This window comes from Hippopotamus amphibius, chromosome 15 (genome assembly GCF_030028045.1).
Source record: "Hippopotamus amphibius kiboko isolate mHipAmp2 chromosome 15, mHipAmp2.hap2, whole genome shotgun sequence".
NCBI classification, from domain to species: domain Eukaryota; kingdom Metazoa; phylum Chordata; class Mammalia; order Artiodactyla; family Hippopotamidae; genus Hippopotamus; species Hippopotamus amphibius.
The window spans coordinates 7,061,797-7,133,671 of record NC_080200.1 but is presented as its reverse complement, the minus strand read 5'-3'; the positions used below and the strand labels follow the sequence as shown (position 1 = coordinate 7,133,671).

Here is a 71,875-nt window from a genome sequence, read left to right as displayed (position 1 = left end):
TGCGCCCCCAGGCGTCTGTGCACCCGCACGAGGACATCAACCCACACCCCGCCCAGCCAGGCCCCTGCAGCTCCCGGGGACAACCTAGAGGCCAGCTCCTGGACTGGTCGGGAAAGCTGAAGTGATTCAAACTAATGAAAAATAAATCTTAAGAAAAAGAGAACACTGGAACAGGCTCCGGTCTCCGTGGTCCTCCACTCACTAAGCATCTCCCTCCACGGCCCCGAGGGGCTGCGGGTGAGGCTGGGGAACGGTGGTCCTTTCCTGGGGCCCGGCGGGCAGGGTGTGGATTCAGAGCCGTGATCCTCCCCACTGCGCCCCACGAGGGCTCACTAGGTATCAGGCACTTTCTGGTGGTTTCTGGTTTTGCCAATAACACCAAGCAGCCTGTGCTCCTGTTTACAGAGAAGGAATCTGAGGTGTGGAGAAGGCACTGCACTTCACCCACCCCAGGTCAGTCCCAAAGCCACCACTAATCTGTTCTCCGTACCTATGACCTAGATTCTTTTCCTTTATTTTTCAAGATTCCACATAGAAGTGAGATCGAATGGTATTTGCCTTTCTCTGACTTATTTCACTTAACATAATACCCTCACGGTCCACCCATGTTGTTGCAAATGGCAAGATTTCCTTTCTTTAATGGCTGAATAATACTCCATTATATATATGTGTGTATACATATGACACATCTTCTTATCCGTTCATCGACAGATAAGCACTTAGGTTGCTTCCATATCTTGGCTCTTGTAAATAATGCTGCAATGAACATACGGGCACATTTATCTTTTCGAATGAGTGTCTTCCTTTTCTTCACGTAAATACCCAGAAGTGGAATTGCTGGATCTACTTTTCATTGTTTGAAGAACCGCCATACTGTTTTCTGCAGTTGCGGCACCAGTTTACAATCCCACCAACAGTGCCAAAGAGCGCCCTTCTCGCCCCATTCTGGGCAACACCTGTTACTTCTTTTTGATCACAGCCATTCTGACAGGTGTGAGGTGACAGCTCTCTGTGGTTTTAAATTGCATGTCCCTGATTAGTGATTTTGAACACCTTTTCATGTACCTGCTGTTCATCTGTTGTCTTTGGAAAAAATATCTGTTCAGATCCTCTGCCCATTTTTTAATGCAATTTGTTTGGTTTGGGGTTTTGGGGTTTTGTTGTTTTGTTTTTCCTATAGAGCTGGATGAGGTCATCATATATTTTGGATATTAACCCCTCAGCAGATACATGATGGGCAAATACTTTCTCCCATTGAGTAGGTTGCCTTTTCACTTTGTTGATGATTTCCTTTGCTGAGCAGAAGTTTTTAGTTTTATATAGTCCCAGCTGTTTATTTTTGCTTTTATTGCCTGTGCTTTTGGAGTCAACTCAAAAAAAAGTGTTCCCAAGACTGATGTGAAGGAGCTTGCTAACTTCTAGGCGTTTTATGGTTTCAGGTCTTATGTTCAATTCTTTAATCCATTTTGAATTAATTTTTGTGGATGGTGTAAAATAGCGGTCCGGCTTTCCCAACACCATTTATTGAAGAGACTGTCCTTTCCCCATTGTATATTCTTGGCTCCTTTGTGGTAAATTAATTGACCATATACGTGTGGCTTTACTTCTGGGCTCTGTATTCTGTTTCGTTGATCTGTGTGTCTGTTTCTGTGCCACTATCATACTGTTTTGATTACAATAGCTTTGTAATATGGTTTAAATCAGGCACTATGATACCTTCTTCTTCCTCAAGGTTCCTTTGGTTATTTGGGGTCTTTTGTGGTTAAATACAAATTTCAGGATTGTTTTATTTCTGTGAGAAATGCCATTGGGATTTTAATAGGGATTGCATTGAGTATGTAGATCACCTTGGGTAGTACAGACATTTTAAAAATATTAATTCTTCTGTTACTGAACCAAATTTGGATCCACTCACCCACACGAAGTCGAGTCAATCTATTAATGCAGGCTTGTGGTGAAGGAAAGTGCAGCATTTCTTGCAGGGCACCAAGCAAGGAGTCCAGGCAGCCAATGTTTAAAAGGCCTGAACTCCACGAAGGCTTTCACGGAAAGGTTTTTAAAGACAACGTGAGGGATGGGGCTTGTGGGGTGTGCAGTCAGCTCCTGGATATTCTTCCGATTGGTTGGCGGTGAGGTAATCATGAGGCAACCTCATCAACCTTCTGATTCCAACTGCTCTGGGATCTAGGTGCTGGTGGGCAGCACAGAGTTCACTTCTTCCACCTGCTGGGGTTTCAGTATCTGCAAAACAGCTCAAAGGACATGGCTCAGAATATTAGCTATAGCCCCTGAAGAGGAGATGAAGGTCCTTGACTTTGTTTCATGGCTAAACTATTATTTCATCTTGCTTGACTCTTTTCTTTTGTTTCTGCATTTTCTCACTTTTCTGATTAAATTTATTCTTTGGAACTTGGGGAAGGATAGGAGGCCAAAGTTTTTCTACAGACAAGCGGCAGGTGGCATCTGTCTTGGGAAGGCCCCCTAGGGTCTGCTCAGTTACACTTCCAATTTATGAGCATGGAATATCTTTCCGTTTCTTTGTATCTTCTTCCATTTCTTTCTTAAATATCTTAATAGTTTCTAGTGTACAGGGCTTTCATCTCCTTGGTTAAATTCATTCTTAGGTATTTTATTCTTTTTGCTGCAACTGTAAATGGGATTTTGTTTTCTTAATTTCTCTGATAATTTGTTAGTATATGGAAACACAACAGGTTTTTGTATATCGATTTTTGCATCCTGCAACTTTAATGAATTTATTAGTTCTAAGTTTGTTTGTTTGTTTGGTTTTTTTTTTTTGGTGGTGTATTTAGGATTTTCTACATAATCATGTCACTTGCAAATAGAGTTTCACTTCATCCTTTCCAATTCAGATGCCTTTTATTTCTTGCCTAATTGCTGTGACCCAGGTCAGTCACAAAGCTGGGAAATGTAAAAGCTGAAATTCAAACCCTACTTTTTTTTTTGGCCACACCATGCGTCTTTGCAGGACCTTAGTTCCCAGACCAGGGAATGAACCCCATTCCTGCTGCAGTGGAAGCATAGAGTCCTAACCACTGGAAAGAGCCAGGGAATTCCCTCAAACCCTACTTTAAAGCCCACTTCTTCTTCCCCAGATTCTACTGCCCTAATGCAAATGGAGACAGTAAGCCCACTTTGCTGTTTAGGCACTGGGCAGGGTTGAGACTGGAGGGCCTTTGCCCCTGAGCTGGCCAAAGGATGGGGAGTCAACTCCCCTGGTCTGTTTCCCCCTCCCCGGTAGGATCATACCAACTCCCACCCACAATGGGAATATGTAGTACCTCATTTAAGCCTTCCAGCATTTGCTGGCGTCCACACTAGGCTGAGCACTGAGGGGTATTGGGAGCGTCAACAGTGAACAAAGGTACCTGGACCATCCCCTGGGGCCCTGTGTACGACCCAAAATGCACAGCATGAAGAACATTCAGTCCCTTGTGCAATCCAACAGTTCTAGTCCACATGCCTGACACCAAACCAAGGAAACCAGAGCTATTGGAGCAGGAAGCAAAAATACGGCAGGACTCCTGGGAAAGGTCGACCCTTGGACCAAAGACCAAGCCCCACGATCCCTATGAACACGCTGAGAATTTAGTTTGCTGCAAACTACTGCTCTGTGCTTCACAGTTATGGTAGCAGGAGGGGGTATTTGGGGTGTCCGCATGGAACCCACCATGGCTAGAAGTCAGAGTGGCATTTAATTACCGACTCAAACAATGAGAATTTGCAGTGCTCTCCATACTTCTCACTGCAGTGAGGAGAAAGTCTCACTTTGATGCCAGTGCTTCTCAAACCTTTCCCTGTAGTTGCTTAATCTCTCTTCAACAAAGACAACAGGATTTAGGTCCAGAGCCTTTGACAGGTAACAGTATTGGACAATTCTGTATCATCTGTCTCTTGCTTTCATTGCATTTCTTTTATATTCATTTATTTCTGTATTTAAGTTTGATTTATGGCTAGTGATAGCTGTATTTAATAATTTCTAGCAGCCCATTATTAGGGTCAAAGTGAGTTTTGTTTATTTTTTTATTTTGCTGTGTTGGGCCCTAGTTGTGGCACATGGGCTCCAGAGCACACAGGCTCAGTAGTTGCGGCGTGTGGCCTTAGTTCCCCAGCGGCATGTGGGATTGACATATGCCCTGACCAAGGACTGAACCCACATCCCCTGCATTGGAAGGCGGATGATTAACTACTAGACCACCAGGGAAGTCCCAGTACCATGAGTGTGAGGATTAAGACACAGGGTTGGTAGTTAGTTTGAATCATGACTCTGCCACACCTTGGAAAAAAATAAATTTTTCCTTTCCCTTTTGTAAAATGGAGATGCTGGCTTCTAAAATGATCCCCTTCGAGAGAGTAGCACAGACATATATATACTACCAACTGTAAAAGAGTCAGTGGGAAGTTGTTGTATAACAAAGGGAGTCCAGCTCGAGGATGGAAGATGCCTTAGAGGACTGGGGCGGGGAGGGTGGGGGGGACTCGAGGGGGGGGCGTCGGGGGGGGGAATGCGGGGATGTGTGTGTGAAAGCAGTTGATTGAACCTGGTGTACCCCCCAAAAAAATAAAAAATAAAATAAAATGTTCCCCTTCCCCCAAAAGAATGATATAAAAATTACCAAGTGTCCAACGCACCCCAGTGTATGAATGGAAGGTCCAAGAACCAAAACTGAACAGCAAAACAGATAAACACAATGTCGCAACAAAGACTGGTTGTTTCATCTCCTAGTTTAATTAGCTACAGGCCACTTCAGTGACAGAGGTAGTCTCATTCTTCTAATATTAGCTTTCAAAGTATGAATAGAACTGAGCTTTGTATTCCTTTCCATAGGATTCTGTTTTCAGGGTTATTGATGTGAAACATAACCAGAAGCTGATTCCATATTGATTTCCAGATCAGAAAATGCTTTATCCCTCCAAGTCATTTTAACACAACTATCAATACACATGTGGTAAAAGCAGACCATTTTTTACAATAAGTTTCCCTGTAAAATCCAAATAGTCATACCAATCTCCTGGCTTGGTACTCCCTATATAAAATGTTACCATTTGGGGGAAGCTGGGTGAAGGGTACACAGAATGTTTCTATTATTTTTCCAGTTTCTTCTGAGAATACAATTATTTGAAAATTAATTTAAAAAAAACATGACTCATGGAAATAGAGGATAAACATTTCAGCTCAAATTTTAAAACGTAAATCTGAAAGTTCTTGGAAAGCTTGGGAGTCACCTAACAACTGTGATACCTCAGGGGAACTGTGAAGCCCAGTGAAAAGGGCTTATTTCCGTCTAAAGCCCCTCAGGGACTCTGGCAGTGATGAACATGTTGCTCTGCTCTCCCCAACTTCAGACCAAGGAGGCTCTGAATCAACGCCAGCTCACAAGGAACAGGTGAGAGGGAGGCCCCCGATTCTGTGAAAACCCAGGGAGAGGACAGTGCCAATAATTTATTTCCATCACTCAGGGTTTGAGGCTCACTCGCACCAATTGCACAAGCCCAGACCAACAGCTGAAGACGACCTGACCTCTTGGTCTGGGAGGAGATTTGGGGTAGGAGGCCAGGCCAGGCCACAGTGCAGGGAGAGAGAAGGAGAGGTACTTGCAACTGGACAGAGGTGGCCCGGGGCGGGACTGAGGGTGCTGGGCTCCTGGAGGGCAGTGTCCTCTCTGCAGGAGGGCAACCTGGAACAGGACGAGGCCCTGGGCAGCGACTCACCTGAGACCCCTGAGCCAGGGCCTCTGCTCTCCAGCAGGGCAGGGCCAGGAGGGCACAGGGCAGAGGGGTGAGCAGCACCAGAAGAAGAGGGCCACCTCCTAGGGGCTGCTGTGGAGATGCAGCCCCGCCCCGAGCCTGCATCCTCCCGGGGTCAGCCTTCACCTCTGGAGTCTCCTGGGCTGAGAGCTGGGGGTTGAGGGGGACGCGTGGGCCTTCCGGGCACCCGGCCGGGTGCAGGTCCCCACGCTCTGCTTCTCTCGCCTTCCAGTCAGGAGGAGCAGCCCGGCCTCCGCACCCAGGGCCTCAGCACCCGCGGCCTCAGCACCCACTTGGCGAGGGTAAGCGCCTGTCTGTGCTGCACAGGCGGGAGGCGGGAGGCGGGAGGAGGTCGTGGGCGCCGCTGCAGTTCCCTGCCGCCCCTGACCCCAGAGCCGTCGAGGTGGCCTCGGGCTGTGAGGGGTCTGCGCCTGGCCTGGCCCCTTTGAGTTCATGGCCCTCAGGGCCACCCCGGGAAGCTGGCAGCTGGGCCCACACCACCATGTCCCATTTTCCAGCAAAGAGCCCAGGAGATCAGGCGCGCCGACAAGTGGGTGAAGATGCTGAGGGAGTGGAGGAAATACCGGGGCAGCGAGAAGGTAGAAAATGGAGCATCTTGACCCTGAGGGCGCTGCCCTGAGTGCCCCCCAAGGCCCGGGGAGAATCCCATGCCAGGGCCACAGCCAGCCCAGCCCAGGGCCCCACAGGGAGGGAGCAGCTGGGGACACGGTCCACGCTTAGTTTCGGGAGACCAGCCGCAGGTCTAGGCAGACCCGGCCCCTCCTGAGCACCTTCCACATGCCTCTCGCTCCGTCTCCTTCTCAGAGTCTCTGCACCTGTCTCAGGGCTGGCTTCTCTCCCGCAGATGCGCCGGCGGGTCTTCAAGGGAGTCCCCCCGCAGGTGAGGGGTCAGGTGTGGTCTCTCCTGTTAGACCTGGAGAAGCTGAAGGCGGACAACAAGGGGAAATACCAGGTACAGCGTGTCCACCTGCGTGGAGGGTGGGGGAGGGCACAGCACGCACAGGCCAGGCCACCCGGAGCGTGGAGGGAGGCGGCACCGCGGGCACCCCGTGCCCATGCCTAGCGCTTCCTGGCACCTCCCAGGCTCCCAGCACCCAGGTCCGCCTGCTGGCAAGGACCCCCACACGTCCCTCTTGGCTCAGTGCAGACACTGTGTCCAGACATGCACAGATGCCACCTGGAATCAAAAGGAGCCCTCCCGGATCGCGGAGGGTGTGGGGCAGAGTCACACAGCAAGGGAGAGAACGCTGGGGGTGGCGGGGGCGGGGAGAAGAGCAAGGAGACACCCACAGAGACCAAGACAGGAGGCAAAGCCGAACCCAATGAACGACTGGCCTGCGGGGAATAGAAAACCTGAATCGGGACAAGAAACAGGCCTTTTCCCATTGCCCCAGAGAGGTCCCTGCCCCTGGCCTGTTCCCACCGCTCAGCCCCCCTCCCCACTGAGGGTACCCCCAGGTCACATCCCCCGGGAGGTGCTCTGTGGGCCCAGACCCAGGAGGAGCAGCAAGGGAAATGCAGCAGGAGCGGGTGTGATGGTGGCCTCGCTGCTACAAGCAGCCCAAGGACGGGTCACCTAAGAGGCTGAGAATGTGGTGAACACCCACTGATAACTGTGGGACCACAGCCAGCATCCCGCTCAGGCCTGAAGCCGCAAAGGGCCCTTAGGACCAGGCAGATACATCCAGAGGTAATGTGCGGAGGTCAAGAATGTCCCTCTGTATGAACCAAACACCCTGAAACGGGAAGCATGCATGCCTGCCAGGGCTACAGGGAGCCTTCCCGCCGGCCTCACAGCGCCCACTCTGGCAGTTGTGGCGCGAGGTCCCGGCTCTGCCTGATGCTGGCCCCGCCCCCTTGCCCCGCCCACAGAGGATGAAGGAGCAGGCCCGGCTGCACTCACAAGATATAAAACAGATAGACCTGGACGTCAACCGCACCTTCAGGAACCACATCATGTTCAGGGAGCGCTATGGCATCAAGTGGGTCTCCGGGGCCCCGGGGGGGGGGAGGGGGGGCGGGGGGGTTGGCCATGGACCTGGGTCTGGAGCTGGGGTGGCGGCTGCCGGAGGCCCAGGCTGCCTGTGCCCGCTGAGCCTCGAGGGGGCGCGTGAGGAGCCAGGGCAGAGGTGTGGGGCACACGGGGGAGGGGGGAGACTTGGGGCTGAGGGAACAGTGGGGGCCGGGGGGAGAGTGGGGTCGGGCCGCGCTGGCTCAACAGGCCCCAGAGGGCGCCGCGGGGGGGGGGGGGGGGGGGGGGAGGGGCGCCAGGCAGCAGAGACCAGGCTGGACCCGCGTTCAGATGGACTGAATGCGCGTCTGCGGGGGTCAAGATGACGCCCCATCGTGATGTTTTTCGTATGTATTTCTGCTCTCTTAGACAATTTCCATAATGTATAAAAACAAAGTGTGACGAACCCCCAAATTCCATCACCCATGTAGGTCCAACACTAGCGACCCTGTCCCATCCCTGTGTTCTCCTGTGTTCACCACACCCTTGACCAGCACAGGTGTTTCACAGTGAACCCAAGACATCTGGCCTCACCCCGTCTTCCCTAGGCTCTCCGTGTGCATTTTACAAACAGGCGTTCTTGGGAATTCCCGGGTGGTGCAGTGTCAGGACTCGGCGCTCTCACTGCCAAGAGCCTGGGTTCATCTCTTGCGGGGGGAACTAAGATCCCTCAAGCTGTACCTTTGTGGAGGGGAGGGGGATTCTTTCTTACATGTGACCTCGACCCCATTTCGACCCTTGAAGCACTTACTGTAATCCCCTAATATGCAGCCAGGGCTCGGGTCTCCTAACACGTCACTGCTTTCTGAACAGCCTGTTCCAATCAGGGTAACTGGGTGTGGGGTGAGGACCCTGACAGCCGGGGAGACGGTGTGGGCAGGCCGGAGAGTGGGTTCTGCTGCAGCAGATTTGGGGCGCATATGGCTAGCCAGAAGATCAAGCTCGCTCTGGACCAAGAGGTGCTCTTCAGAGCCCTGACCCCAGAGAGAAGGGGGGTCTGGCCAAGGCAGCGCTAAGAGCAGCGAGGCAGGCGTGGGCCGTGCTGCTCAAGGGGTCCTTTCCGGACCCCTCATGCTCCTCTCGCAATGAGATGTCTCTACCGAGGGGGCTCCATGGGCCCCGCAGTGGAGTGGCCCCATGACTGCTTTGGCCTGGAGGGTGTTTCTGTGTCTCTGCTGACCTTCAAGGCCAGGCCCAGGGCCAGTCAGCCGCCGCTGGCCCTCGAAACATCCGTCACCCCACGGCCACCAGGCTGCAGGCCTCACGGAGAGAGGATCCCAGGACGCGTCTGGTGGTCCCGCCACCCCTGGCACCCCTGCCCATCTGCAGACCTGGGAACAAAATCAGGAGGTTTCCTGTAATGGGCCAGATGGTAAATAGTTTAGACTTCGGGCCCAGCCACTGCTGTCTGACAGCATAGCCTACTGGATGCACAAACGAGTGGACATGGCTGTGTCCCAGTTTGTGACTCCATCTGAAGCCTCTGGCTTGTTTGCAGGGTGGGGGGACTCGCTTGTGGCATTAGAAAACCAGACCACCAGGACAGGGTGAGGCCATGGACACTGGGGAAGAGGCCAGTCAGCTGAGACAGAGGACACCTGTGAGAGAGAAAACTGACAAGAACAACTGTATCGAAGTGGAAAACTTTGATTCTGCAAAAGACACAGTTATGAGAATGAAAAAGAAAACTACAGAAAAGGAGAGAAGATGTGCCGGTCACATGTGTAACAAAGGACTCATGCAGAATCAGAAGCAAAGCGCTGGCGAGGACGTGGAGCAGCAGGGACTCCCCTCCCACACGGGTGGGGATGGAAATGGTGCAGGCCCTGTGGGAGACAGCTTGGCGGTTCCTTCCACATCCTCGTCACCATGTGGTCAGCAGTCACACTCCTTAGGATGTACCCAAAGGAGTTGAAAACTCACTCCACGTAAAACCTGCGTACAGTATTCACTGCTTTGTTCAGGATCCTTAAAAACCGGAAGCGACCAAGATGCTCTTCAACGAGTGACTGGGTAAGCCGTGGAATTCCATGAAACGGACGACGATTCGGGGACACAGAGGAACAAGCTACTGACTCGCTCAACAGCATGCATGAGTCCTAGACGCGTTCTCCTAAGTGACCCACATAGGACTCCATTCATAGGACGTTCTGGCAAAGGCACAACCCCAGGAGGACAGGACCAGCGGCCGCCGGGGCTGATGGGCTGGGAACTGAAGCTGGCGCCCAGATGCTGTGGCCCCACCCGTGTGTGACAGCCCACGGGGCCGCACGTCCCAGAGACGGAACTGTGACGTGTGCAGACTGAGAAAATAAAAACGCGTCAAACTGTATACCTGGGGGAGTTGCATTTCATTGCGTGTAGACGTTACCCCTAAAATATGTTGAGCACTGAGGTGCCCTGAAGACGTCCCTGCTTTGTTGCCCTATTTCTTACACACACGTGCTTTGTCGGACGACACGAAACGAAGAGCGTGAGTAGGACACAAGCCCCCTGTGTCCCCCTCCCCAGGCAGCAAGCCCTGTTTCATGTGCTGGCGGCCTACTCAGTATACGACACCGTGAGTATCCCCACGCCCAGGCCCTACCCCTTCCAGGGGGTCTTCACTCCGGTCAGGACGCAGGCGCACAGGGTCACAGAGATGAGGCAGGGGGCTCCCCAGTCTCAGAATGAGACGCAGACTCCACTTTTCAGGACAGACACAGCACCTGGGTTCCAGGAGCCCCATCTTTGGGGGGCTGTCAGGTGCTCGCCTCAGTGGAAAGGTTTTGTAGCAAGTTAGCTGGAGGCCTTATACGCATCACTGATGTCATGAAACTTGAGTTGGGACCCTGAAGATGCCATAGAATTCATCGGAAGCTTAGCAGGGATGACGTTTTCCACTAGCACAGCCTCCTGTGGGACCCCAGGGAGGGAGCCCCGACCCTGCCTGCTCTTTCGAGAGCATTCCCTCAAGGAACATCCGCTGACAGGCCCCACAGGCTGCCCACAGTGGGGTCTTGCGCCAGGGCCCCTCATGGGCCCTCCCAGGCCCGCAGGTGGGCCTGCCTGCCCTCAGGCAGACCGTGCGGGTCCCCATCGCCCCCCACGCCTCCAGCACCTCGGGGGGCCCCTGCAGGGCGGGGAGCCAGACCGGGCGGGAGCCCTTCCAGGAGCTGAGGTGGGAGTGTGGGCGGGGGGCAGGGAAGGCCTCCAGGGGGGTCCTCCACGCACGTCTGGCTCTTGCAGGAGGTGGGCTACTGCCAGGGCATGAACCAGGTCGTGGGCATCTTATTGATGTTTTTGGGGGAGGAGGACGCCTTCTGGGCGCTGGTCCGGCTAATGACGGACAAGGAGCACGCCATGCATGGTAGGTGCTGGCCGGGGACCGCTGGGCGGGCCTCAGGGCCAGGGGACTCCCTGCAGAGGTCCCCTGGCAGCGGGGCTGGCGGGGACCTCGGGCCAGTCCGTCTCCCCATCCGTGGAGGGCACTGGCTCCCCACGCTGCCCTCTGGGTCCTGGAGCCACGGCCCTCGGTCCCGGCCTCGTCCAGGCAGCTCTCCCTGCCCTGCGGGTCCTTCTGCCTCACAGCTGCCCCCCACCCAGCGCCCTCCGAGCCCACAGCCAGACGGAGCCCTGGCAGCAGCACCCCCTGCAGTGCCCCCAGACTGGCTGCCAAGCCCAGGAGAGGGCCAGGCACAGCCCTGCCACCCACCCCAGAGGCCGCATTCCCTGCCCCTCGGTACCGGGACCGCCGTTACCCACTGTGGCCACGGTGACGAGGGCGGGTGCCAGGGCTGGACACCTGCCCGTCCCTCAGCCCAGGGCACCTGCCGAGCGGGGCCTCCGGGAGCCGGGCCTCTGCCCCGGCCGCCCGGGCCTCACAGGCTGTCCTGCCTGAGAAGCGCGTGTGCAGCGGGGCTGGGGGGGCCCGCGTGCCGGGGACACCTGCCATATCCGACCCCTCTGGGCACGGCTCTGACGTGTGGAGTCTGGGGGCTCCTCAGGCTTCTTCATCCCAGGGTTCCCGAAATTACTAAGGTTCCAGGCCCACCACGAGCGCATTCTGGACCGCATGCTCCCCACGCTGAAGCGACACCTGGTGAGGACACATGTCTCCCGCACCCCCACTGAGGCCTGTCCCCCGGCCACCGCGGGGCCTGCCCTCCTGCAGGCATCCGTCTCCTCCTGGGGGGGCCTGGGGCGAGCTCGGGCTGCGCAGGCCCACGGGCAGCACGTCCCCCCAGCCCCCCTTGGGGGGGGGGGGCACAGGGCTCCGAAATGGGTTTCCAGCCAAGCAGGCAGGCCCTGAGCCCCCATGTCCTGCGTTAGGATGAGGAGCTGATGTCTTCGGGGATTTATACCCCCAAGTGGTTCCTGCAGTGCTTCATCGACCGGGTAAGGCTGCCCAGGGACGCGGGGTCCCCGAGGTGCTCCCTGTCCCCCACGCCTGATGCCCGAGGAGGGCCCCGCCCCACCCCGAGACATGCCAGGCCCCTCCTGAGGGGCACCCGAGGGGCAGCCCAGAGCCCTCCTGCTGGGCGCGGGGCACCACGACGTCCCGGGGACCAGCTGTTTCCACCGTGGCTCCCATCGGGAAGGCTGGGTCCGCGCGGGGTGCGGGCAAGCCAGTGTCATGCTCCCCCAAGGTGTGCCCACGGGCGTGGGACAGTCTCTGCTGTCCTCCAGGGTAGCAGGCGTGCTGGCCAGGCCCTTAGGACACTGAGTGGCCTGGTGGGAGCACCTGCATCCAGCAGCCTCGACCCCATAGGGATGAGCCCACCCAGATGAGGCGCTGCAGGACCTTGTCTGGTGCAGCCTGGGGGGATGGCAGGGACCAGAGGCAGATGGGGGCCTCCTCACCCCGTGCGGGCGCCCCCACTGCTCCCTGCTCCAGCTGCCCCTCCTGAGCCTACTGTCCCCACAGACCCCCTTCGCACTCACCCTGAAGCTGTGGGATGCCTACATCATGGAGGGCGAGCGCGTGCTCACGGCCATGGCCTACACGGTCCTCAAGCTCCATAAAAGTAAGTGGGTCCGAGCATGGAGCGCGCAGGCCACGGAGGAGGGAGGGCCAGCTGGCACACAAGGCAGGCAGGGTGCCCTCTGGAGAGCACCCTATGCCCAGTCTTGGGCACAGCTGGACCCCCAGGTGTGGCGCCCACAGGAGGTGTCCCAAGGTGGGGGCTGAGTCTTCTCGATGTGGCCCCCACTGTCCTGATGTCATCCCCACCCCTAGAACGCCTTCTGCAGCGGCCCCTGGAAGGCCTGCAGGAGTTCCTGCAGGACACGCTGTCCCGGGCCTGGGACCTGGAGGACCAGAAGGTTCTTAGGGAGCTGCAGGCCTCGATGGCCAAGCTGAGGAGGAGGAAATGGGACCTGCCTCCCCCAGGTGGGCTCCGCTGCGGTCTCCTCCCAAGCCACCCCCTGGGACAGTGAGCGGGGGGGCGAGGCCCAGGCCGTCCTCCTCACCCCCATCCATCTGCCCTTCTGCTCTCAGACTCGGCCAACCAGGCCAGGGCTGGGCATCAGGGCAGCCAGCACAGGTGCCAGAGCTCAGCTGCCTGCAGGGCTGTTCTCCGTGCTGGGCTGGGGCTGCCACGCGGGGCCCCACGGGCCCACCTGTGCAGGCCGAGTGGTCTGCGGGAGACGCTGACCCAGTCTGTTCCTTTCCAGCAAAACCGGGGGAGTCCCCAACGAAGCCCCTGGGCCTGGAGCGACCGGCCCCGGCCCCCAGGTCTCTCCCCACCCCTCCCAGCATGGAGACGCTCCCTGGAGAGGACGGGCTGGCCCTCCCTGGCCCACCTGCCCAGCACGAGCAGCCCAGCCCCTCGCCCAGCCCGGCCACCCCGAAGGCCGAGGAGCAGCAGCAGGAGGAGGGGGCCGCGGCCACAGGCCTCCCTCTGGGGGCCCCGGAGGCTCCACATCTGGCCCTCCTGCCCCCAGCCCAGGACAGCCCTCAGGATCAGCTGCGGCCACGGCGATGGCGGTCCCTCCCAGACATGAGGGAAAACAACTTTAAGGAGGACTGCTGGGTGCCTTCTCCATCAGCACCTGCCTGGGCCTCCCCCAGGCCCCACGACAGGCCTGGCCCTGCAAGCCCACGGAGGCCCCAGCCACCGGCTCTGCCCGGCCCACAGAAGACGGTGTCCCCAGGCTCAGGACGCCCCACCTGCCCGTGGCACCTGCAGCCAGCGGCCCTCCTGGGCAGTGACCGGCACGGCCACGACGGAGCAGGGGCAGTGCCTCAAGAGCTGCCCCTAGTCCCCACACGTCCCCACGACCCCGACCTCTGCGGCCACAGGGACGCTGAACACCACGACGTGCTGCTTCCTGCCGGTCTCCCTGGAGACGGGGCCCCCCCTGCGCACGGCACACGTCCCTGACCAGGAAAGGCCTGGCCGGGCCTGAATTTGGGCCCTGGGAGGGCAGGGGCGCCGCGAGCGGCCCCCAGCCAGGATGACAGTAAAGGGGCTGCCCTGGCGCGTCCAGAATTCTGGCCCAAGGCAGGGCGAGCCCTCTCGGAGCTGTATGTGGCCACCTGGGGCCTGGACGTGCCCTGCGAGGCCCCTCTGGGGACCTGAGGTGGCTCTGGGAGCCACAGGCCCCCTCCAAGGACGGGGCGGCAGGGCCAGGCGGGCCGGCCCCACCCTCCCTCCCCGCAGGAGGCGGGGCTGGCCGGACGCCAGACCCCACGCAGCCCCCTGGTCCCCACGGGGCAGCGCACAGGGTGCTGCTGGTCGGGCTGGACCCACCAGGCTGCGCCCCTCCCTCCGCCAAAGTCAGTTCCGGCCTCTCAGGGTCCCCAACACTCAGGAAATACGACCCCAGCCATTTCCTACACAGCCTCCCTCCCAGGGCAAGGGACAGCCTTTGGTCTCCGTTTCACCCCTTGCTGGTTAAAGGTTAATAAAGTTTCCTGTGTTGAGTGCTAGACTGGCCGCTTCTCGCAGCACGCAGAGGTCTCCGCAGGACACACCGGGGACCCCAGAGGCAGAGGGGCCACCAGCTGCGTGGAGCTGAGGTTCCCACCTGCCTCCTGGGAGGCCACACACCTCAGCCTCCCAGCCTCAGCCAAATGGCAGGGTCAAAACCAAACAATTTCCTTCGGCTCATCCTGTGCCCTGTGGGCCAGGACGGGGCTGGAGGAGCGTGACGGCCGGGGGGCCGGTGGCATCAGTTCACGACAGTCTGTGCACAGCGTCCCAGGAGACCCGTGGTCACTCTGTCCACCGACCTGGGCTGGCCGGGCTCTGGCGGCACGTCCTTCCTTCCCTGCCTCCGTCCCCCCAGTGCGCCTCCTCCCGCATCACACCTGACACCTCCGTGCCCTGTGCCTGTGCCGCCCTCAGGAGAGCCGGCACCTGCAGCTCAGGCAACCTGGGCGGGCTCAGCTGGCACGCCGTGTGCTGGCGGGTCTTGCTCAGCAGTGTGTGGACGGCATCCTCCACGCCCTAGGAAGAGGGGCTGGCTTGCGGGGGCGACCACTGCCTCTGCCTCGAGCGGATCCCCAGCCCCTTCCCCATCCTGCCCTGCAAACGAGGAGCTGGACCCTGCTCATCTTGGGCCCCAGGGCCGCCCCGTCAGACCGCCTGTGCTCAGCAGCTCCCCCCACAGCCTACTGAGGGGTCGGGGCCGACGAGCACCTGAGGGCCACTCTCAGGACACAGGGGCACGGGCTGGGACACCAGGGTCACCGCTCTGGCCTGGCTCAGGGCAGCTCGCTCTGGGGACCTCCACCTCCTTCAAGAGTTGTGTTGGCCCAGACCCGGGCCCTGGCCGCCATCACTGGCCTCCCATCCGAGGAGACTGACATCGTCCGGGGCGGCTGGGTCCCAACGGTCCTTGAGGCTCCCAAACAGTCCCCGAGCCGGAGCCAGAGCCAGAGTGGCTGCACTGCGAGGGGGAGGGGCAGTGAGAGCTGCTCCTGGGTGTGGCGGGGCCCTCGCTGGCTGCGGGGGGGTGGGCCAAGGGGGGAGGTGCTCGCCTGGCGCATCGTGGCCAGCGTCTCCATGTGGGGGATGCCTTAGCTGGGGGCGAGGTCCTGGGCCTGCTGAGCCTGCACGGTACGCGTGGCCAGGTCACACGTGTCCCCACCGACACCACAGGCCTGTCATCCAGGTCCTTCCCCAGCTTGATGGGCTCCCTGCAAGGGGGAAGGCGAGAGCCGACGGGCAGACTGCGGGCTCCGCTGCACCCAGGGCACACAGAGAGCGGATGGGAGGCCCCTGAGGGCCGGCGGGCAGCTCATCTGCGCTGGTGGACGTCCCTGAGGACGTGGTGGTGTTGACGGCAAACACACAGAGGAAGTCCTCCCCAGGACACATGCAGGGGTCCCGCACGGCGCTGTACTCCACCCGGCCTGCCGTGTCCAGGATGTCCAGCAGACACGTCTCGCCGTTGATCGGTAGGACCCGTGGGGACGACACCGCTTCGAGACAGCCGGCCCTGCAGGGCTGGGATCCTCCCTGGCTCCTGTGGTGTCTCCCAAGACCCATGAGGAGGAGACCCCTCCTGCAGGGGGAGTGGAAGACAAGCCCGGGTCAGGAGCCAGGCTGCGGACAGGAGCCGGGTGGGCTCACCTCTGCGGTGGGCTCACCCGCACCCGCCCAGGGGTTCTGCACGAGCTGGATGCTCTGGGCTCGGACATCCAGGTCACAGGGGTGGCGGCCGGAATGGTGGCCCAGCCGCTCACCTGTGGCATCGCCAGCCCAGAGGTGGGGGAGGGGGTGGACTCTGCCTCCAGCTGCACTTGATGCCTGTGCGAGAGGCAGGGAGCAGGCCCCCCAGAGGCAGGGCTGGCCGCCAAGAGCGTCTCCCAAACATGCACCTGAACGAGAAGCTGCTGGGTCGGCACAAAGCCTGAACCGGAGGCGCCGAGGACGGAGGTCACCAGCACCCCCACAAGAACAGGTCTTGCCGCAGGGGCGGGCAGAGCAGCACGCCCGGACGGGACAGGACAGGCCGGTGGCCGCTGACACCCCGCTCCAGGCCCCCCAGCCCGGGCACGTGGGTGCATTTGACAGGTATTCGCTGAGAGCCTGCTGCATGCCAGGCGCAGGGTGACACGCAGACGGAAAGAACCCCTGCCCTGGCAGGCTTGGGCTATGCTCCAAGGAAAAAGGTCCACATAAGGAGGAAATAAAGGGAAACCCACCGGGCCCAGTGCCAGAAGAACTTTGGAGAACATAAGGCAGGTGAGAAGGCGGGCAGGCAGGAGCCAGGGGCCCAGGACGCAGAAGCTGATCACAGAAAAGACCCAAAGGAGATGCCAGAACGAGGAGACAGGTGAGAAAGGAAAAGGGTCCAGGGCCAAGGCCCCTAGCTGGGGTGTCCCCAGTTTGGGATACTTAAAGAAGGGGTCCCTTGCAGGGACAGTGGGCAGGGACTTCCTAAACCCCAGGTTCACCTGGTGTGTGTGATGGCCACAGGGTGCCGAAGCTCTTCGGAGGGGTCCTTGGGGCTCTGGCGGGAGGGAGACCCCGCCTCGCGCCACGGTCACGGACGGGCCTCCGCTCTAGGGCACCCAGTGCACTTGTGGGGCCAAGAAGACAGGGCCCAGGACACGGAGCGCGAGGGGCTGGCCCGGGCGAGGCAGAGCTGACCCACCGCCGCCCGTGGCTCACCTGCGCCCCCAGGCGTCCGCGCACCCGCACGAGGACATCAACCCACACCCCGCCCAGCCAGGCCCCTGCAGCTCCTGGGGACCACCTAGAGGCCAGCTCCTGGACTGGTCTGGAAAGCTGAAGTGATTCAAACTAATGAAAAATAAATCTTAAGAAAAAGAGAACACTGGAACAGGCTCCGGTCTCCGTGGTCCTCCACTCACTAAGCATCTCCCTCCATGGCCCCGAGGGCCTCGGGTGAGGCTGGGGAACGGTGGTCCTTTCCTGGGGCCCGGCAGGCAGGATGTGGATTCAGAGCCGTGATCCTCCCCACTGCGCCCCGCGAGGGCTCACTAGGTATCAGGCACTTTCTGGTGGTTTCTGGTTTTGCCAATAACACCAAGCAGCCTGTGCTCCTGTTTACAGAGAAGGAATCTGAGGTGTGGAGAAGGCACTGCACTTCACCCACCCCAGGTCAGTCCCAAAGCTACTGAGTGTGAAAGCTGAGATGCACACACATCTTTAGGACTAACTGTTGTCACCGCGCTGTACATGACATTCCCACGACTGCTTTTAGAACAGGAAGTTTGTACCTTCTGGCCCACGTCACCCATTTTTTACCAAACCCACAACCCCTGGCCCCTGGCCACCACTAATCTGTTCTCCGTACCTATGACCTAGATTCTTTTCCTTTATTTTTCAAGATTCCACATAGAAGTGAGATTGAATGGTATTTGCCTTTCTCTGACTTATTTCACTTAGCATAACACCCTCACGGTCCACCCATGTTGTTGCAAATGGCAAGATTTCCTTTCTTTAATGGCTGAATAATACTCCATTATATATATGTGTGTATACATATGACACATCTTCTTATCCGTTCATCGACAGATAAGCACTTAGGTTGCTTCCATATCTTGGCTCTTGTAAATAATGCTGCAATGAACATACGGGCACATTTATCTTTTCGAATGAGTGTCTTCCTTTTCTTCACGTAAATACCCAGAAGTGGAATTGCTGGATCTGCTTTTCATTGTTCGAAGAACCGCCATACTGTTTTCTGCAGTTGCGGCACCAGTTTACAATCCCACCAACAGTGCCAAAGAGCGCCCTTCTCGCCCCATTCTGGGCAACACCTGTTACTTCTTTTTGATCACAGCCATTCTGACAGGTGTGAGGTGACAGCTCTCTGTGGTTTTAAATTGCATGTCCCTGATTAGTGATTTTGAACACCTTTTCATGTACCTGCTGTTCATCTGTTGTCTTTGGAAAAAATATCTGTTCAGATCCTCTGCCCATTTTTTAATGCAATTTGTTTGGTTTGGGGTTTTGGGGTTTTGCTGTTTTGTTTTTCCTATAGAGCTGGATGAGGTCATCATATATTTTGGATATTAACCCCTCAGCAGATACATGATGGGCAAATACTTTCTCCCATTGAGTAGGTTGCCTTTTCACTTTGTTGATGATTTCCTTTGCTGAGCAGAAGTTTTTAGTTTTATATAGTCCCAGCTGTTTATTTTTGCTTTTATTGCCTGTGCTTTTGGAGTCAACTCAAAAAAAAAGTGTTCCCAAGACTGATGTTAAGGAGCTCGCTAACTTCTAGGAGTTTTATGGTTTCAGGTCTTATGTTCAATTCTTTAATCCATTTTGAATTAATTTTTGTGGATGGTGTAAAATAGCGGTCCGGCTTTCCCAACACCATTTATTGAAGAGACTGTCCTTTCCCCATTGTATATTCTTGGCTCCTTTGTGGTAAATTAATTGACCATATATGTGTGGCTTTATTTCTGGGCTCTGTATTCTGTTTTGCTGATCTGTGTGTCTGTTTCTGTGCCACTATCATACTGTTTTGATTACAATAGCTTTGTAATATGGTTTAAATCAGGCACTATGATACCTTCTTCTTCCTCAAGGTTCCTTTGGTTATTTGGGGTCTTTTGTGGTTAAATACAAATTTCAGGATTGTTTTATTTCTGTGAGAAATGCCATTGGGATTTTAATAGGGATTGCATTGAGTATGTAGATCACCTTGGGTAGTACGGACATTTTAAAAATATTAATTCTTCTGTTACTGAACCAAATTTGGATCCACTCGCCCACACGAAGTCGAGTCAATCTATTAATGCAGGCTTGTGGTGAAGGAAAGTGCAGCATTTCTTGCAGGGCACCAAGCAAGGAGTCCAGGCAGCTAATGTTTAAAAGGCCTGAAATCCACGAAGGCTTTCAGGGAAAGGTTTTTAAAGACAACGTGAGGGATGGGGCTTGTGGGGTGTGCAGTCAGCTCCTGGATATTCTTCCGATTGGTTGGCGGTGAGGTAATCGGGAGGCAACCTCATCAACCTTCTGATTCCAACTGCTCTGGGGTCTAGGTGCTGGTGGGCAGCACAGAGTTCACTTCTTCCACCTGCTGGGGTTTCAGTATCTGCAAAACAGCTCAAAGGACATGGCTCAGGATATTAGCTATGGCCCCTGAAGAGGAGATGAAGGTCCTTGACTTTGTTTCATGGCTAAACTATTATTTCATCTTGCTTGACTCTTTTCTTTTGTTTCTGCATTTTCTCACTTTTCTGATTAAATTTATTCTTTGGAACTTGGGGAAGGATAGGAGGCCAAAGTTTTTCTACAGACAAGCGGCAGGTGGCATCTGTCTTGGGAAGGCCCCCTAGGGTCTGCTCAGTTACACTTCCAATTTATGAGCATGGAATATCTTTCCATTTCTTTGTATCTTCTTCCATTTCTTTCTTAAATATCTTAATAGTGTCTAGTGTACAGGGCTTTCATCTCCTTGGTTAAATTCATTCTTAGGTATTTTATTCTTTCTGCTGCAACTGTAAATGGGATTTTGTTTTCTTAATTTCTCTGATAGTTTATTAGTATATGGAAACACAACAGGTTTTTGTATATCGATTTTTGCATCCTGCAACTGTAATGAATTTATTAGTTCTAAGTTTGTTTGTTTGGGTTTTTTTTTGGTGGTGTATTTAGGGTTTTCTACATAATCATGTCACTTGCAAATAGAGTTTCACTTCATCCTTTCCAATTCAGATGCCTTTTATTTCTTGCCTAATTGCTGTGACCCAGGTCAGTCACAAAGCTGGGAAATGTAAAAGCTGAAATTCAAACCCTACTTTTTTTTTTTGGCCACACCATGCGTCTTTGCAGGACCTTAGTTCCCAGACCAGGGAATGAACCCCATTCCTGCTGCAGTGGAAGCATAGAGTCCTAACCACTGGAAATAGCCAGGGAATTCCCTCAAACCCTACTTTAAAGCCCACTTCTTCTTCCCCAGATTCTACTGCCCTTATGCAAATGGAGACAGTAAGCCCACTTTGCTGTTTAGGCACTGGGCAGGGTTGAGACGGGAGGGCCTTTGCCCCTGAGCTGGCCAAAGGATAGGGAGTCAACTCCCCTGGTCTGTTTCCCCCTCCCCGGTAGGATCATACCAACTCCCACCCACAATGGGAATATGTAGTATCTCATTTAAGCCTTCCAGCATTTGCTGGCGTCCACACTAGGCTGAGCACTGAGGGGTACTGGGAGCGTCAACAGTGAACAAAGGTACCTGGACCATCCCCTGGGGCCCTGTGTACGACCCAAAATGCACAGCATGAAGAACACTCAGTCCCTTGTGCAATCCAACAGTTCTAGTCCACATGCCTGACACCAAACCGAGGAAACCAGAGCTATTGGAGCAGGAAGCAAAAATACGGCAGGACTCCTGGGAAAGGTCGACCCTTGGACCAAAGACCAAGCCCCACGATCCCTATGAACACGCTGAGAATTTAGTTTGCTGCAAACTACTGCTCTGTGCTTCACAGTTATGGTAGCAGGAGGGGGTAGTTGGGGTGTCCTCACGGAACCCACCATGGCTAGAAGTCAGAGTGGCATTTAATTACCGACTCAAACAATGAGAATTTGCAGTGCTCTCCATACTTCTCACTGCAGTGAGGAGAAAGTCTCACTTTGATGCCAGTGCTTCTCAAACCTTTCCCTGTAGTTGCTTAATCTCTCTTCAACAAAGACAACAGGATTTAGGTCCAGAGCCTTTGACAGGTAACAGTATTGGACAATTCTGTATTATCTGTCTCTTGCTTTCATTGCATTTCTTTTATATTCATTTATTGCTGTATTTAAGTTTGATTTATGGCTAGTGATAGCCGTATTTAATAATTTCTAGCAGCCCATTATTAGGGCCAAAGTGAGTTTTGTTTATTTTTTTATTTTGCTGTGTTGGGCCCTAGCTGTGGCACATGGGCTCCAGAGCACACAGGCTCAGTAGTTGCGGCGTGTGGGCTTAGTTCCCCAGCGGCATGTGGGATTGACATATGCCCTGACCAAGGACTGAACCCACATCCCCTGCATTGGAAGGCGGATGATTAACTACTAGACCACCAGGGAAGTCCCAGTACCATGAGTGTGAGGATTAAGACACAGGGTTGGTAGTTAGTTTGAATCATGACTCTGTCACACCTTGGAAAAAAATAAATTTTTCCTTTCCCTTTTGTAAAATGCAGATGCTGGCTTCTAAAATGTTCCCCTTCCCCCAAGAGAATGATATAAAAATTACCAAGTGTCCAACGCACCCCAGAGTATGAATGGAAGGTCCAAGAACCAAAACTGAACAGCAAAACAGATAAACACAATGTCGCAACAAAGATTGGTTGTTTCATCTCCTAGTTTAATTAGCTACAGGCCACTTCAGTGACAGAGGTAGTCTCATTCTTCTAATATCAGCTTTTAAAGTATGAATAGAACTGAGCTTTGTATTCCTTTCCATAGGATTCTGTTTTCAGGGTTATTGATGTGTAACATAACCAGAAGCTGATTCCATATTGATTTCCAGATCAGAAAATGCTTTATCCCTCCAAGTCATTTTAACACAACTATCAATACACATGTGGTAAAAGCAGACTATTTTTTACAATAAGTTTCCCTGTAAAATCCAAATAGTCATACCAATCTCCTGGCTTGGTACTCCCTATATAAAACGTTACCATTTGGGGGAAGCTGGGTGAAGGGTACACAGAATGTTTCTATTATTTTTCCAGTTTCTTCTGAGAATACAACTATTTGAAAATTAATTTAAAAAAAACATGACTCATGGAAATAGAGGATAAACATTTCAGCTCAAATTTTAAAACGGAAATCTGAAAGTTCTTAGGAAAGCTTGGGAGTCACCTAACAACTGTGATACCTCAGGGGAACTGTGAAGCCCAGTGAAAAGGGCTCATTTCCGTCTAAAGCCCCTCAGGGACTCTGGCAGTGATGAACATGTCGCTCTGCTCTCCCCAACTTCAGACCAAGGAGGCTCTGAATCAGCGCCAGCTCACAAGGAACAGGTGAGAGGGAGGGCCCCGATTCTGTGAAAACCCAGGGAGAGGACAGTGCCAATAATTTATTTCCATCACTCAGGGTTTGAGGCTCACTCGCACCAATTGCACAAGCCCAGACCAACAGCTAAAGACGACCTGACCTCTTGGTCTGGGAGGAGATTTGGGGTAGGAGGCCAGGCCAGGCCACAGTGCAGGGAGAGAGAAGGAGAGGTACTTGCAACCGGACGGAGGTGGCCTGGGGCGGGACTGAGGGTGCTGGGCTCCTGGAGGGCAGTGTCCTCTCTGCAGGAGGGCAGCCTGGAACAGGACGAGGCCCTGGGCAGCGACTCACCTGAGACCCCTGAGCCAGGGCCTCTGCTGTCCAGCAGGGCAGGGCCAGGAGGGCACAGGGCAGAGGGGTGACCAGCACCAGAAGAAGAGGGCCACCTCCTAGGGGCTGCTGTGGAGATGCAGCCCAGCCCCGCCCCGAGCCTGCATCCTCCCGGGGTCAGCCTTCACCTCTGGAGTCTCCTGGGCTGAGACCTGGGGGTTGAGGGGGACGCGTGGGCCTTCCGGGCACCCGGCCGGGTGCAGGTCCCCACGCTCTGCTTCTCGCGCCTTCCAGTCAGGAGGAGCAGCCTGGCCTCCGCACCCAGGGCCTCAGCACCCACGGCCTCAGCACCCACTTGGCGAGGGTAAGCGCCTGTCTGTGCTGCACAGGCGGGAGGCGGGAGGCGGGAGGAGGTCGTGGGCGCCGCTGCAGTTCCCTGCCGCCCCTGACCCCAGAGCCGTCGAGGTGGCCTCGGGCTGTGAGGGGTCTGCGCCTGGCCTGGCCCCTTCGAGTTCATGCCCCTCAGGGCCACCCCAGGAAGCTGGCAGCTGGGCCCACACCACCATCTCCCATTTTCCAGCAAAGAGCCCAGGAGATCAGGCGCGCCGACAAGTGGGTGAAGATGCTGAGGGAGTGGAGGAAATACCGGGGCAGCGAGAAGGTAGAAAATGGAGCATCTTGACCCTGAGGGCGCTGCCCTGAGTGCCCCCAAGGCCCGGGGAGAATCCGACGCCAGGGCCACAGCCAGCCCAGCCCAGGGCCCCACAGGGAGGGAGCAGCTGGGGACACGGTCCACGCTTAGTTTCGGGAGACCAGCCGCAGGTCTAGGCAGACCCGGCCCCTCCTGAGCACCTTCCACATGCCTCTCGCTCCGTCTCCTTCTCAGAGTCTCTGCACCTGTCTCAGGGCTGGCTTCTCTCCCGCAGATGCGCCGGCGGGTCTTCAAGGGAGTCCCCCCGCAGGTGAGGGGTCAGGTGTGGTCTCTCCTGTTAGACCTGGAGAAGCTGAAGGCGGACAACAAGGGGAAATACCAGGTACAGCGTGTCCACCTGCGTGGAGGGTGGGAGAGGGCACAGCACGCACAGGCCAGGCCACCCGGAGCGTGGAGGGAGGAGGCTGCACCGCGGGCACCCCGTGCCCATCCCTAGCGCTTCCTGGCACCTCCCAGGCTCCCAGCACCCAGGTCCGCCTGCTGGCAAGGACCCCCACACGTCCCTCTTGGCTCAGTGCAGACACTGTGTCCAGACCTGCCCAGATGCCACCTGGAATCAAAAGGAGCCCTCCCGGATCGCGGAGGGTGTGGGGCAGAGTCACACAGCAAGGGAGAGAACGCTGGGGGTGGCGGGGGCGGGGAGAAGAGCAAGGAGACACCCACAGAGACCGAGACAGGAGGCAAAGCCGAACCCAATGAACGACTGGCCTGCGGGGAATAGAAAACCTGAATCGGGACAAGAAACAGGCCTTTTCCCATTGCCCCAGAGAGGTCCCTGCCCCTGGCCTGTTCCCACCGCTCAGCCCCCCTCCCCACTGAGGGTACCCCCAGGTCACATCCCCCGGGAGGTGCTCTGTGGGCCCAGACCCAGGAGGAGCAGCAAGGGAAATGCAGCAGGAGCGGGTGTGATGGTGGCCTCGCTGCTACAAGCAGCCCAAGGACGGGTCACCTAAGAGGCTGAGAATGTGGTGAACACCCACTGATAACTGTGGGACCACAGCCAGCATCCCGCTCAGGCCTGAAGCCGCAAAGGGCCCATAGCACCAGGCAGATACATCCAGAGGTAATGTGCGGAGGGCAAGAATGTCCCTCTGTATGAACCAAACACCCTGAAACGGGAAGCATGCATGTCTGCCAGGGCTACAGGGAGCCTTCCCGCCGGCCTCACAGCGCCCACTCTGGCAGTTGTGGCGCGTGGTCCCGGCTCTGCCTGATGCGGGCCCCGCCCCCTTGCCCCGCCCACAGAGGATGAAGGAGCAGGCCCGGCTGCACTCACAAGATATAAAACAGATAGACCTGGACGTCAACCGCACCTTCAGGAACCACATCATGTTCAGGGAGCGCTATGGCATCAAGTGGGTCTCCGGGGCCCCGGGGGGGAGGGGGGGGCGGGGGGGTTGGCCATGGACCTGGGTCTGGAGCTGGGGTGGTGGCTGCCGGAGGCCCAGGCTGCCTGTGCCGGCTGAGCCTCGAGGGGGCGCGTGAGGAGCCAGGGCAGAGGTGTGGGGCACACGGGGGAGGGGGGAGACTTGGGGCTGAGGGGACAGTGGGGGCCGGGGGGAGAGTGGGGTCGGGCCGCGCTGGCTCAACAGGCCCCAGAGGGCCCCGCGGGGGGGGGGCGGGATGGGGGGGAGGGGCGCCAGGCAGCAGAGACCAGGCTGGACCCGAGTTCAGATGGACTGAATGCGCGTCTGCGGGGGTCAAGATGCCGCCCCATCTTGATGTTTTTCGTATGTATTTCTGCTCTCTTAGACAATTTCCATAATGTATAAAAACAAAGTGTGACGTACCCCCAAATTCCATCACCCAAGTAGGTCCAACACTAGCGACCCTGTCCCATCCCTGTGTTCTCCTGTGTTCACCACACCCTTGACCAGCACAGGTGTTTCACAGTGAACCCAAGACATCTGGCCTCACCCCGTCTTCCCTAGGCTCTCCGTGTGCATTTTACAAACAGGCGTTCTTGGGAATTCCCGGGTGGTGCAGTGTCAGGACTCGGCGCTCTCACTGCCAAGAGCCTGGGTTCAGCTCTTGCGGGGGAACTAAGATCCCTCAAGCTGTGCCTTTGTGGGGGGGAGGGGGATTCTTTCTTACATGTGACCTCGACCCCATTTCGACCCTTGAAGCACTTACTGTAATCCCCTAATATGCAGCCAGGGCTCGGGTCTCCTAACACGTCACTGCTTTCTGAACAGCCTGTTCCGATCAGGGTAACTGGGTGTGGGGTGAGGACCCTGACAGCCGGGGAGACGGTGTGGGCAGGCCGGAGAGTGGGTTCTGCTGCAGCAGATTTGGGGCGCATATGGCTAGCCAGAAGATCAAGCTCGCTCTGGACCAAGAGATGCTCTTCAGAGCCCTGACCCCAGAGAGAAGGGGGGTCTGGCCAAGGCAGCGCTGAGAGCAGCGAGGCAGGCGTGGGCCGTGCTGCTCAAGGGGTCTTTCCGGACCCCTCATGCTCCTCTCGCAATGAGATGTCTCTACCGAGGGGGCTCCATGGGCCCCGCAGTGGAATGGCCCCATGACTGCTTTGGCCTGGAGGGTGTTTCTGTGTCTCTGCTGACCTTCAAGGCCAGGCCCAGGGCCAGTCAGCCGCCGCTGGCCCTCGAAACATCCGTCACCCCACGGCCACCAGGCTGCAGGCCTCACGGAGAGAGGATCCCAGGACGCGTCTGGTGGTCCTGCCACCCCTGGCACCCCTGCCCATCTGCAGACCTGGGAACAAAATCAGGAGGTTTCCTGTAATGGGCCAGATGGTAAATAGTTTAGACTTCGGGCCCAGCCACTGCTGTCTGACAGCATAGCCTACTGGATGCACAAACGAGTGGACATGGCTGTGTCCCAGTTTGTGACTCCATCTGAAGCCTCTGGCTTGTTTGCAGGGTGGGGAGACTCGCTTGTGGCATTAGAAAACCAGACCACCAGGACAGGGTGAGGCCATGGACACTGGGGAAGAGGCCAGTCAGCTGAGACAGAGGACACCTGTGAGAGAGAAAACTGACAAGAACAACTGTATCGAAGTGGAAAACTTTGATTCTGCAAAAGACACAGCTATGGGAATGAAAAAGAAAACTACAGAAAAGGAGAGAAGATGTGCCGGTCACATGTGTAACAAAGGACTCATGCAGAATCAGAAGCAAAGCGCTGGCGAGGACGTGGAGCAGCAGGGACTCCCCTCCCGCACGGGTGGGGATGGAAATGGTGCAGGCCCTGTGGGAGACAGCTTGGCGGTTCCTTCCACATCCTCGTCACCATGTGGTCAGCAGTCACACTCCTTAGGATGTACCCAAAGGAGTTGAAAACTCACTCCACGTAAAACCTGCGTACAGTATTCACTGCTTTGTTCAGGATCCTTAAAAACCAGAAGCGACCAAGATGCTCTTCAACGAGCGACTGGGTAAGCCCTGGAATTCCATGAAACGGACGACGATTCGGGGACACAGAGGAACAAGCTACTGACTCGCTCAACAGCATGCATGAGTCCTAGACGCGTTCTCCTAAGTGACCCACATAGGACTCCATTCATAGGACGTTCTGGCAAAGGCACAACCCCAGGAGGACAGGACCAGCGGCCGCCGGGGCTGATGGGCTGGGAGCTGAAGCTGGAGCCCAGATGCTGTGGCCCCACCCGTGTGTGACAGCCCACGGGGCCGCACGTCCCAGAGACGGAACTGTGACGTGTGCAGACTGAGAAAATAAAAACGCGTCAAACTGTACACCGGGGGGAGTTGCATTTCATTGCGTGCAGACGTTACCCCTAAAATATGTTGAGCACTGAGGTGCCCTGAAGACGTCCCTGCTTTGTTGCCCTATTTCTTACACACACGTGCTTTGTTGGACGACACAAAACGAAGAGCGTGAGTAGGACACAAGCCCCCTGTGTCCCCCCCCCAGGCAGCAAGCCCTGTTTCATGTGCTGGCGGCCTACTCAGTATACGACACCGTGAGTATCCCCGCGCCCAGGCCCTGCCCCTTCCAGGGGGTCTTCCCTCTGGTCAGGACGCAGGCGCACAGGGTCACAGAGATGAGGCAGGGGGCTCCCCAGTCTCAGAATGAGACGCAGACTCCGCTTTTCAGGACAGACACAGCACCTGGGTTCCAGGAGCCCCATCTTTGGGGGGCTGTCAGGTGCTCGCCTCAGTGGAAAGGTTTTGTAGCAAGTTAGCTGGAGGCCTTATACGCATCACTGATGTCATGAAACTTGAGTTGGGACCCTGAAGATGCCATAGAATTCATCGGAAGCTTAGCAGGGGTGATGTTTTCCTCTAGCACAGCCTCCTGTGGGACCCCAGGGAGGGAGCCCCGACCCTGCCTGCTCTTTCGAGAGCATTCCCTCAAGGAACATCCGCTGACAGGCCCCACAGGCTGCCCACAGTGGGGTCTTGCGCCAGGGCCCCTCATGGGCCCTCCCAGGCCCGCAGGTGGGCCTGCCTGCCCTCAGGCAGACCGTGCGGGTCCCCATCGCCCCCCACGCCTCAAGCACCTTGGGGGGCCCCTGCAGGGCGGGGAGCCAGGCTGGGCGGGAGCCCTTCCAGGAGCTGAGGTGGGAGTGTGGGCGGGGGGCAGGGAAGGCCTCCGGGGGGGTCCTCCACGCACGTCTGGCTCTTGCAGGAGGTGGGCTACTGCCAGGGCATGAACCAGGTCGTGGGCATCTTATTAATGTTTTTGGGGGAGGAGGACGCCTTCTGGGCGCTGGTCCGGCTAATGACGGACAAGGAGCACGCCATGCATGGTAGGTGCCGGCCGGGGACCGCTGGGCGGGCCTCAGGGCCAGGGGACTCCCTGCAGAGGTCCCCTGGCAGCGGGGCTGGCGGGGACCTCGGGCCAGTCCGTCTCCCCAGCAGTGGAGGGCACTGGCTCCCCACGCTGCCCTCTGGGTCCTGGAGCCACGGCCCTCGGTCCCGGCCTCGTCCAGGCAGCTCTCCCTGCCCCGCGGGTCCTTCTGCCTCACAGCTGCCCCCCACCCAGCGCCCTCCGAGCCCACAGCGAGACGGAGCCCCGGCAGCAGCACCCCCTCCAGTGCCCCCAGACTGGCTGCCAAGCCCAGGAGAGGGCCAGGCACAGCCCTGCCACCCACCCCAGAGGCCGCATTCCCTGCCCCTCGGTACCGGGACCGCAGTTCCCCACTGTGGCCACTGTGACGAGGGCGGTTGCCAGGGCTGCACACCTGCCCGTCCCTCAGCCCAGGGCACCTGCCGAGCGGGGCCTCCAGGAGCCGGGCCTCTGCCCCGGCCGCCCGGGCCTCACAGGCTGTCCTGCCTGAGAAGAGCGTGTGCAGCGGGGCCGGGGGGGCCCGCGTGCCGGGGACACCTGCCGTATCCGACCCCTCTGGGCACGGCTCTGACGTGTGGGGTCTGGGGGCTCCTCAGGCTTCTTCATCCCAGGGTTCCCGAAATTACTAAGGTTCCAGGCCCACCACGAGCGCATTCTGGACCGCATGCTCCCTAAGCTGAAGCGACACCTGGTGAGGACACGTGTCTCCCGCACCCCCACTGAGGCCTGTCCCCCGGCCACCGCGGGGCCTGCCCTCCTGCAGGCATCCGTCTCCTCCTGGGGGGGCCTGGGGCGAGCTCGGGCTGCGCAGGCCCACGGGCAGCACGTCCCCCCAGCCCCCCGGGGGGGGGGCACAGGGCTCCGAAATGGGTTTCCAGCCAAGCAGGCAGGCCCTGAGCCCCCATGTCCTGCGTTAGGATGAGGAGCTGATGTCTCCAGGGATTTATACCCCCAAGTGGTTCCTCCAGTGCTTCATCGACCGGGTAAGGCTGCCCAGGGACGCGGGGTCCCCGAGGTGCTCCCTGTCCCCCACGCCTGATGCCCGAGGAGGGCCCCGCCCCACCCCGAGACATGCCAGGCCCCTCCTGAGGGGCACCCGAGGGGCAGCCCAGAGCCCTCCTGCTGGGCGCGGGGCACCACGACGTCCCGGGGACCCGCGGTTTCCACCGTGGCTCCCATCGGGAAGGCTGGGTCCGCGCGGGGTGCGGGCAAGCCAGTGTCATGCTCCCCCGAGCTGTGCCCACGGGCGTGGGACAGTCTCTGCTGTCCTCCAGGGTCGCAGGCGTGCTGGCCAGGCCCTTAGGACACTGAGTGGCCTGGTGGGAGCACCTGCATCCAGCAGCCTCGACCCCACGGGGATGAGCCCACCCAGATGAGGCGCTGCAGGACCTTGTCTGGTGCAGCCTGGGGGGATGGCAGGGACCAGAGGCAGATGGGGGCCTCCTCACCCCGTGCGGGCGCCCCCACTGCTCCCTGCTCCAGCTGCCCCTCCTGAGCCTACTGTCCCCACAGACCCCCTTCGCACTCACCCTGAAGCTGTGGGATGCCTACATCATGGAGGGCGAGCGCGTGCTCACGGCCATGGCCTACACGGTCCTCAAGCTCCATAAAAGTAAGTGGGTCCGAGCATGGAGCGCGCGGGCCACGGAGGAGGGAGGGCCAGCTGGCACACAAGGCGGGCAGGGTGCCCTCTGGAGAGCACCCTATGCCCAGTCTTGGGCACAGCTGGACCCCCAGGTGTGGCGCCCACAGGAGGTGTCCCAAGGTGGGGGCTGAGTCTTCTCGATGTGGCCCCCACTGTCCTGATGTCATCCCCACCCCTAGAACGCCTTCTGCAGCTGCCCCTGGAAGGCCTGCAGGAGTTCCTGCAGGACACGCTGTCCCGGGCCTGGGACCTGGAGGACCAGAAGGTTCTTAGGGAGCTGCAGGCCTCGATGGCCAAGCTGAGGAGGAGGAAATGGGACCTGCCTCCCCCAGGTGGGCTCCGCTGCGGTCTCCTCCCAAGCCACCCCCTGGGACAGTGAGCGGGGGGGCGAGGCCCAGGCCGTCCTCCTCACCCCCATCCATCTGCCCTTCTGCTCTCAGACTCGGCCAACCAGGCCAGGGCTGGGCATCAGGGCAGCCAGCACAGGTGCCAGAGCTCAGCTGCCTGCAGGGCTGTTCTCCGTGCTGGGCCGGGGCTGCCACGCGGAGCCCCACGGGCCCACCTGTGCAGGCCGAGTGGTCTGCGGGAGACGCTGACCCAGTCTGTTCCTTTCCAGCAAAACCGGGGGAGTCCCCAACGAAGCCCCTGGGCCTGGAGCGACCGGCCCCGGCCCCCAGGTCTCTCCCCACCCCTCCCAGCATGGAGACGCTCCCTGGAGAGGACGGGCTGGCCCTCCCTGGCCCACCTGCCCAGCACGAGCAGCCCGGCCCCTCGCCCAGCCCGGCCACCCCGAAGGCCAAGGAGCAGCAGCAGGAGGAGGGGGCCGCGGCCACAGGCCTCCCTCTGGGGGCCCCGGAGGCTCCACATCTGGCCCTCCTGCCCCCAGCCCAGGACAGCCCTCAGGATCAGCTGCGGCCACGGCGATGGCGGTCCCTCCCAGACATGAGGGAAAACAACTTTAAGGAGGACTGCTGGGTGCCTTCTCCATCAGCACCTGCCTGGGCCTCCCCCAGGCCCCACGACAGGCCTGGCCCTGCAAGCCCACGGAGGCCCCAGCCACCGGCTCTGCCCGGCCCACAGAAGACGGTGTCCCCAGGCTCAGGACGCCCCACCTGCCCGTGGCACCTGCAGCCAGCGGCCCTCCTGGGCAGCGACCAGCACGGCCACGACGGAGCAGGGGCAGTGCCTCAAGAGCTGCCCCTAGTCCCCACACGTCCCCACGACCCCGACCTCTGCGGCCACGGGGACGCTGAACACCACGACGTGCTGCTTCCTGCCGGCCTCCCTGGAGACGGGGCCCCCCCTGCGCACGGCACACGTCCCTGACCGGGAAGGGCCTGGCCGGGCCTGAATTTGGGCCCTGGCCGGGCCAGCGGCGCCGCGAGCGGCCCCCAGCCAGGATGACAGTAAAGGGGCTGCCCTGGCGCGTCCAGAATTCTGGCCCAAGGCAGGGCGCGCCCTCTCGGAGCTGTATGTGGCCACCTGGGGCCTGGACGTGCCCTGCGAGGCCCCTCTGGGGACCTGAGGTGGCTCTGGGAGCCACAGGCCCCCTCCAAGGACGGGGCGGCCGGGCCGGGCGGGCCGGCCCCACCCTCCCTCCCCGCAGGAGGCGGGGCTGGCCGGACGCCAGACCCCACGCAGCCCCCTGGTCCCCACGGGGCAGCGCACAGGGTGCTGCTGGTCGGGCTGGACCCACCAGGCTGCGCCCCTCCCTCCGCCAAAGTCAGTTCCGGCCTCTCAGGGTCCCCAACACTCAGGAAATACGACCCCAGCCATTCCCTACACAGCCTCCCTCCCAGGGCAAGGGACAGCCTTTGGTCTCCGTTTCACCCCTTGCTGGTTAAAGGTTAATAAAGTTTCCTGTGTTGAGTGCTAGACTGGCCGCTTCTCGCAGCACGCAGAGGTCTCCGCAGGACACACCGGGGCCCCCAGAGGCAGAGGGGCCACCAGCTGCGTGGAGCTGAGGTTCCCACCTGCCTCCTGGGAGGCCACACACCTCAGCCTCCCAGCCTCAGCCAAATGGCAGGGTCAAAACCAAACAATTTCCTTCGGCTCATCCTGTGCCCTGTGGGCCAGGACGGGGCTGGAGGAGCGTGACGGCCGGGGGGCCGGTGGCATCAGTTCACGACAGTCTGTGCATAGCGTCCCAGGAGACCCGTGGTCACTCTGTCCATCGACCTGGGCTGGCCGGGCTCTGGCGGCACTTCCTTCCTTCCCTGCCTCCGTCCCCCAAGTGTGCCTCCTCCTGCATCACATCTGACACCTCCATGCCCTGTGCCTGTGCCACCCTCAGGAGAACCGGCACCTGCAGCTCAGGCAACCTGGGCGGGCTCAGCTTGCATGCCTTGTGCTGGGGGATCTCCTGTGCCAGCATGTAGAAGGCATCCTCCACGCCCTAGGAAGAGGGGTCCGGCTCAGGGGGCACCACTGCCTCAGTCTCCAGCAGAACCCCAGCCCCTTCCCCATCCCGCCCCTCAAACGGGGAGCTGGACCTGCTCGTCTCAAGTCCCAGGGCCAGCCTGTGGGGAGGCCTGTCCTCAGCAGCTCCCCCACAGCCCACTTATGGGTCAGGGCTGACCAGAACCTGCAGGGTGCTCTGAGGGCACAGGGGCCAGGGCCACAGGGTCACTGCTCTGGCCTGGCTCAGGGCAGCTCACTCTGGGGACCTCCACCTCCCTCAGGAGTTGTGTTGGCCCAGACCCGGGCCCTGGCCGCCATCACTGCCCTGCCAGCCAGGGACACTTACAGCACGAGGGGCTGCTGGGGTCCCGGAGTTGGAGCCAGAGCCAGAGCAGCTGCCCTCCGTTGAGGGAGGGGGGCATCCAGCACTGCTCATGGGCAGGGCGAGGCCGGGCCCTGGCTGGCCGTTAGGCATGGAGCCAGCTCACCTGTCGCTTCTGGCTGATGTCTCCATGTAGGGGATGCTGTAGCGGCAAACGAGGTCCTGGGCCTGCTGAGAGTCCACGGTACGCGTGGCCAGGTCACACTTGTTCCCCACCAGCACTGTGGGCATGTTGTCTGAGTCCTTCAGCCATTTGATCTGCTCTCTGCAAGGGGGAAGGTGTGAGCCAGTGGGTGGGCTGCTGGTTCAGCTGCACCTGGGGTCTGCAGAGAGAGGACAGGAGGCCCCTGAGTGCCTGAGGGCGGCTCACCTGTACTGGTGGATGTCCCCAAAGGACTTGGCGTTGTTGATGTCAAACGCACAGAGGAAGCCCTCCCCAGGGCGCATGGAGGGGTCCCGCATGGCCTGCCATGTCCAGGAGGTTCAGCAGACATGTCTCCCCATCGATGAGCACTTGCTTCCATTAGGAGTCCTGGGGAGGATACTGCTTCGAGACAGCCGGCCCTCCTGGGCTGGGACCCTCCTGGCTCCCCTCGTGCTTTCCAGGACTCATGATGAGGAGACCCCTCCTGCAGAGCGGGTGGAAGACAAGCCCGTGTCAGGAGCCGGGCTGTGGACAGGAGCCGGGCCCCTCCCCTGTACGGTGGGGTCCCACTCACCCACACAGTGGTTCTGCATGAGCTGCAGGCCCTGGGCTCTCTTCCCCACAGCCGCCGGCACCCACCAACAGGAACATGTACTCTGTCATTGCTCCTCAAGGGACCACAGCACAAGGCACTCCAGGGGTCTCCTGGCCCACCCGCCGAGGAAGCCTCACTCGGTGTAGCCAGACCACACAGGGCATGCCCGCTGAGCTCCCTGGGCCACCTGCCCAGGCCCGGCCTGCCCTCTGGGCCCAGACATCCAGGTAACAGGGGCCACAGCCAGCACGATGGCCCAGCTGCTCACCTGTGGCACCTCCAGCCCAGAGGTGGGCGGGGGGTCCTGCCTCCAGCTGCATTTAATGACTGTGAGAGACGCAGGGAGCAGGGCCCCCGAAGGCAGGGTTCACAGCTGAGAGCGTCTCCCAAGCACACACCGGAACTGGAAGCTGCTGGGTAGGCACAAAGTCTGAACTGCATGCTTTCAAGGAAAGGTTTTTAAAGACAGCGTGAGGGAGGGGGCCTGTGGGGTGTGCAGTCAGCTCCTGGACATTCTTCTGATTGGTTGGTGGTGAGGTAATCACGAGGCAACCTCATTAACCTTCTGATGCCAGCTGCTCTGGGGTCTAGGTGCTGGTGGGCAGCACAGAGTTCACTTCTTCCACCTGCTGGGGTTTCAGTATCTGCAAAACAGTTCAAAGGCCATGGCTCAGAATATTAGCTGTCGTTCTTGAGGAGGAGGAGCTAAAGGTCCCTGATTTTGTTTAACCGCTAAACTGTTATTTTCTCTTGCTTGACTCTTTTGTTTCTGCATTTTCTCACATCTCTGATGACATGTCTTCTTGGGAACTTGGGGAAAGCCTAGGAAGCTAAAGTTTTTCTACAGACAAGAGGCAGGTGGCATCTGTCCTGGGAAGGCCCCAGAGGGTCTGCTCAGTTACACTTCCAATTTATGAGCATGGGATATCTTTCCATTTCTTTATATCTTCTTCCATTTCTTTCCTCAATGTCTTATAGTTTCTAAAGTACTAGTGTACAGGGCTTCCACCTCCTTGGCTAAATTCATTCCTAGGTATTTTATTCTTTTTGCTGCAACTGTAAACGGGATCGTTTTCTTAATTTCTCTGATCGTTAATTAGCATATAGAAACACAACAAGTTTTGGTATATTGATTTTTGTGTCCTGCAACTTTAATGAATTTATCAAATCTAACAGATCTTTTTTTTTTGGTTGTGTCTTTAGGGCTTTCTATATATATCATCAGGTCACTTGCAAATATTGAGTTTCACTACTTCCTTTCTGATTTAGATGCCTTTTATTTCTTGCCTAATTGCTGTGGCCCAGGTCAGTTACAAAGCTGGTAAGTGTAAAAGCTGAGATTCAAAACCTAATTTTGTGTGTGTGTATGTGCCAGGTGTCTCGCAGGATCTTAGTTCCCCAACCAGGAATTGAAACTGTGCCCTTTGCAGTGGAAGCATGGAGTCCTAACCACTGGACCATAAAGGATTTCCTTCAAACCCTACTTTAAAGCTCTCATTTTCTTCTCCATATTCTACTGCCCTTATGCAAATGGAGACAATATGCCCACTTTGCTGTTTAGGCACTGGGCAGGGTTGAGACTGGAGAGCCTTTTCCCCGGGCTGGCCAAAGGATGGGGACTCAAATCCCTGCTCTGCTTCCCCCTCCCCAGTAGGCTCATGCCAGCTCCCACCCACAGTGGGCATGTGTAGTATCTCATTCAAGTCTTCCCGCATTTGCTGGCGTCCACACTAGGCTGAGCACTGAGGGGTATCGGGAGCTTCAGCAGTGAACGAAGGGACCTGGACCATCCTCTGGGGCCCTGCGTAAGCCCCAAGATGCACAGCATGAAGAACACTCAGTCCCCTGTGCACTCTGACAGTTCCAGTCCACATGCCTCACACCAAACCCAGGACACAAGAGCTGCTGGAGCAGGAAGCGAAACTACGGCAGGACTCCTGGGAAAGGCCGGCCCTTTGACCAAAGACCGAGCCCCACAATCCCTATGAACACGCTGAGAATTTAGTTTGTTGCACGTTACTGCTCTGAGCTTCACAACTGTGGTGGCCGGTGGGGCGGGGGGGGGGGGGGAGGGCGCAGAGAAGGGACCACCAAACACCATCAATGACCTCCTCCAAGGTGTCAGTGGGGACTAAGTGGGGTGCATAGGTGCCCGTTACCCATCCAAATGCATCAGGCAGCCAAGGTGGACACTGTCTTACCTACTGATCTGGTGTCTACTGACTCTCTGATCCAGCAAGTGACCCAAGAAGACACTCTCCAGCCCCACTGGGCAACATCAACAAGAGCAAGTCTGGTCTCCTGCCCACCCCACCCCCACCAGGCAACAGCCAGCAGGCCAGTGGGTGCTTTCCTGTTCAACAGCACACCAGTGGAGACAGGGCTGGGAGTCTGTCCCATTGTCTCCCACAGGGGTTGTAGGAGGCAGACTCCTGCATCAGTATCAGGGAAGACAGAGAAGGAAGTCTGGACATTTGCCCCCATGTGGTGGAAGCAGGAGACCCAGGGAGGCATGTCCTTTCTCTTTTCTCAGTGGAGACCGTGTAGATGTCTGAACTTCTGCTCCTACCCAGAGGTGGCAAGAGGCATACCTCATTCTCCCAATTAGAGAGGAAGGCAGGACCTTGGAGAGGAAGGAGTGGAGAAAGGGAATCTTCAATTGTGCAAAAAGAAGTGCTTAGCAGACACCTCATGATGCAAACATGAACTGATAGAATATGCCAAACGTGTAAAACCTGACCCGCAGTGTGAGAGCTTATGCTGTATTTTCAGTGTCCTCCAAGCAGAGCGCAAATGAGGCAGCACAGAGCAGCACTCCAAGGGCTCTGAAAACTACAGTGTCATGGGAGTCGAGGCACAGAAAATAGGATCAGGACCTGTGCAATAAGCTTAACCAAGACAAAGGCATGGAAAAATGGAAGATTAAATAGGATCCCGAGTCTCCCAAAATAATACACAAAATATCCAAGAAAGAATAGAAAAATCACTTTTATCATCAGGGACCAGGAAAATCCAATGTAGGACACAGATAGTCATGGGATGCCAACTTTGAAATGACTCATATTTTGGAATTCAGTGACAAGGATTTTAAGGCAGGCATCACAAAGTTTTTCAATTAAAAAATTAGAAGTAATTGGGAAACAAAAATCTGGAAAATTTCTGTAAAGACATAGACGATATAAAACCAAGTGAAAATTGCAGAGCTGAAAAATGTAATAATAGAAACAACTCATTAGATGGGGTCAACACTAGATTAAGGATGGCAGATGATAGACTTGGTGAATTTAAGTTTAGATCAATAGAATTCACCACATCTAAGCATGAGAGAGAAAATGTATTGAAGAAAAAAGGAAGGAAGCCTCGGAGACCTGTGAGACTATAGCAAATTATGTCATATTCACATCCTTGGAGTCCTGTAAGCAGAGATCTAGTGTGTGAGGCTGAAAAATATTTTAAGATTTGTATCTGAAAAATATACCAACCATGGTAAAAGACATAAAACTACAGATTTAATAAGCTGAGCAAACCTCAAACAGGGTTTCTTCCCTCACCCCTCAAACAAACAAACAAAACAAAACAAAACAAAAAAGCCACACAAGATGTATAATTAACCTCCCGAAAACTCAAGACCAAAAAATTTCCAATAAGCTAGAGAAAAAAGACATATTACCTACAGGGGAACAAAGATTCAAGTGACAGTGGATTTCTCATCTGAAACCACAAATGCTAGGAAGAGATGCCCAAATATGTTTCAAGTGGCGAAAAAAATTGCCAACCCCCAATTCTATATTTAGTGGAAATATTGGGGAAAGAAAGACTTCACAGAGCAGAAAAGTTAAGAGAATTTGTTGGCAGCAGACATAACCTTCAAAAATTGTGTAAGAAAATAAAAGGTGAAAGAAGTTCTCGAAAGAAAGAAAGAAAGAAAGAAAGAAAGAAAGAAAGAAAGAAAGAAAGAAAGGAAGAAAGAAAGAAAGATAAAAGAAGCTGCCTTGGAACTTCAGAAAGGAAGAAAGAACATTGAAATGAGTAAAAAAATAAGTGTAAATATAAACTACGCACTCATGATATATTTAGTCATGGTTGACAGTGGAAGTAAAATTAATATCATCTTATGTTGAGGTGGATAGAGGAAATACTTAAGACAATTCTATATAAAAGTGTGGAGTAAAGATTCTTCACTCATTTGAAGTGATAAATTGTCCTTACCAGTAGACTGTAATAATTTATTTGTATACTGTACTAACTAGAGCAAACACTGAGAACACTAAAAAAAAAAAAAAAGCAAACAAAAACAACATACTCCAAAACACTATAAATGAATCATAATGGAATTCTAAGTCAAGTGCAGAAAGAAAGAAAGAAAGAAAGAAAGAAAGAAAGGAAGGAAGGAAGGAAGGAAGGAAGGAAGGAAGGAAGGAAGGAAGAAAAGAGAAGAGAAACAGTGAAATGAAAAGCAGAGGGAACAAACAAAACAGGTGATTAAAACGTCAGACTTAAGGCCTAACACACCAATAACTACTTTAAACATAAATGGTCTAAATGTTACCAGACTCAGGTTAGGCGGCTCCTTGCTCAAGGATTCAATATCAAGAGACAAGAGTTGGGTAGAAGGAAAGAGAGCTTTATTGAAGGAGACAACAATCCTGGGGAGAAGGTGGACTCGTGGCCCAAAGAAAGAATTTCCAACTCCCCAGGTTTTGCTTGGAGGTAACATAGGGAGAAGAGGAAGGGGCTACTTGCTGGGAAGAGGGTAGTCTTTTACTTTCAGAGATGATTGCCACAATCATTGGTGCCAAAGTTTTATCACATCTTGCTTGCCATTGGAGCATTATCAGGCCATGAGACTCTAGTTTTAATTATCTTTAAATAATAAGGAACAAAGTTAAAAGCAAATAAAACAACTAATCTTCCATTTCAGTATGCGTCATTAGCTTCTTGATCTGTAAACTTAGATAAACTCAAAGGGCAACTAGGGCAGGAGTCAGGGTTAGCATACTTGCAGCTGCAATTCCTCAGTTATATAAACACAGAATTTGCTAAGGTGGATAGAACGTGATGACCTATTTGCAAGCTACCTACCATAAGCTCATTTCAGATATGGCCACATAAGCAGGTAGAAATGAAAAGGATTGAAAGTTATAATATGCCAACAATAACGATAGTAATAATTAAAGTTTCAGTATCTGTACCAGTGAAATGAAGTAGATTTCACATCAAAGAAAATTATGAGGAATAAAAAAGCACATTCCATGATAACAAAAACCATCAATCCAACAAGAAGACAGTGATTACAACAGATAATCAAAATACAGGAAATAAAAGCTGATACATCATCGCATTGTGCACCTTAGGAAAATAAAAAAAGACACCACATTGTACAACCTAAATATATGCAATTTTTAATTGTCAATCATACCTCAATAAAGTTGGAAAAAAAGGGAATGAGAAGTGTATCAACATATAAGATGGTTTAATTGATTATATAGAGATGATAGCTATGTGATAAAGCAAGCACAGCAAAACATGAATGGTAAAATTTATGTGGAGAGTATGTTGTGTTCGCTGCAAAATTTGTTCAGTTTTTCTGTATGTTTGAAAATGTTCACAAAAAAATCTAAACATAAAACAAAATCTGATATAACCAAAAGGAGAAAGGAAGGAATAAAAAGTAATCACTGGGGGTTTCAATACTCTCCTCCACAACTCAGTATTATTTGAGAAAAAGTCAGCGAAGATAAGAAAAAATGCACAATGCCTTCCAACACCAATAGTCAAATGATTTATAGAACACTAAACTGACATTTACTGGACACTCCGTTCAACAATAGCAGAATACACATTATTACCATGCACCCATGGAAGATTCTCAAAAATAGAACATATTCTGGGTCACAAAACAAAGTTTGCAAATTCTTAAAAATTGAAATCATGCAGAGTATTCTCTGCCCATAATGGAAACAACCTCAAATCAATAAAGATAACAAGAAAACGTCCAAATAATTAGAAAGTAATCCATGCATTTACTGAAACACCTAATGTTTAAACGAAAATGTCAAAAAAAATTGAAAAACAGATTAAAAGTAAGGAACATGAAAATACACCACAACACAATTGGTAGGATGCAAATAAAATAGTGCTGAGGGGGAAATTCAGAGCAAAAAACGCTTACGTGAGAAAAGAAGAAATGTCTGACATCAAGCATCAAAGTTCCCACTTCAACATATTGAAAAAGAGCAGGAATATAAACTCAAAGCAATCAAAGCAAGGTAACAATAAACATAATAACAAACCATTGCATTCTAAACCAAATGCAATGGAAGAAGTGATACAAAGCATCATTAAGAGAGGGAGTAAAATTCCTGATTAAATAAATATTACCCTATTTACTAGTGGCTATAATATTGCAAAGAGCTCACTTTAACCCAAAGTACTTGAATCAAAATAATAAATTTAAAGCCACAGTACAATTTTAGAAAACAGGGATGTTGATTTTCAAATTCACAGGTAAGGGAATTTGTTCAAGGAAAATTAAGAAGTTTTCTGAGAAAAAAGAAAAAAAGAACCAGGGGAAAGATATTTATATTTATAAACACACACAAAATCCTGTCTAAAGTTTCTAATTGGGAAAAAAAAGTATGTGGAGTAAAAAACAACAACAAAAACAAAAAAAAAAAACAAAAAAAAAGGTGCTCTGGAAATCTGGAAACAATTTGGTGTATATATAAAAGCTTGCTATTTCATGAAGTTACCATTTCAAGTAAGTTGGAAGAAGATGATTTAAAATGACTTAAGGTGAACACATTACAATTTCGAAAAATTTGGTACCTACTGCTTTCAGAAAAAAATTAAGCCAAAATAAAAAATTCAAACTCTAAAAGATTTCACCTAAAACATGGGGAAATTAGGTATAATACAGATGTTGTACTAAAAGGTGTACTTTTTAGCCTCACTGCAAGCTGATTAAACACAACAGAGAAGATACAAGAAAGAGTAATCTGAAAAGTTCTTAGTTATAAAAAGAGCTTTCTGGGACACAAGAGTGACTGAAACAATACAGATATGTATATTGTAAACTTGATGAAGAAAATGATGAAGGCTAGATTCAAGAGCAAAAGCTTTGAAAATAGACAATATGGGACTTCCTAGGCAGTGCAGTGGGTAAGAATCCGCCTGCCAATGCAGGGGACATGGGTTCGATCCCTGCCCCAGGAAGATCCCACATGCCGCGGAGCAACTAAGCCCGTGCACCACAACTATTGAGCCTGCGCTCTAGAGCCCATGAGCCACAACCATTCAGCCTGTGTGCCGCAGCTACTGAAGCCCACGTGCCTAGAGCCCGTGCTCTGCAATGAGAAGCCCGTGCACCACAATGAAGAGTAGCCCCTGCTCGACCCAACTAGAGAAAGCCCGTGTGCAGCAACGAAGACCAAACACAGCCAATAAAATAAATAAACAAAATAAATTTATTAAAAAAAAGAAAATAGACAATAATCTAATATAGAACATTTCTTTGTGAGTCTGGATGGCTGAGCGCAGTTGCACAAAAAACTAAAAGAAAGTGGAGAAAATAGAGGTAAAGCAGGTTTGATGGTTTCTAATATCTGAATAAATAAACATTTACTATTATGTTTCTAATTCATTTTTTGTTCAAAAGCCAAAATTGTGATAGAGACTTACGAGATAAACACTCAATCCCTATTCCTCTTAGAATCTCTTTTATTTCTGAAACTTTTCAAAGAGTTCTTCTCAGGTGTCATAAGAATAGTATAGCACTTTGGGGCAAAGATACAGCCTAGTAGCCCAGCACTTGAGGCCAAGATGGAGATCTCCACAGCCACCATGACCTTGCCCTTGGTGCTGTGGTGGACGGGGAGGAAGGTGACCCACACACTGCAGAACACCAGCATGCTGAAGGTCAGGAACTTGGCTTCATTGAAGGTGTCGGGCAGGTTCCGGGCCAGGAAAGCCAGGGAGAAGGTCCCCAGGGCTAAGAAGCCCAGGTATCCCAGGACACAGTAGAAGGCTGCGACCAAGCCCTTGTTGCACACGATGATGAGGCTCTTGAGCTCAGAATGTGTGTCTATCTTTTGTGTGTGTGTGTGTGTGTGTGTGTGTGTGTGTGTGTGTGTGTGTCTATCTTAAGGAAAGGAGGAGAGGTTCCCGGCCAGACCCCACAGATAATCACTTGGATCAGGGAGCAGATGGGAATGACATAGTTAGAAGCTCCTGTTACCAGCCTCATGGTCCTTCCTGGTTTCCTGGCCTTGAATGCCAGAAGCACAATAAGGGTTTTGGCCAAAACAGTGGCAACGGCCACAGTGAACACAGCTCCAAATGTGATTTGCTGGAGGATGCAGGTGGCTGTGTTGGGACGGCCAATGAAGAGTAAGGAGCAGAGGAAGCACAGGAGGAGGGAGATGAGCAGGACGTAGTGGAGAGCCCGGTTATTGGCCTTGACTATGGGGGTGCCTCGGTGCTTCACAAAGACCCACAAAACCACAGCTGTGACCACACAGAAGCATAGAGCCGTGCAGGCCAGGGACATCCCCAAGGAATCCTCAAAGGCCAGGAAGCTTACAGTTTTGGGGAGGCAGTGATTTCTCTCACGGTTGGGGTGCTCTTGAGCTGGGCACTGGACACACTGCTCTGCATCTGTTGAGAAAGCAGACTCAACATCTGTTTTCAGAATATCTTCATTTTTACCACATTAAAAATTGTAACCTTTTCTGTCACTGTGCACGCTGACCCCCGCTCCGATGTAAGTCAGACACACTAACTTTAGATTCTATTCCTGAGCAAGGCGCAATGCTTCCAGGTGCAGATAAACCCAAATTCATTGCCGATGTAGAAAATGGACTTGAGGACACGGAGCGGAGGCGGGGTGGGGGTGGTGAAGGGTGAGCTGGGACGAAGTGAGAGAGTAGCATTGACATAGATACACTACCAAATGTAAAATAGATAGCCAGTGGGAAGTTGCTGTGTAACAAAGGGAGATCAACTCAATGATGGGTGATGCCTTAGAGGGCCGGAATGGGGAGGGTGGGAGGGAGTCGCCGGAGGGAGAGGATATGGGGATATATGTATGAAGACAGCTGATTCACTTTGGTGTACTAAAGCCCGCGTGCCTAGAGCCCGAGCGCCACAAGAGAAGCCACCCACTGCAATTAGAAGCCCTCGCACGGCAGCGAAGAGTAGCCACTGCTCGCCACACCTAGAGAAAAGCCCACCACAGCAACGAAGACCCAACACAGCCAAAAAATAAACTAAATAAACAAACCTTTAAAAAACAAAGAAAAACAAAAAGGAAAACAAATGTTACTCTCTGCTCTGACAAGAAAGGACAAGGTTCCAAGGCACAACTTTCCCCCTCCGAGGTCCAGGTCCCGGGTGAAGAGGCAGATCTCAGCTGGTGGCTCCCTCAGGGCCAGGTCCCCAGACCCTGCCCTGTTGTCATCTCTAAGGGAGCCAGGCACCCAGCACCCAACTGTCCCTCGGGTTTCTCAGCCACCCAAATGGTGGGGGCCAAGTCCTGCAGGTTGTGTCCTATGCAGACTGCCCCTGTGATTAGGTCACAGAGGCAGAAATAGGGGAGAGTTTCACCCTGACTGCCCAGCTGGCTGGAGGCTAGTGGAGCTGGAGGGCCTGGAGAAGCAGGCCCTGCTCTCCTCTTACCTCCCTCTCCACCTGATGACCACCATCCCGCTGACTGGTAACCGAATCAGCCCTCTAACGGTCACTCATTGACAGTTGCTCCCTGAGGGGAGGGGCCCATTGCAGCACCGACCAATGGTTGAATGGGGCCCACTGTGGCACCGACCAATGGCGGAACAGGACCTCTAACACGACTCTAACCGTCCCACATTAATGGACTCCCAGGAACTGTTTCCTGGTAATGGGGTGCAGGGTGATAGCATGCAGCAACAGCCAGCATGCTAAGGGCGGTGCATGGCTGGCTCTATTACATTATCAAGTGGGATTAGTGCAAGGATGCAAGGATGGTTCATTATCCACTAATCAGTAAATGGGATACACTTCATTAACAAAAAGAACGGTAAAAATCACATAATCATCTCAACAGACCCAGAGAAAGCATTGGAAAAAAATATAACATCCTATTAATAAAAATTCTCATCAATGTTGGCAGAGAGAGAACATATCTCAACATAACAAAGGTCACTTAGGGCAAACCCCCAGCTATCATTATACTCAACAGTGAAAAACTGAAAGCTTTTCCTCTAAAATTAGGAGAAAGACAAGAGTGCCCAATCTTGCCACTTCTACTTAATATAGTATTGCAAGACTAGCCACAGGAAGCAGAGGAGAAAAAGAAATAAAAGGTATCCAAATTGGAAGAAGTTGAACTGTTTGCAGATATCATGATGACAGATATATAAAGCAATAAAATGTCCACCAAAAAAAAAACTACTAGAACTAAAAAATGAATTCAGTAATGTTGCAGGATACAAGATTAATACACAGAAAATTGTTGCTTTCCTATGCACTAAGAATGAACTAAAAGAAAAAGAAAGGAAGGAAAAAAATTCCACTTAGAACCACGTCAAACAGAATAAAATACTTCGGGATAAACTTAACGAAGGAGGTGAAAAACCCATCCTCTGAAAATGATAAAATATTGATGAAGGAAAGCGAAGGTGTTACAAAGAAACAGAAACGTTTCCCAGAGTCATTAATTGGAAAAATCAATGTTGTTAAAATGTCCATACTACCCAAAGTGATCTACTGACTTAATGCAATCCCTATCAATATATCTAGGACATTTCTCACGAACTAGAACAAATAATCCTAAATTTGTATGGAAGCACAAAAAACCCCAAGTGGCCAAAGAAAACTGGAGACAAAAGAACAGAGCTGGAGGCATCACACTCTCTGACTTTAGACTCTACCATAAAACTATAGTCATCACAACACTGTGGTACTGATGCAAAAGCAGATACATTGATGAATGGAACAGAATAGAAAGTCCAAAAATAAACGCATGCACTTATGATCGATAAATCTACGACAGGAGATTTTCCAGTGGTTAAGACACTGCGCTCCCAGTGTAGGGGGCCTGAGTTCGATCCCTGGTCAGGGAATTATATCCCACATGCCTGCTGCAACTAAAAGTTTGCAGGCCACAGCTAGGGAGCCCACATGACACAACCAAGTAGCCCACCAGCCCCAACTAAGGCACACACATGCCACAGCTACAGGAGCCGGCGAGTTGCAACTAAGGAAGCCCGCTTGCCACAACTAAGACCTGGTGCAACCAAATAAATAAATAAAATAAAAGTAGAAAAAATAAAATAAAGGTGAAGAGGCCTAATCAACCATACTTCAAATCAATTAACTGAGCTACAACAGAGGAGGAAAGAATATACAATGGAGAAAAAACATTCTCTTCAATAAATGGTGCTGGGAAATCTGGACAGCTACAAGTAAAAGAATGATATTAGAACATTTTCTCACTCCGTATACAAAAATAAACTAAAAATGGATTAAAGAACTAAGTATAGGATCTGAAACCATAAAACTCCTAGGAGAGAACATAGACAGAACACTCTTTGTTATAAACTGCAGAAATATTTTTTGGATCTGACTCCTAAGTCAAAGGAAACAAAAGCAAAAATAAACAAATGGGACCGATTAAAGTTAAAAAAAAATGCACAGCAAAGGAAAGCATTAATATAAAGAAAAGACAATCTACTGAGCAGGAGAAAAAGCTGGGAAATGATATGACCAAGAAGGGATTAATATCCCTTCATTAATATGAACAGCTCATACAACTCGATATCAAAACCAACAAATGAGCCAATTTAAAAAATAGCAAAAGATCTGAATAGATAATTTTCCACAAAAGACATAAGTATGGCCTACAGTCACCTGGAAAGATGCTCAACATCTCTAATCATCAGTGAAATATAAATCAAAATCACTGCGAAAGGGACTTCCTAGGTGGTGCAGTGGTTAAAGAATCCGCCTGCCAATGCAGGGGACATGGGTTCGATCCCTGCTCCAGGAAGATCCCACACGCCGCAGAGCAACTAAGCCTGTGCACCACAACTGTTGCGACTGTGCTCTAGAGCCCATAAGCTACAACTATTGAGCCCGTGTGCCCCAACCACTGAAGCCCATGCGCCTAGAGCCCATGCTCCACAACAAGAGGAGCCCCTGCTCTCTGCAACTAGAGAAAGCCCATGTGCAGCAACAAACACCCAACACAAGCCAATTAAAGTAATTAATTAATTAAATGTATTTAAAAAATCACTGTGTGATATCAACTCACACCTGTCAGAATAACTCTCATAAAAAGTCTACAAATGGCAAATGTTTCATAGGAAATGGAGAAAAAGGGGACAATTGTACACTGTTGGTGATAATGTAAATTGGTGCAGCCACTAAGGAAAACTGTATGGAGGTTTCTCCAAAAACTAAAAAGAGAACTATCCTATGGTCCAGCAATTTCACTCGTGGCTATGTATTTAAAGAAAACAAAGACACTAATTTGAAAAGGTACACACCCCAATGTTCGTAGCAGCTGTATTTACAAAGACCAAGATATGAAAGCAACCAAATCGTCCACCACCAGATGAATGAATAAAGAAGACATGATATATACTATATACTACACACACGCACACACACACACACACAAAATGGAATATTACTCTGCCATAAAAAGAATAAAATTCTATTTGCAACAGTGTAGATGGACCTAGAGGGGATGATACTTAGCAAAATAAGTGACACAGAGAAAGACAAATGCTGTATGTGACCACCTATACATGGAATCTAAAAAAAATAATGCAAATGAATATAACAACACAGAAACTGTCTTATAGATACAGAGAACAAAGAATGGTTATCAGTGGCTGAGGAAGTGGGGAGGACCCAGATAGGGGTAGGAAATTAAGAGGTAGAAAACTATGTGTACATTAAGCTATAATGATATAGTATCCAACACAGGGAATAGAGCCCATGGTTTATAATAACTTTAAATGGGGTATAATCTATAAAAGTATTTAATCACCATGTTGTATGCCTGAAACTAATATACCAACTATATGTGAATAAAAACAGAATGTAACAGTAAGAAAAAAATGAAGCATAAAAGTATCATAAGATCGAGCAATTCCCTTCTAGGTCTATACACAAAAGACCTGAATGCAGTAACTTGAATAGATATTTAAACGATTTTCTTAGCACCATCGCTCACAAGACCCAAAAGGTAGAAACAAGCCAAATGTCCACCCATGAATGAATGGGTAAACAAAATGGGGTATATTCATGCAATGGAATATTTTTCAGTCTTTAAAGCATGCAAGTTTCTGACATAGGTTACAATGTGGGTGAATCTTGAAAATATTATGCTAAATGAAATAAGCCATGCTACAAAGATGGACACAGTATGAATCTGCTTACATGAGGTAATTAGAATAGTCAAACACATAGACTACAGTGGAGGAGTGAGTGGGAAAAACTATTCCAAGGCAACAGAAATGAAGTTCGGTATGATGAGTTCTTAAGATGGAGTGTGGAGATGGTTGCACAATAATGGAAGTACACTTTATGTCTCTGAAAACACTCTTAAGAATGGTTTAAATGGTAAATTTTATAGTATGTATACTTTACCATAAAAAAACAAAAGAGTTCAAAACAGTGAACAAATGCACAAATTAAGAAACTGCTGCATGAAGACTGTTTTACCAATGCCTTCAGTTTCCTTTTTGTCAGAAATTGATAAGAAGTTCAGTTATCATAGGGTGATGAACAATTTTTATACCTGTGTGGTTGGAAATGTGTCTCTCTGGGCAAAAAGCACATGTAAAGCAGCAAACTGGCCTTCCCTCTTGTGGAGCGTTTCTGAATCTTGTAATGCAACTCTGGCTACACACAGATTTCGGTGTCTGAAAGGAAAAATAGGGAGTTGTCATAATTTTGCACATGAGGAGCTGGTATGAGAGGATATCTATATTTCTCCCAGAAGAAGAAAGGACATTTCACCTTCTGTTACAGCACTCTGTCTCCTCCCCAGTCCCAATCTTGTCATATTCTCTAGAAATCTTAGTATGAGACAGTAAGTTATGTTTCCACTTTCTTTCTCCTGAAGTATTTACAGCGACAACCAAAATTTTACCAAAGTATTTCATGGCCTTGATTCCATATGTTCCTGGCAACATACCTTATTTTCCTCTTAACTACCTAATACAAAAATCCCGTCAGTGCAGATATCCATGTGGTCATGATGATGAAGTTTTATGCGCAGGAAAATATTTTACTGTGCTCTCCTATTGGCTGCAGAGAAGGGTATAGGTTTTAGGTAAAAGAACCTAATAATGTGAAAAGCAGACCCACTACTGAAAGGAGCTTCATACACAATAAATGTAGGCCATGAGGAGACAAGCTATGAGAGTGTGTTATAAAATGCAGATTTTTATGAGCACCGTTGAGGGCCCCTGATTTCCAGGTATGGCACAGGTTTGAAAATTAGAAACATTTATATATGTTAAATGTTAAAGAATCGCAGAAAGAATCGCCTTAAAATTACCCTAGACTTTTCAAATGTGGGAAAATTTCTGGAAATAGTGGTCAATGCCTTGAAATACTAACTAGAATGTAGTTTGATGATCCAATATTATGCAAATAACCACGAGAATGTATAAATGGAATCTACAATGTGAAAGTTGACATCCATAATCGACTTGTGTTTAAGCATAAGAAGGACTCTTACCATATATAAATAAGGTCAGGGTATCCGATAGATCCATTAAAATTATTTATTGCATTCACCCAACTGTTGCGGGAATAGATACACTCAAACTAAAAATAATCGCCTATACAATCTGCTCCTTCTAGACCTTGCCTCAGAAAGTATGTAAGATTACATACGATGAAGTCAAGATGTTTCATTCAAAGAGTGACTTGAGTGCTCAGTTAAGTGTGTGCACCCTTCATTTCATAGGAGGATTCTGCTCTAGTATCATGACCATGTATACATCAAAACTCGCAAAGATGCCATACCTCTCTGAACCCAATAGGCCATTCTATCATCTCTTCATTGATCACCAAGACCATCATAGGAAGCACTGGAGCCAAACTCTCCCACTTTCACCAGGAGCCCAAGACCACCTGGAAAACTCACAGCATTCAGGATATCATACTGCACCACACGGTTTCTTTTCTCATCTAAGGACCTGTGCTCCCTAGCACTGTTTCTAAACTGCATTTTATCCAAGAATGGGTGAAGCTAGAAAAGAAGAAAGGTTGAAAAAATGGAAAGTGCATTCAAATTAGGGACGGAAGGCTCATATTACAAAGCCACCGTTCTTTCCCACCTCCCCAGCCTCAAGCTCTCTTGTTGGTAGAAGCTAGGGTTTTGTTTGGGTGTTTACCATCTCTGGGATTCTAGTGACATGACCTTTTCCTCTCATTCTAAAACAAAGAAGAAATTGGATACGCTTATGACATGATAAATTATACCTTAGCCATGGATTTTGGTGTATCCTTGACAAAGTTTTCTTGAGGCTGCTGGAAGGAAGTGCCTGTACTGTAAAGCAGAACAACATGGAATTTTTTTCTCTTACATTTTTGGAACGTAAAAGAATATGATTTGTGACAATGGAGGGAGAACTCTCCCTGGGAGAGAAAACTAAAAGCTACAACTTGTAGCGTATTAATGAGATCCTTAATAGAGCCTTTTCATCCTTGAGCCCCAGAGCTCTTGACACTCTGTTGTAGGAGATAACAAATCTACATTGTTTCTTTTAGATTAACATAAAAATCACATAACATATACTCCACTATTTTAAATAGTACAATTCAGTGGGTTTTACTATGTTCACAGTGTTGTGCAATCCTCACCACTGTCTGATGCCAGAACATTTTCTTCATCCCAAGGGAAACCCAGTTCCAAATAAGGAGACACTCTTCATGTCCCCTAAATCAGCATCTGGAAATGACTAATTGACTTTCTGTTTATAGATAGGCCTCTTCCGGACATTTCATACGAATGGATTCTCGCAGTATTTCTCCTTCTGTTTCTGGCTTCCTTCACTTAGCATGATATTTTCAAAGTTTATATAACTACCAGAAATTCACTTCTGTCAATGGCTGAATCTTATTCCATTACACGTATATACTACATTTTGTTTATCCATTCATCAGTTGATGGATATTGGGGTTGTTTCTGCTTTGGGCTATTATGCACACTGCTGCTATACATATTCTCATATAAATTGTGGGTCGAACTGCTGTGTCCCATGTGGGGGATACATATCTAGGAGTGAAATGCTAGGTCATAACAAATTCTATGCTTATTTTTTTCAATTCATGTTTCGTTAAAGTCGAAATAATCGATACAAAATTTATTTTCTTCCCTAAGTATTAGTATAACAGCAAATGTTCTGTATTATTCCCAGATAGACCAGAAAACACTTCTTTTTATAGATTTTCCAGGTTTTGCTTCTAAATTATGATGAGGCAGGAGATATAGGCATGGAAAAAGACAGAAGAAAATAGACAGTTAAGTTGTCATAATCCATGACCTCTGATTTTGTCTTAACCATTAAACAGAAGTATTCAACATGACTGGCCAAAAGCTTATGGAGATGTAGGCTCAACAAAGGAATGTACACAGTGAACACCAGATAGAGTGTTTGAGTAGTTACCTCTGAAGGGTTCGTCAGGTACCATGTCTATTAATTTTTTTTCCTAAGTATGAGCCATTCTTTCTTGCCTCTTGGATAAAAACTTAATATTTGGATGTTAGTTCACATTCTCATGAGAAAACTATGGAAATCAGGTTCTTCCCCCCCCCTCCCCCCCGCAGTAAATGTAGTTACTGCTTATTCTAACAGTTGTTGTTAGTTAGTTTAGGGCATTGTCAGATCCAATCTTGTAAATTCTGTATTTTGTCATGTACAGTCACTGAAGTCTTTGTTCCATTAGCCTAATGACCAGCTAGTAATTAAACAGAGATGTCTCTAAATATCAAAAATAACAATAAAATAAAAAACCAAAGAACACTTTCACTCTCTCTGCAGGTGGGTCTGTCTTGTGTGTTGGAGCAAAACTTTAACATTCAGCCTGGCAGTTTACAGCTCTGCCTTAGGCCTCAATTCCTGCTTGAATGAGGCCTGAAGCTCAGTCAGAAGTGAGGAGTTTAGGGCCTTCTCAGGGTTTTTCTTTTTGGATCAAGCACTGTGCATGATCTTCTAGATTCTATGCAATATGTGGGAGCTTTGCAAAGCCTTCATTATCCAAAGCATCTCTTACCCCAGCCCTTCCTCCAAAGCTTTAGAGGTTTTATATAGTTTAACCCAACTGTTATCACTGACCTCGGGTTGCAGCTAATACATTTACCTTTATGTGTTTTCAACAAACACGCCTCAGGTTGGCACCTCAGCCCTAAGAAATTTCAAAGGCACATAAAATAAACGAAGTCTTAGATTAGTCCTTCAGAGAGCCACCAGGTAGATCAAAAGAAACAATCATAATTTTTTTTTAGAATAAGCTTCATATGGCTTCTTCTGGTACTAGTAACCTATATGAAGAATGTGGGGTGTTGTTTAAAAGATCTCTTTTGAGCTGGAAAGTAAAGATGGGTACCAGAGGAAATTAAAACATCATGAAGTCTATACCAAAATTTAGCTGTGTCTTTTTATCCTTCATTAAGCATTCTACACGTTGGACGCTTTAGTTTGGATTTCAGAATTCAGACACATTTGCTTTAAATTGATATTAAAAGCTATTTAAAAGATACGCATTTTTTTAATTTTATTTATTTATCTGTTTATTATTTTTTGGGGGGTACACCAAGTTCAATCATCTGTTTTTATACACATATCCCCATATTCCCTCCCTCCCTTGACTCCCCCCCCCCCACCCTCCCCGTCCCAGTCCTCTAAGGCATCTTCCATCCTCGAGTTGAACTAAAAGATACGCATTTTATTCTATCTGATTAGTTTATTTAATCAACAACTTGGTGAAATGTATTTGTCCCTTGTGTATGAGGACAGAAATTTCTAAATATACTGTGAAAAGGATTTGTAGATTCACAAAAGCCTGCATTAAAATCCAGGTGAATTCATTTCTAAACCATGGAGCTTATGTTGAGTTTATAATCAGCAGCAGCATTCTCACACTTAAAATTGTTTCCAGGTTTTGTAGGAACACTTATGTCTAAAAATAATTCATTTTCTGTGGTCAGCGTAGGATACCAGGGAGACCCCATTTCTGTTTTTACCACGATCAGGAACACCTGGATTACAGCATAATACACCACTAAAGATGAAAGGGTTGGATTCTGTTACGGTATTTATGTCAATATATTCTGACATTGAGTACACTCCAAGGAAATGTAGAGATTGTGCTAATTTTTTGGTTCTCATATGTTTTGTTAAGGCTTGTCTGGATATTTGAATGCATAACATTTTAAACTAGGAATATTTTTCTAGTATACTTTCTCATACAAATAAGTAGAAAGTAAAGACCCACCCCAAAGGTAGAATTCTTCAAATAGACCTAGTAAATATATATACATATATAACGAATGTAAAAGAACTCTCCACCCATTGTGCCTCATCCTGTGGACCTTGAGACAAAAGTAAGGTCATGATTCTGCATCTTAATAAAATACAACCTGATATCCTCAGCTTGTCTAGTCATGACCTGCATCTGAAGGATATTTACCTGCCAGGGAAGAAGCATGGGTTGGTCTGCATCTCCTGGAGGTCGCATTTCTGTTTTCACCAAAAGCATTTCATGGAGGGCCTGGACCACTGCATACGCAGCACTGTAGATGAAATAGCTGGATTCAGACAAGGTCATCATGTCAGCACTTACTAGCATAAACTCTAAGAAAGAATTTGGAGGGCAGTCTCGGGTTTTTCCACAATGCAATCCAGCAAGTGAACATCTAAAAATTTGAATCCACACAATCCTGAAACAAAAGTCTTCCGGGTATTGGGAAGGATTAACTGTCTTGACAAAGTGTTGAAAACCTGGGATTTCCCTCTTCTGGTGTGAAAAGAAGAGACTTCCGTGGAAAGAGTGCAGCACGTATTCCACCTCATCCAAAACAGTATCCCCCTTGGCTACCATAATCCACACCTTCTCCAAGGTTAAATAGAATTCCGCTCCTCTGTCCACAAAAATGAAGCATCCCATATCACGATGTATTATATACACATTTGCTGATGAAATTCTGGGCCTCCTCATTGAATTTACATTAGATACTTGATACAATTCCCTAGTGATAGGGAGCTTTTTATTAAAGGCCACACACATACCTTTTTTTACCATCTCTGCTTTCAGGTCCCAGAGGAACTGCTCCCCTTCCCTATCTTCAGAGGAAAAGAGTGCCACCCACGTCCAGTCAAAATGCAGCAGTAGCTCAAGCATTCCATGCATGAGTGAGCTGTCCTTGCTGGACACCTGATAAAGAGGTGGAAATTGGCCTTTATCACTCAGGGAAGGATCAAAAGGTCCATACGTCACCTGAATAAGAAAAGAAAAACACAATTCTGAGTTTAGTGAGTTTTGGGCTACCTTCCTTGAGGAGGGAGGGAGCCAGTTCTCTCCGTGACAGGGAGAGTGACAGGATTATTGGATGAAAAGAAAGAGACTGCAGCGGACATTCTACAGTCCTCATGTCATTCTAGGCACACAGAAGACTGTGTTTCCTAGACCCCTTGCTTTTAAAAAGACATGTGGCTTCATCAGACTGATGGTATCACTTTGAGCCAAAGTAGAAAAGAGAATGTGTAAGGTGCCTAGGTGTTTATTATCTCCTTCAATGGCAATTGAAGAAGGCATGAGTTTAAGATGGTGTACAAGTGTCATGGTGGGGTCTCCATCAACCTTGCCCTGTGTGGCTTGTGAAGAAGTGAGGTCTTCAACCTAGCAACCAATGTTTCATGTAAATGTTGGGAGTAAATACATTTTGTTTCATTAAACTCTACATGTTGGATTGAGCTTATTAGCACATCATTACCTATGGTATCCTGGAGATTACAATGCCCTACCTTCTCAGATTTTCTTAAAAAAAAAATTTCCAAAACAGAATTTACCTAACCTAATGCTATTAAGTACAGAAGTAAACTCTACTTCTTGCTGCTGGTCAGATTTTCCCTGGAAAGAGATACTGAGATGGAGAGATCCAGGCGGAACGTTTATGGGAGGTTTCTCCAAAGACATACCTGGAGCAAGGCAGGAATGGGAAGAAGGAAGTGCTGAAACACAAAACAGTTACCACGGAGTCTCAGCCAATCCTCAGGGACCACTGGAGCTGGGATGGCCCTTCAGTGTTGTCCCAAATTGAGACTAGGGAAACAGGCTTCTTATTCCCATGCCTGCCAGACACTGGCTTCTGTCTGTGCTCTGAGAGGGTCCTGTCCTTGGGTGAGGCAGTTCCCTATGCTGTGGGCACTTCCTATAATGAAAAAGATGTGAGCCATCATCAGTCAATATCCCCAGTAGCCCAGGGATGGATGCCTTAGCCCTGAGCATGGATCTAGTCTTCAAAATACTAAATGCACTTCTCCTTCACCTTCTTCCTCCTTCCCAATCCAGGGAATAACCTCACAACCTGGGATATTCTCTGGGATGTGTTTACAGCTCTCATGGGATGCATACACACATCTTTCCCTTGGATGAGATGAGAGAGAAAGGCATCGGGGAAGAGCAGAGTGTCTCTCACCAGAACTCAGACCCACTCACCTGTGGGATTTTGTACAGCTCCAGAAGTGTTCCAATCTCAGCTGCAAATGCTGACGCAGTTTCTGTAACTGGCCACAGATTTCCTCAGTGTCTGGCACTTGTAGTTAGGGACAGTCTGATTCCCTCCAGAGAGCCAGAACAAGGCACTTTCCAAAGTCTTGTGGTCACTTTCAAGGGCATTGTAGTGATCATAACCCAAAGACAGGTTGGGGAGGAGATGGGGGTTCCTGTTGATCTCCTCAATGGTGAAGACAAAGGCCAGAACATATTGGTAATTCTTCAAGAACCACCTAAACAGATGGGACAGCATTAGGCAGAATGGCTTAGTAATTCAGGGATATACCCTAAGCCAAGCCACGGGAAGGGAAGGATTTTAAACTCAGGTTTCCCATTCAGAGATTCTCCTGTCTTGTTGTATGGAGGTGGTGTTAATAAGGTTCCAATGGCTCTGTAAGACACTGGCCAGGCTCTCCTATTGGGAGGAAGCAAATTGTGGCCAATCCACCTAGAGAGGTTTGTAGGGCACTGGGAGTAGAGTGAGGTAGTACAGCTGTCAAGGGACAGATTTTTGTTAGCTCTTTAAAGGTAAGGTACAAGATAGCAAGATATTCTCCTCTAGGTATGCAGGTAAGAAGTGCACAAACCATCTCGTAAACCATTTTGGAAAGATTTAATTGAATCAAATGGGATCTCTTTTTTAGGGCTGAAGGTCAAGATGCAAGCATTCCCCTTTCCTTATGCTTGGAATACTTTAAATAGCACCTGATCTAACAGTTTCAAAAAATTTTAGAGGATTTCTTTCTGACACCATATTCACATGAGCCATTTCAAGGGACTTTGCCTACTATTTTCTATTCTAATTAGTCAGCTCTTATAAAAACCAACTTTAAGTTATATTTCCTTAAAAAATATACATTTCATCCATGATTCTAATTTAGATTCATGGATTTCAGCAAACATGTTCCATAATTTTTCTTCTATCATTTCTCATTTAATATGTGACTTTTCTTATATTTCCTCAATTCTATACACTAAATATTTAAGTTATTTGATATTAAATATCAAATAACCTCTAACATTTTTGTATATCCTAAAGAAGTAACATTTGCTTTTTCTTTGTTAATCCTTATCTTCTCCTTGGAATTATTTTGGTATTTTTCTAACTTTGTAAAGTTCAAGCTTAATAGAAATACACTGAAAGTTAATACTTGTTTGTTAATAAATTGTAATAGACTCAATATTTTAATGTAAACAGTGCATTACTGTTTTCCAGAACTTCTTAGATGTTTTCAATACTGTAATTTTCCAGATAATGTGTAATTTTATTTTGGGTAACCTATTTATCCAAACATTATGAACTATTTGAAAAAACAGTTCCCAAGTAATGATGTTATATTTTTCATTATAAAAAGATCACTCTCTATGGAAAACAATTTGGAGGTTCCTTAAAAAACTACAAATAGAACTACCATATGATCCAGTAATCCCACTACTGGGCATATACCCAAAGAAAACCATAATCCCAAAAGAAACTTGTACCATAATGTTTATTGCAGCACTATTTACAATAGCCAGGACATGGAAGCAACCTAAATGCCCATCAACAAATGAATGGATAAAGAAGATGTGGCATATATACACAATGGAATATTACTCAGCTATAAAAAGGGATGAGATGGAGCTATATGTAATGAGGTGGATAGAACTACAATCGGTCATACAGAGTGAAGTAAGTCAGAAAAAGAAGGACAAATATTGTATGCTAACTCACATATACGGAATCTAAAAATGGTACTGATGAACTCAGTGACAAGAACAAGGACGCAGATACAGAGAATGGACTGGAGAACTCGAGGTATGGGAGGGGGCGGGGGGTGAAGGGGAAACTGAGACGAAGCGAGAGAGTAGCACAGACATATATATACTACCAACTGTAAAATAGATAGTCAGTGGGAAGTTGTTGTATAACAAAGGGAGTCCAACTCAAGGATGGAAGATGCCTTAGAGGACTGGGGCGGGGGGGGGGGGGGGACTCGAGGGGGGCGGAGTCAAGGAAGGGAGGGAATACGGGGATATGTGTATAAAAACAGATGATTGAACTTGGTGTACCCCCCAAAAAATAATTTTAAAAATAAATAAATAAATAAATAAAAAGATCACTCAATTGTGCTCAATTTTATGTATTTTTTTTTTTTACTTTTGGAATTTGAGGGTTTTTTCTGTTGCATAAACAAAAGGTCATTTTTTTCCTCTTCATTAACTTTTTTTCTTAGTAAATTAGCATATTGTTGTCTTTCATAGGATAAGTTTTTTGCCTTTTTTTTTAAAGCTCTTTATTGGAATATAATTGCTTTACACTCTTGTACCAGCTTTTGAGGTACACCAAAGTGAATCAGCTGTATTTATGCATATATCCCACACCCCCTGCCTCCCGCAACTCCCTCCCGCTCTCCCTGTCCTGGCTCCCTAAGGCATCACCCATCATCGAGTTGATCTCCCTTTGTTATACAGCAACTTCCCACTAGCCATCTATTTTACAGTTCATAGTGTATATATGTCTATGCTACTCTCTCACTTCGTCCCAGCTTCCCCTTCGACCCCCACCCCCCCAACACTGTGTCCTCCACTCGATTCTCTGCATCTGCATCCTTATTCTTGCCCAGTCACTGAGTTGATCAGGACCTTTTTTTTTTTTTAGGTTCTGTATATATGAGTTAGCATACAGTATTTGTTTTTCTCTTTTTAGCTTACTTCACTCAGGATGACAGACTCTGGGTCTATCCACCTCATTACATATAGCTCCATTTCATTCCTTTTTATGGCTGAGTAATATTCCATTGTATATATGTGCCACATCTTCTTTATCCATTCAGCTGTCGATGGGCATTTAGGTTGTTTCCATGTCCTGGCTATTGTAAATCGTTCTGCAATGAACATTATCGTACACATTTCTTTTGGGATTATGGTTTCCTCTGGGTATATGCCCAGTAGTGGGATTACTGGATCATATGATAGTTCTATTTTTAGTGTTTTTTTTTTAATTTTTTAAACTTTTTTTTATACATTTTTTAAAATTTTATTGGCTGTGTTGGGTCTTTTTCGCTGTGCGTGGGCTTTCTTTAGTTGCAGTGAGTGGGGGCTACTCTTCATTGTGGTGCGCGGGCTCCTCATTGCTGTGGCTTCTGTTGTTGCAGAGCACGAGCTCTAGGTGCATAGGCTTCAGCAGTTGCAGCACATGGGCTCAATAGTTGTGGTTCACATGCTTAGTTGCACTGCAGCATATGGGATCTTCCTGGAGTAGGGATCGAACCCATGTCCCCTGAATTGGCAGGCAGATTCTTAAACACTGCACCACAGAGGAAGCCTATTTTTAGTTTTTTGAGGAACCTCCAAACTGTTTTCCATAGTGGCTGTACCAACTTACAATCCCACCAACAGTGCAGGAGAGTTCCCTTTTCTCCACACCCTCTCCAACATTTATTGTTTCTAGATTTTTTCATGATGGCCTTTCTGACTGGTGCTAGGTGATATCTCATTGTGGCTTTGACTTGCATTTGTCTAATGATTAGTGATGTTGAGCATCTTTTCATGTGTTTGTTGGCCATCTGTATGTCTTCTTTGCAGAAATGTCTATTTAGGTCTTCTGCCCATTTGTGGATTGGGTTATTTGCTTTTTTGTTATTAAGCTGCATGAGCTGCTTGTATATTTTGGAGATTAATTCTTTGTCCGTTGCTTCATTGGCAAGTATTTTCTCCCATTCTGAGGGTTGTCTTCTTGTCTTTTTTATGGTATATGATCTTTTCAATGTGCTGTTGGATTCTGTTAGCTAGTATTTTGCTGAGGATTTTTGCATCTATATGCATCAATGATATTGGTCTGTAATTTTCTTTTTTTGTGACATCTTTGCCTGGTTTTGGTATCAGGGTGATGGTGGCCTCATAGAATGAGTCTGGGAATGTTCCTCCTTCTTGTATATTTTGGAAGAGCTTGAGAAGGATAGGTGTTAGCTCTTCTCTAAATGTTTGATAGAATTCACCTGTGAAGCCATCTGGCCCTGGACTTTTGTTTGTTGGGAGATGTTTAATCAGAGTCTCAATTTCATTACTTGTGATTGGTCTGTTCATATTTTTTATTTCTTCCTTGTTCAGTCTTGGAGGATTGTACTTTTCTAAGAATTAATCCATTTCTTCCAGGTTATCCAATGTATTGGCATATAGTTGCTTGTAGTAGTCTCTCTTGATCTTTTGTATTTCTGTGGTATCAGTTGTTATTTCTCCTTTTTCATTTCTAATTCTGTTGATTTGCGTCCTCTTCCTTTTTTTCCTGATGAGTCTGGCTAATGGTTTATCAATTTTGTTTATCTTCTCACAGAACCAGCTTTTAGTTTCATTGATCTTTGCTATTGTTTTCTTCCTTTCTTTTTCATTTATTTCTGCTCTGATCTTTATGGTTTCTTTCCTTCTGCTCACTTTGGGGTTCTTTTGTTCTACTTTCTCTCATTGTTTTAGGTGTAAGGTTAGGTTGTTTATTCGATATTTTTCTTGTTTCTTGAGGTAGGATTGCATTGCTATAAATTTCCCTCTTAGAACTGCTTTTGCTGTGTCCCATAGGTTTTGGGTTGTTGTGTTTTCATTGTCATTTGTTTCTAGGTATTTTTTGATTTCCTCTTTGATTTCTTCTGTGATTTCTTGGTTGTTTAATAGCATATTGTTTAGCCTCCATGTGTTTGTATTTTTTACATTTTTATTCCTGTAATTGATATTTAGTCTCATGGCGTTGTGGTCAGAGAAGATGTTTAATATGATTTCAGTTTTCTTAAATTTACTGAGGCTTGATTTTTGCCCCGAGATGTGGTATCTTGGAGAATGTTCCATGTGCACTTGAGAAGAAAGTGTATCCTGCCTTTTTTGGATGGAATGTCCTACAAATATCAATTAAGTCAAGATGGTCTAATGTGTCATTGAAAGCTTGTGTGTCCTTGTTTATTTTCTGTTTGGATGATCTGTCCATTGATGTAAGTGGGGTGTTTACATCTCCTACTATTATTGTGTTACTGTCGATTTCCCCTTTTATGGCTGTTAGCATCTGTCTTATATATTGAGGTACTCCTATGTTGGGTGCATAGGTATTTACAATTGTTATATGTTCTTCTTGGATTGATCCCTTGATCATTATGTAGTGTCCTCCCTTGTCTCTTGTAATAGTCTTTACTTTAAGGTCTAATTTGTCTGATATGAGTATTGCTACTCCAGCTTCCTTTTGACTTCCATTTGCATGGAATAACTTTTTCCACGCCCTTACTTTCATTCTGTATGTGTCCCTAGGTCTGAAGTGGGTTTCTTGTAGACAGCATATATAAGGTCTTGTTTTTGTATCTATTCAGCCAGTCTGTGTCTTTTGGTTGGAGCATTTAATCCATTTACATTTAAGGTGATTATTGACATGTGTGTTCCTATTACCATTTTCTTAATTGTTTTGGCTGTGTTTTTGTAGGTCTTTTCCTTCTCTTGTGTTTCCTGCCTAGAGGAGTTCCTTTAGCAATTGTTGTAAGGCTTGTTTGGTGGTGCTGAATTCTCTTAACTTTGGCTTGTCTGTAAAGCTTTTGATTTCTCCATTGAATCTGAAAGAGATTCTTGCTGGGTAGAGTATTCTTGGTTGTAGGTTTTTCTCTTTCAGGACTTTCAGTATATCCTGCCATTCCCTTCTGGCCTGCAGAGTTTCTGTAGAAAGATCAGCTGTTATCCTTATGGGTTTTCCTTTATATGTTCTTTGTTGCTTTTCTCTTGATGCTTTTAATATTTTTTCTTTGTGTTTAATTTTCATTAGCTTAATATGTGCCTCGGTGTATTTCTCCTTGGGTTTATTCTGTATGGGACTCTGTGCACTTCTTGGACTTGGTTTACTCTTTCCTTTCCCATGTTGGGGAAGTTTTCCACCATAATCTCCTCAAATATTTTCTCAGACCCTTTGTTTTTTTCTTATTCTTCTGGGATTCCTGTGATTCGAATGTTGGTATGCTTAATATTATCCCCTAGGTCTCTGAGACTGTCTTCCATTCTTTTTATTCTTTTTTCTTTTTCCTGTTCTGTGGCAGTTATTTCCCCCATTCTATCTTCCAACTCACTTACTCGTTCTTCTGCCTCAGGTATTCTGCTGGTTATACCATCTAGAGTATTTTTAATTTCGGTTATTGTATTGTTCATTACTGTTTGTTTGCTCTTTAGTTCTCTAAGGTCCTTATTAAATGTTTCTTGTATTCTCTCTAATTTGTTTTCAAGATGTTGGATCATCTTTACTATCATTACTCTGAATTCTTTTTCAGGCCATTTGCCAATTTCTTCTTCATTTATTTGGTCTTGTGGGTTTTTACCTTGTTCCATTGCCTGCAAGGTGTTTCTTTGTTTTCTCATTTTGTCTAATGTATCGTATTTGCTGTCTCTTCCCTATGCTACCTAGTAGTAATTCCTCTTATCTCTGTTCTGTTTGGCTTGAGGTGTCAAGCACTGGAGCTTGCTGGCCTTTGCTTGGATTTGGAGCTTGGTGTTGAGAATGAGAACTCTGGGGGAGCACTTGCTAATTAATATTCCATGGGGTCAGGAGTTCTCTGGTTGTCCAATGCTCTGGACTCCACTCTGCTGTCTCAGAGGTCCAGGTTTGATCCCCGGTAGGGGCACCAAGACCCTTGGAGCTGCACAGCATGGAGGAAAAGGAGGTAGAAGGAGAGCAAAGAAAAAAAGGCAGAAAAAAGGGAAGAAGGGGAAAGGACAGACAGATCCCCAAGACTGGTGGTAAAAGCAACTCTAATCAGTCAAAATCACACAAGGAGATGTGCACATTTGCACTTGCAGAAAGAGAAGAGGAAAAGAAACCAAAGAGAAGAGAAAAAGAGAGAGCAAAGTAAAGAAAGAAGAGGGTACTCATACCAATTACAAGCAAATCCATATACAAATATATGCAGTAAAAATTTAACTAACAAATACCTAGAACCAGAAACAAGACAAACATACCAAGAAGTCCTCCAATACTTCTGTAGGGCTCTGCACCTGCTGTGGACAGGACTGTGGCGAGCTCAGACTGTGATCTGGTATTAGTCCTGTGTGTATTTTTCCCCACAGTCCACAGTTGTCCCCTATGTCTACAGTCTCTATTGCAGAAACACTCCTCTATTCAGGTGATCCACAGATGCTGGTTATATCAAGCCCATTGTGGGCATTAAATCTGCTCCTCCTGTGGCTGTTTCTCTTTCTCTTCTTTGGTCCTCTAGTCCTCGGGGATCAGTTTTGGTTTTGGTCCCTACTTTGCGTGTGGGTTGCTCTCAGGAGTCGGTTCGCTGCCCAGGCAAAAGGGGGTGAAAGAGGGTGATTGAAGCTCACTTGCAACTTCAGGTCGGGGGCTAGGGAGGGATATGGCGAGCTTTGGTTTTATCCCCTCGCAGATGCGGGGAGATAAAACCAAAGCTGAACCCCAGGGATGGGGGACTAAGGAAGAGGATCAAAAATCTTTCTGTCAGCTGTACAACCTGAAGATTAAGGCCCCACAATCAGCTAGGTAGACCCTGCATCTATGGAATATCTGAGTAGACAATGAATGTCCCCCAAAATGGAAAAGGTCTAGCTTTGGCAGCAATGGACTTTGGGGGCAGGTACCTGCAGGAATTGGGACAGATCAGGGACCACAGCAGGTCCAGAGTCCAACTGAGAGGCAGAGGAGGGCTTCTTGGGGAGGTGGAGGTGGGCTGTGGCTCAAGGCATGTACAAGGAAAATTACAGCTGAGACCCCCAAGGAAACAAAATTACTATTATTAATTCTATTAGGTTTTGATTCATTCTGCTGTTGGTTCTGACTTTTTCTTGGTTTTTGTTGTTGTTGTTTGTCTGTTATTGTTGTTGCTGTTTTAGTATTTTTTAATTTAGTCTTTTGTGATCTTTGTGTTTTATAACATATTTTTTATTTTTATTTTTTATATATTTCTATTTTTAGTTAGCTTTTCTGTTGTGCTGTGTTCTTTTTTCTTTTTTCTTCTTTTTCTTTAACATATTTTTTATTTTTTCTTTAAATTTCCATTTCTACTTTGCTTATCTATTGTTCTGTGTTTTTCCTTTTTTATTTTACCTTATCTTATTTTTAATCATTTTTATCAGTTTGTTCTGTTTCATTCCTTTATTCTTCAGTTTGTACATTTCTTTAGTTTTGTATTTAGGTTTTGTGTTTTTCTTAGTTCTGATTCTAATTGTTTGATTTTGTTTTGGGGTTCTTCTGTTTATCTGGTTGTTCTCTTGCTTTTTGTTTATTTGCTTCTGTTTTTGTTTCTTGTGTGTGTGTGCATGTTTCCTTGTTTCTGTTATTGTTTCTTGGGTTTAACTTTTTACCATTAGTCTGGGCCTGGTTAGTCTTTTTTTAATCCCCTTTATTGCCAGGATAAGCAACCTGCAGGGTCTTGGTTCCTCAAACAGAAGTCAGGCTTGAGGCCCTGGGGTGGGAGCAAAGAGTCCAGGATGCTGGACCACTGTTGATGCATATCAACAGAATCAGAAATGAAAAAGGAGAAGTAACAACTGACACTGCAGAAATACAAAGGACCATGAGAGAATACTACAAGCAACTATATGCCAATAAAATGGACAACCTGGAAGAAATAGGCAAATTCTTAGAAAAGTACAACCTTCCAAGACTGAACCAGAAAGAAATAGAAAATATGAATGGACCAATCACAAGCATTGAAATTGAAAGTGTGGTTAAAAATCTTCCAACAAACAAAAGCCCAGCACTAGATGGCTTCACAGACGAATTCAATCAAACATTTAGAGAAGAGCTAACACCCATCCTTCTCAAATATAGCAGAAGGAGGAAAACTTCCAAACTCATTCTTTGAGGCCACTATTACCCTGATACCAAAACCAGACAAAGATGTCACACACAAAAAGGAAATTACAGGCCAATACCACTGATGAACATAGATGCAAAAATACTCAACAAAATACTAGCCAACAGAATCCAGCAGCACATTAAAAGTTTCAAACATTGTGATCAACTGGGATTTATCCCAGGAATGCAAGGATTCCTCAATATATGCAAATCAATCAATGTGGTACACCATATTAACAAATTGAAGATAAAATCCATGTGATCATCTCAATAGACGTGGAAAAAACTTTCAGCAAAATTCAACACCCATTTATGATAAAAACTCTCAAGAAAGTGGGCATAGAGGCAACGTGCCTCAACATAACAAAAGCCATATATGATAAACCCACAGCCAACATCATCCTGAATGGTGAAGAACTAAAAGCATTTCTTCTAGATCAGGAACAGGACAAGGGTGACCACTCTCACCACTATTATTCAACATAGTTTTGGAGGTTTTAGCCACAGCAATCAGAGAATAAAAAGAAATAAAAGGAATCCAAATTGGAAAAGAAGTAAAACTTGATACTGTACATAGAAATTCCTAAAGAGACCACCAGAAAACTACTAGAGCTAACCGATGAATTTAGTAAAGTAGCAGGATGTAAAATTAATGCACAGAAATCTCTTGTATTCCTATATACTAACAACAAAAGATCAGAAAGAGAAATTAAGGAAACACTCCCATTTACCATTGCAACAAAAAGAATAAAATACCTAGGAATAAACCTACCTAAGAAGGCAAAAGACCTGTATGCAGAAAACTATAAGACACTGATGAAAGAAATCAAAGCCAATACAAACTGATGGAGAGATACATCATGTTCTTGGATTGGAGGAATCAACATTGTGAAAATGTCTATACTACTCAAAGCAATTTACAGATTCAATGCAATCCCTATCAAGTTACCAATGGCATTTTTCATAGAACTAGAAAAACATAATCCGAAAATTTGTATGGAACCACAAAAGACTCTGAATAGCCAAAGCACAGTTGGAAAGAAGAACAAAACTTGAGGTCTCATACTGCCTGATTTCCAGCTATACTACAAAGCTATGGTAATAAAAACAGCATATTACTGGCACAAAAAGGGACCCTGATATCTATGGAATGGAATAAAGAACCCAGAAATAAATCCATGCTTATATTGATCTATGACAAATGAGGGGAAAACATACAATGGGAAAAAGACAGTCTCTTCAATGAAAGGTGTTGGGAAAACTAGTCCGCTACATGGAAAAGAATCATGAAAAAATAAACTCACAATGAATAAAAGACTTAAATGTGAGACCAGAAACCATAAAACTCCTAAAGGAAACATAGGCAGTATGCTCTTTGACTAGGCAATTTTTTTTCAGATATGTCTCCTCTGGCAAGGGCAACATTGAGCTTACCTAGTGTTGACTCAGAGAAGTGGTGACTTGGCTGAAGTGACTTCCCAAGATGTGATTCTGAATTATTTAGAATACTTCCCCTACAAGTAATTCCAGACTTAAACACTGGGTGCCTGAAAAATGAGGGGTTTATTATTTCCCACAACAATATTCCATGAGCCCCAGAGATTCAAAGATTAACTGGCAGAATCAAAAAATTCATTAAAATCCAAAAAAATTGATTCTATATTATGTCATAGATTGTCCCATGCACTGTAACAAGACAATCACATTCTCACCAAAAACAAGTCCAAAGGCAAAGAGAAAACCCCCATGTTGTGCCTTTTTTTTTTTTAAGTAAAAGCATTAGCTTCAAGAAGCCCTGAACAGGGTTATTGGTCAGAGTATCTAAACCACCCTCTGAGCACCATCCTAGACTTTTCTGATTGGATTCAACACTCAACCATTTTTCTCAAGAGTAAAAGAAGAGTTCATTTCACTTGAGCCCATGAGATGGTGAACACATAAACAAAACTGACCCTCAACCAAAAAGAAACCTGAGGGTGAGAGGTGGGGAAAAGGATGGCTTGGTAGGTCTGTGCCTTCGACCTCTAATTTGAATGCAAGCCTCTTTTCCAAATTACGCCTCTCCTCCAGCTTCACCCATTCCTGAGGAAAGTCCAATTTACCAACAGTGCTGGGGACCACATGACCTTAGATGAAAAACAGAACTGTGTGGCACAGAATGATATCCAGAACATTGTGAATTTTCCTGCCGGTCTTGGGCTGCTGGTTAAAGTAGGAGAGTTTGTCTCCAATATTCCATATGGTCAAGGCTTGGTTATCAATGAAGAGATGATAGAATGGCCTATTGGTGTCAAAGAGGTATGGAGTCATTTTAATACTGGCGATAGACATTAAGGAGGTATCTGAAGAGAGTCCTGAAATGAGATTGAGTGTGCACCTCTTTAACTCAGCCCTAAATTCACATTTCATATTTTGACTTTGTCCTATGTCATCTTACCCACACATGCTCTGAGCTAATGCTTATAGAAAGAACAGGTTAGTATAAGCTCTTGCTTTTAAATTTTGTGTATATCTTTCTTTTTTAAAGAAGTCATTAGGATTTTTTTTATAAATTTATTTATTCATTCATTCATTCATTTATTTATTTATTTTATTTATTGGCTGTGTTGGGTCTTCATTGCTGCACACAGGCTTTCTCTAGTTGCTGAGAGCAGGGGCTACTCTTCATTGTGGTGCACAGACTCCTCACTGCAGTGGCTTCTCTTGTGGTGGAGCACAGGCCCTAGGCACGTGGGCTTCAATAGTTGTGGCACGTGGGCTCAATAGTTGTGGCTCATGGGCTCTAGAGCACAGGCTCAATAGTTGTGGCGCATGGGCTTAGTTGCTCCGTGGCATGTGGAATCTTCCCAGAGCAGGGCTCGAACCCGTGTCCCCAGCATTGGCAGGTGGACTCTTAACCACTGCGCCACCTAGAAAGTCCAAAATTTGGGGTATATCTTTTCATGCAGCAGTCAAGTGAATAAGATGAATGGGGTTATGAAGCCAATGTGTGCACATATCTGTGTATACACACCAAATATATCCCTCCATTGATCCTGATGGCTTTAAGCTTTAATTGTGTATGACCAGAGACCTTATTATGTTTAGATGCAGTGTAAACACAGCTATATTACAGATTTCAAGCACTGCTTTGTGGATACCTTTCCCATTTTCCTTTGACATCTTGCACACCATCATTTATCAGCCTTCATTCTACTTGGCTTCTCAAACCGCTGACTGAAATTTTATTTAATCTTTTCACAGTCGAACAATCCCTGACAATCTCACAGGTGATTTATACTAAAGTAACGCTTCATACCCAAATATTTTGCTACTTTTCTGAAAAGTGGTGCCACACCTGAACTCAAGAGCCCAGAATTAGATTAATCACAATTGGTGATTCATAAAGCACTCTTGTGCTTTCTCTGCAGGGCAGTATTTATATTTTAAACAGATACTTTCAGTAGTGTGCCTAAGTATCACATCATTAGGTTATTTCATTTACAAACTATTGTCTTCCATCTAACTAAGTATGAAGGCATGGTAAGAATTTCATCAGGCATGCAAGTTCTCGAAATCATTAATACATAGGAATCTGCATTTGAAAGATTTTGGATAAAGCATGTAATAAAAGAGAGGAAAACCCAGGGGATGTTGTCATTGACTTAAGAAAGAAAACTGATTTGATAACTTGGTAGTATTTGGTGAACACTTTAATAGGAGGAAAGATAACCATAGTCATGCTGAATTAGATGTCTACATCATATCAACAGTGGAGGCTGGGGGGAGACACAGTGGTGACCTTCTATTGAAGATCAAAGTTATCTTATGAGGCAAGAAATACAAGCTTCCTCTTGAAGCTGCTCATAGTGTGTAAAATTACAACCAATGATTCTCTTTCCCTTAGATCCCTCAATCTGTGTGCAGCCAGAGCTGTGTTCCAGGATTCAGGAAAATTCCGGAGGAAGGAAAGCCCATCTGCTGCTTTCTTTGTGTTTTATGCCCTGGGAGAGAAATTTCCAATCAGACAGGTAGAAAATATATAATTACTTTATGATAACTTCACCCAATACATATTTCCCAATAAAAAGAAACCAAGGGGACTGGCAACAGGGTTAATGTGCACCATTGTTCTCAATACATGCCTTCACTCGTTCTTTCAACCTACCCATATTTTAATCACTACTGTTTCCCAGGTATGTGTAATCTCGGATCTGCCTGTGCTCTTCTTGTTAGGCTCCCCTGTGGCAGGGATTCCAATGGACAATGTCATTCTGAAGTTTCACAGGCAACCACGTTAAGCCTGCATTAAAATATAACATATATGATCATCAAGGCAATCTGTGGGTGCCTTCAAAGCTTGAGACATACTTTTCACACCCAGATGATAAGCACAGAGCGGGTGCATATAAACTGTTATAGAAATATTTTATTACCTTAAGTACCAAGGTCCTGAACACTGTACAAGTTATCAAGTGTGCATGATTGAATAACACCAGGACCCCACCCTTTGGAATATTATACTATAGGAGAGAAACATGTAAAAAGGAAAAAGACACAACATTCTAATCTAAATTACAACCTAGAACCCTTAAAAGTGACTATTACATGAGATTTAAACTTGAGAAGTAATATATCAAAACAAACTGTGTTATTGTAAAATATGAAATGTAGAAGGATTAATTAAATAATGCTTCCATTTTCTAAAATAATAAAGAATATTGTAATGATTTGAACGCTTCCATAAACACTGGGCAATTCCAAACCTCTCAACAGTAGGAATCATTGGTTGAAACTTGTCAGAGTCAATAGATATTTTCAGGTTGAATAGGCTAATTTTAAAAAAACAAAAACTTTCTCATGAACCTACTGAAAGATTTGCCACATCAAATAAGTACTTAAAACAAGAAAGAGAAGAGCACAGGACTAGAAACCCACAATACAACATACATGTGTTTGTGGGTGCCAAGCATGTTTCTGGAAGGATAGACAGGCCAGGAGCAGTTGCTGGCCCTATGAAGAGGGAATGGGTTCCTGGGGAAAAGAAATGTGAATGAGAATTACCCTGGTTGTTTTAGGATTTTGTACCATTGCATGATAATTAGCTATAAAAAGTTAAAGGGGGCTTCCTAGGTGGCTCAGTGGTTAAGAATCCGCCTGCCAATGCAGAGGACATGGATTCGATCCCTGCTCCAGGAAGATCCCACATGCCATGGAGCAACTAAGCCCGTGTGCCAAAAAAAAAAAAAGTTAAAGGAACTTTAAAGGAAGAGCAAGCAAACTACTGCCTATTTTTACAAATAAAATGCAACTGAAACACAGCCCTGCCCATTAACTTACATATTGTCTATGACTGATTTTGTGCTATAACAGCAGAGGTGAGTAGCTGCCACACAGCCTGCAAAGCTGGAAGTATTTACTACCTGCCACTTTACAAAAAAGTTAAACCATGCTTTAAAGTATACATGAATGGAATATTTTAAAATTCACTCTATTCTTCAATGATTAAAATATCATTCTTCCAAAAAATAAACATATAACAGCAACACAAATCCACTAAGAATTCAAATTATTTCAACTCCATCAAGGCATTCTCAACATTTATATGGAAAATTGTATAAGAAAACCAAAAAAGTAAAATGAAGAAAAATTTCTTCTACCAGGAACCAAGTTATACACAAAAAGCAACCAGCTGAAATTACGGTAATGAGGAAAGAGGGGGCCCCAGGAGGGCTAGGCCACATTTCTTTCTCAATATGAGTATGAATAAGAAATCTTTAACTTTGACTTCACCAGAGAAATTGCAGAAACAGGGGCAGGATGATACTTAGGATGAGGAAGACACTGGGAGAGTAGAGAAAAGAGTTGGGAAGAATCCACACCCTTGGTAATATCAGTGAGCCAAACTAGACCCACCGTATGCTGAAGATCCAGGCTAACTGTGTTTTGCCTTACCTACAGCTGAAAGCATTCTTCTTAGGTTATGAATATAGAATCTCTTTTTTAAGAACTTTTATTGAGATATAATTGATGTACAATAAACTGCATATATTTAAAGTGTACAATTTGATTTTTTTTCTTATTAGTAATGTATATATGGCAATCCCAATCTCCCAGTTCATTCCCCCCCAACCCCACCACCACCACCACTGTTTTCCCCACTTGGTGTCCATATGTTTGTTCTCTACATCTGTGTCTCTACTTCTGCCTTGCAAACCGGTTGATTTGTACCATTTTTCTATATTCCACATATGTGTTCATATATGATATTTGTTTTTCTCTTTCTGACTCACTTCACGCTATATGACAGTCTCTAGGTCCATCCATGTCTCTACAAATGTCCCAGTTTCCTTCATTTTTACAGCTGAGTAATATTCCATTGTATATATGTGCCACATCTTCTTTATCCATTCCTCTGTTGATGGACATTTAGGTTGCTTCCATGTCCTGGCTATTGTAAATAGTGCTGCAATGTACATGAATATAGAATCTTAATCCTGTACCTGATATTACATCAGAGGCAGCTGTATGCACAATGACAGCAAAGGTGACCATGTTAAAAACAAACAAAAACAAAAACGGCCAAAACTGAAGAATTTTTGAAACTGAAACAGTGAGTCTGCTTTTCCCCCAGATGCAGAGAAGTGTATCCAGTGCCCAGCCCAAGAGCATCCAAACAGTGAGAGAAATCACTGCCTCCCCAAGGACTTGCCTTGCCTAGGCTTTGATGATTCTCTGCAGATGTCTCTGGCCTGCACAGCTCTCTTTTTATCTGTCATCACAGCCGTGGTTTTGTGGGTCTTTGTGAAGCACCGAGACACCCCCATAGTCAAGGCCAATTACCGGGCTCTCCGCTACGTCCTGCTCATCTCCCTCCTCCTGTGCTTCTTCTGCTCCTTACTCTTCACTGGCCGTCCCAACACAGCCACCTGCATCCTCCAGCAAATCACATTTGGAGCTGTGTTCACTGTGGCCGTTGCCACTGTTTTGGCCAAAACCCTGACTGTGATTCTGGCGTTCAAGGCCAGGAAACCAGGACGACTCATGAGGTGATTGCTGGTAACAGGAGCTTCTAACTATGTCATTCCCATCTGCTCCCTGATCCAAGTGATTATCTGTGGGGTCTGGCTGGGAACTTCTCCCCCTTTCCTTGAGATAGACACTCATTCTGAGCCCAAGAGCCTCATCATCATGTGCAACAAGGGCTCGGTCACAGCCTTCTACTGTGTCCTGGGATGCCTGGGCTCCTTGGCCCTGGGGACCTTCTGCTTAGCTTTCCTGGCCAGGAACCTGCCTGACACCTTCAATGAAGCCAAGTTCCTGACCTTCAGCATGCTGGTGTTCTGCAGTGTGTGGGTCACCATCCTGCCCATCTACCACAGCACCAAGGGCAAGGTCGTGGTGGCCATGGAGATCTTCCCCATCTTGGCCTCCAGTGCTGGGCCACTAGGCTGCATCTTTGCCCCAAAGTGCTATATTATTCTCCTAAGACCCAATAAGAACCCTTTGAAAGGTTTAAGAAACAAAAAGGGAAATAGTCACTCTTAGGTTTTCTTTCATAAGTCTCTATCACATTTTCAGGACTTTGAACAATAAAAAATTTAAATATTATTTATACTGTAATTTATAGTATCTGAGGGTGTATTCATCAAGATGTTAAAAAAAAACTCTTTTAAAGAGTATCTGTGTACAACTACCTTCAGTCATCAGGACTCAGAGATAGTCATTCTGTCTCAGATTAATGATCCTCCAAGCTTTTGTTACTGAATCTCACCATCTCTTCCATCATTAAGTATGCAGTAAGCACAGCCTCTATTGTTTCATCCTCTCCTCTATCCTAGTAAATGTATTTCATAACTAAGAACGTTTCAGACCACCCTTTGTTGTACTTCCCCTGCTGTGTTTTGGGTTTTGTTTTTCATCAATTGACAGTGTAGAGATCCATATTGGATAAAGTATGTAGGTCACGCATACTGTCTTTTTGTTTTCTTCTGGCTCCTTTAAAGTTTTTAAATTTCAATTTTAAAATATACTTCAAATTAATTCAGAAGTTAATATTAAATCCGTATTGCATTGTCCTTAAACCATTTATTGAATTATCATTTTCCAACTTCTAGAAATGCTAACTTCATCACATAGTAAGCTTCCATATATACAAGGAATTGTTTCTAGACCCTCTGTTTTTATCCCTGAATTGGTTGTTTTTGTTGGTTCTCTTTTCTCCAGCAACAAACTTTACACAATGTTTTTGTATATCACTTTTCCCATATTCCCCTTCATGGTTCTTTTTTTTTATGTTCTTATTTCTCCTTTAAAATTTTCTATTTCATGTGAACTTGAGAATCAACATTTCCATTTTTTCAAAAAACATATTACAGTTCTAACATTACTACATTGAATCAAATAGTTCAGGTGAAATTTACCTTTATTTTTATTTTTATTTTTTCTTTCCCTCTGCTTGCTTTGAGTTTATTTTGCTCTTCTTTTGCTAATTTCTTGAGGTGGAGCTTTGATTATGAATTTGAGACCTTTCCTGTTTTCCAATATATGCATTTAGTGTCATAAATTTCCCTCTTAGGGGACTTCCCTGTGGTCCAGTGGTTAAGAATCCACCTTCCAAGGCAGGGGACACGGG

At 48.5% G+C, this 71,875-nt stretch overlaps 1 protein-coding gene and 2 pseudogenes across 1 annotated transcript; 1 reads left to right on the top strand and 2 right to left on the bottom strand.

Annotated features, from left to right (window-relative positions):
• Nucleotides 1-32,441: 32,441 nt before the first annotated feature.
• On the bottom strand, nucleotides 32,442-33,742 carry LOC130836773 (GTPase HRas-like; annotated as a pseudogene).
• Nucleotides 33,743-41,365: 7,623 nt separating this feature from the next.
• Nucleotides 41,366-54,705, bottom strand: LOC130837247 (vomeronasal type-2 receptor 26-like). The gene is given in 9 exon segments (XM_057710060.1): nucleotides 41,366-41,759; nucleotides 41,807-42,329; nucleotides 47,461-47,584; nucleotides 48,699-48,770; nucleotides 48,772-48,924; nucleotides 52,368-52,787; nucleotides 52,977-53,174; nucleotides 54,396-54,465; nucleotides 54,467-54,705. Coding segments are annotated over 9 exon segments (2,193 nt in total).
• A 311-nt stretch (nucleotides 54,706-55,016) lies between these two features.
• On the top strand, nucleotides 55,017-70,788 carry LOC130837246 (vomeronasal type-2 receptor 116-like; annotated as a pseudogene).
• Nucleotides 70,789-71,875: the final 1,087 nt, after the last annotated feature.